This window comes from Myripristis murdjan, chromosome 7 (genome assembly GCF_902150065.1).
Source record: "Myripristis murdjan chromosome 7, fMyrMur1.1, whole genome shotgun sequence".
NCBI lineage: Eukaryota > Metazoa > Chordata > Actinopteri > Holocentriformes > Holocentridae > Myripristis > Myripristis murdjan.
The window spans coordinates 32,188,304-32,259,796 of NC_043986.1; the positions used below are offsets into that span (position 1 = coordinate 32,188,304).

Here is a 71,493-nt window from a genome sequence, read left to right on the forward strand (position 1 = left end):
AATCCACTAAAATTGTTCAATAAACAAAGTTTGAGGTTTTTGATGATGAAAAGAAATAATGGCAAAGTGAAGAAATCTACTGTTGTCTCTGTGGTGGCTACTGTTCCTCTGGGGCGGAGTGATACAGGAAGTGCAGAAGTTACCGGATCTTTCTTGATGTTGATAAAAGAAGACATACTTTTAAATTGTAATTTAAGCAAAACAATCATGTGTTAAGGCGGTTATTTTTCAGAATGTTAGCTGGGGGGAAGTCCAGCTCAATGGCAGGAGGCTAACAGTTAGCATTTGGAGCATCCAGCCAGTATCCAGCACTCAGTAACAATGAGAGGAAGAGAGCACCACTACTGTCCTACAGAACAGCTGGGGAGGAGGTGAAATAATAATACATTTTTCAAAATAGGGGAACTGTCCCTTTAAACACAAGCTTGCACATGTACACCTTTACACACATGCACATTTCTAGCAAATGTCTTTGCATGGAGTGTGCATATGTTAAGGTGCACACAGTCACGCATTATCTAACATACATTTTATCCATGTCTTAACACTCCTCCCCAAACCCGCCTGTCCATTTAACAAAGCATCTGTGCTGTCACACAAGATTCACACACACATACTTACTCACACACACACATATTTACTCATACACACATATTTACTCATACACACTCCCCAAAAGAAGCAGCATTTTTCCTCCCAAGGAGACGTCTAGCTGCTCCCCTCCTCTCTCTTTTTCTGTCTCTAAGCAGGTGCTGAAATGAGACACTAAATAACTATTAGAGTTAGAGGAAGGGCGAGAGAGGGGGAGGAGAATGAGAGAAAACGAGCGAGCACTTCCCCGACAGTAGCAGGGAGAGGGGAGAGGGAGGGAAAAGGAGAGAGAGAGAGGGAAGGGAGAGCAGAGAGGAGCTTAGAGAAGGGATCTGCATTGTAAGTAGCTCAGGGGACAGCAAGTGCTGGGTGTTTTTCAACCTGTTTGCTTTGTCTTTTTTTGTTGTTTTTTTTTTTTTGCAACGAGGTAAAAAAAGACAGGAGGAACTTGGCGGAGGAGTCGAAGAGACAGATTAATCCAGTTTTAAAAGTCTGCAAAGGAGCTGAAGAAGCGGCGGTTGCAAAAGGGAGGAGAGAAGCCGGGAGGAACACAAGGCAGCAATGGATAGCACAGTGGCTCAGCCTGACCCCGGGATGGCCTGGATTCACACACTGCTGCTGGCCGGCCTCCAGCACACAGCATACTAACACCCATGAGGTACTGCGAAATATCAATAATATAACACCTCTGTCCATAGTTGCTCTTTTTATACATGTCAAACAATCCAAACCTGTTGCCAGAGACGATCCCTCCTGTAAATCGGAGCGCTTTTGCCGTTGGGAGTGAAAGTTGAGCTGTGTTGTTTGTCTGGGAGTCTGAGCACTGCCTGCTTTGTGTGGTGGTGGTGGTGTGCACAGCGGGGGGAAAAAAGATACTAGTAATGCTTTGCTGCTTGTCAGGTGCATTGCATTTCTCTGACAGTGTGCATGCTCCCTGAAAACAAAGGTCGCCCTGTGGAGGCTGGATATACTGCTTCCATATAGGATCCAGAAAATCAACACAACATTTATTTTCTAACTATTGTCAAAAGAGGCTTTGGAGGTTGGCGTTTGCTTGTCGGTATTAAAAAAATAATGACCACTGGGTTTTTTTTAGCAGATCACTGCAGCGTCTTCATGGTGTTACACCCCACAAGTCGATGCTATAAATCTGGCCTCTCTTCTATTCATGTTTTTTTCTGTTGGAAGAGCTGCATCAATAACTTTTCAAGATCCTTAGGCGGTGTGGAGGAAGGTGAGGCTGCTGGAGCCACTGGCTTTGAATGTGATGGTTACAGTGGAGCAATGAGTTGTTGCAGGGCAGGGCAGGTAAGTGCATGTCTGGAGTTATGTTGGATGAGGGGTTGTTAAAAAACTGTACATGGCTGAGAAGTTGGCGCCGCACTACACACTCTCTGTTCCCCGTGCGGGACACGTTAGGAGGAGAAACAGCACACACCTTCTCTGCCTGTGGCTTCAGGCGAAGAGAAGCCCTCAGGTTGTAAACGGGGAGAGTCTGTGTGCGTGTGTGTGTGTGTTTGTGTGTGTGTGTGTGTGTGTTCGCACCGCTCACATGCACATGGGACCTTAAGCGTGTGAATGCAGGTATTAGCTTCTGCATGCATGCGCACAGCCTCTCTGGCAGTGACTTCAGATGTGATTTTTGTGACAAGTGATTTTTGTCTCTTGTCTCCAAGTTCTTCTGTGCGTCTTCTGAGTTTTATTTTGCTTTGGACATTTAGATTTTCTAAAACTGGCCAAACAGAGGTGACAAAAGACGAGCAGTGACAGCTAGGGATGGAAAGTGGCAGGGACTCTGTCGTACGATACGATTCACAATTCTTGGATGCCGATTCGATACATAACGTGATTATGCATCGCAAGTATCGCAATTAGACATTCAATATTATGTGTTTTTGGACAAAGGTAATTGTAACTAATATGTAACGTTGAGAGAGCAAACTTTAAAATTAAAAAATAATACAAAAAATAAAACAATAATAAAGATGTCACATGCTATGTGAATTTTCTGTTAGATTTTCAGTGTTATGCAATTTTGGAGAAAGAGGTGGGCTCTTTAATTTTACAATTATTCTAACTAATATTGACACATTTTTTAAAAATTTTAAAGAACTAAATCAAAGAAGTAAAGTTAAAATAAAATTTTAAAAGATCATAAAATTAAAACAATAATGAAGATGCCACATACTGTATGAATTTTCTGTGTATTTTGCATGCAACTTATTTAATTTAATTGTAATATAAATTTTGGACAAAAAATATTGATTCAGGGTCAGCATGGAGAAAAAAAAATGCAATATGTAAGTGAATCAGTTTTTCCCCAGCCCTAAAAAGGCCAGCAGCAGAGAGAAAGGGAAGGAAAATCACAATGTCTCTGTCAGCTGCAAACCTCCTCGTCTCACTTTCCACCTCCTCCCGCCATCAAAAGGCTTTTCCCCTCATGCCAGACCGCCATTGTAAATAATAATTTCCTCTTAATTGACTTTTCCCGGTTACAGAAAACAAACATGTGTGTGTGTGTGTGTGTGTGTGAGTGAATGGGAACGCTTCAAAGGCGACACACACAGTGGCTTGGGATTTCCTTTCCTTTCACACACTGCATGTTTTCCACTGAGCCAAGTCTGCGTCCAGGCCACTACTTGACACTGCTTCGGTCCAACAGTGATGGCATCCTAGCTCACTCACGTTACCGCTTCATCCTTGAGAAGTGGCTCCCTCCTCTTCAGTGCTGCGTTCAAGCCCCCCTGCCCCTCCAGAGACTGATGATGCCTCTGATCATCTTTAAAACTCCATCTAGAGTTCAACACTTTGAGCTGATGGCTGCTGCTCTGTCTGCTGTCCTGATGACTAAGTGTATTGTCATTTGACTGCTGGTCTTTGTGTGTGTGTGTGTGTGTGTGTGTGTGCCCGTATGCCTGTCTGTGTGCTGAGTACATGTCTGGAAGTACATATTTTGGCTGAAACACAAATGGATAGCTGTGGGTGTTGTCTGGATTATCTGATTTACTACGGTATGTCTGTCTGCAATGCACCACCTGCACTTGGGCAGACACATGCCGGTACAAAGCACAAATCAGGGACAGCTGAACTGTTTGACACGGTGGAGATCCCCGGTGAGATGGCACACCTCCATTTTAATGTTGATTTTTTTTTTTTTTTTTTTTTTCACTGTTTATCCCCAGATTGAAATAAATTCGCAGCACTGCTAAACAGTCCTGAAACCATGTCTGCTAATGAGCCATGACTCAGCTTGCGGGCCACAGGCTGTATTTTCTCTCATTTATCTCATAGTTTTGTTTTTGTTTCCGCATATCAGCTAGAGCTTGGGTGATTTTTTTTCTTCCTCTGTGTGCAGGCTGTCCTGGCCGCATGGATTTTACAAGCTGAAATGGCCTGGGACGAGGGTTTTCAAAGTGGGGTCTGAGTACCCCCAAGGGTCCTTGAGAGGAAGCCACTCAAGAAATCTTACAGTGATTATATTATTTAATCATGAAAAGTATAGTTTTCTTGGGTTAGGGTCCCCTAATTTTCTAGCATTTTTTTTTTTTTTTTTGCTAATTTTCCAGGCATTTTCTTGTAATTTTCCGTGATTTATTTTTCTGTTCTGTATCATTTATTTTTATTTATCTTATTTTATTTGTATTTGTATTTTTGTATTTTATTTATTCATTTGCTAATTGCCTTTTTTCTCCCATGTTTTTGAAATCAAGTGAGCAGAACAATTGTTTCCATATCAGGGTTCCTAAGACAAAGTCACATGATACGGGGGTCTGTGGCTTAATGAAAGTCAACACGGGGGTCCAGAATATGAAAAAGTTTAAAAAGTCCCTGCAGTGTGCTTATGTGCAAACATGTCTGTTCTTACACATAGTGTGTGTGTGTGTGTGTGTGTGTGTGTGTGTGTGTGTGTGTGTGTGTGTGTGTGTGTGTTATTCATTTGTTTGTGTGTGTTTATGTGTGCTGTGAATGTGAATATGCATGTACAAGTGCTGGTTCAGTTATATTTATTGTATACTATGATTCCACTACAACTTTCTCTGTTTTGGGTCTTTTCTGCACCTATTCAGTGCTAGTGTTTAAATCCATGAATACAAAATGCAGTTGCGCATCTATTTACACATTCAGCTGTTATCACTCGTTCCTGGAAGTGAATTCCCCAGTGTTTGGCCTCGGTTTGATTTCACTCTGCGTGCCTGTTCATATCGCACACAGATTTATCACTCAATTTACCGCAGAGCACCTCCCTCTGCCCACTTCCTCCCTCTGGATGTCTGGAGAACACCTGCCCCATCACCTGCCATTCAGACGCTGTCTGTCTCTCAGTGTGTGTGTGTGTGTGTGTGTGTGTGTGCCATGGGGAAGCGATACAGGATGCCACACTCCGCCCTTCTCCCTCCCCCAGCTGCCCTGCATGCAAATGCTACCTGCACGCTCAGGGAGGATCTTGAAGCGCACGTGCCCACGAGCGGTCAGCTGAACGTGACTGTCTGCTCCGCTCGATGTTTTTTGCACTGACCTGGTTTCCAAAACCAGAGTAATGTCACTTGTTGACCTCCACTTAAAAACAGCCCGCCTATTAGAGGGAGTGACACTGATATTTTGAGGAGGCTCGGACACTTTCCTACCTTTGCAGCTCGTGGCCTAAATAGCAGCGGCCTTAATTGTCCATAATAACAGTCTTGGCTTTTGCACGTGTAGCGTTGACTTTCTTTGTTTGTCTCCTGTCTCAGCGTCGTGGGCAATTTCAGAGGAATGAGCAGGCCGAGTCATCCAGGGAATGTTGAAAAGACCGTGCGTGTGTGTGTGTGTGTGTGTGTGTGTGTGTGTGTGTCACAGAGTCTCGTCTGGGGGTTGGGCGCTTCTTAAGTTGGACATGAACTTCCCTCTATTTTTATAAAGAGGACCACCAACTTTGAATGCAAATTCATCTTTAAAGGACCATTCCAGTAATTTTGCGTGTTCTGTTTAATATTTACACACCTCACGATTCTGCTAATCTTTTCACAAAACATGAGACAAGTTGTAATTTAGAAATCCGATATAATTTTTCCTACTTTTTGTTCAGCCACTGGTTTCCGTTCATTCCACTGTGATATGAAAATGAACTTTCAGAGACTTCAGACTTTTGGTCAGTACAGTTGTCCCTCGCTATAACGCGGTTCACCTTTTGCAGCCTCGCAGTTTTGCGGATTTTTTTAGTGCAATTTTGCATACTTTTTTTTTTTACTGGACTTATTTTTCTACGAAGGTTTGAACTTTGAGTGTTTAAACAAGAGAGAAAAGTGAGAAAATGTTAATGCCTGTCTGAGAAAAGTGTATAAAGTGTGTAGTGAGGGGTTTTACAGCCTTAAAACATCTAGAATAATTGTAAAAAATAAAGCTGACTACTTCGCGGATTTCGCCTATTGCGGGTTATTTTTAGAACGTAACTCCTGCGATTAATGAGGGACCACTGTATTTCATCACTGTAATAAAGTCATCCACATTAGTTTTCCTTAAAAAAATGAATATGGAGGGATTTTGATCATGTGTTGCATGATTTGCACAATGGTCTGTTGCAGTGTAAAACATGGCTAAATTGTAGTCAGCAGGTCAAACATTCAAAATCAGTGGGATGCTCCTTTAATGCTGTGTTTGCCATTCTTGCTAAGTGGGACAACCTGTGTTGATTTTCCCAAACGGAACTGAATAAGTGGAGGTCTTCACCTTTTGACAGTACAAATCACTCTTTTTTTTTCTTTTTTTTTTTAAATTTTATGTATTTATTTATTTATTTAGGTCCTTTTGGTATTTCTTTGGGAATCTTTGCAATACAGACGGCAATGCATGAATACCATCTTTTATTGCTTAACCTACATGTGAGAGAATATTTGGCCCATATGGGAACGTTAAAACAGACGTGAAAAACGTGTGCCTGGAGGCAACGTGTGAAAAGCACTTCCCCAGTTGTGTTGGTGCACACCTGTCTAGGACTGTAGCCCTCAGGTTATTTCACATTGTGACTTGGCCAGTATGATGTGGTGTGTGTTTCACACATGCACTCATGCAAGATAATACGTTTCTGACTTGGGAGGCTTCGCTTCTTCAGTGAAATGATCAGTTTTTTATGCTTCTCTGCTCTGTTGAAAGTGCGGGGCTTTTTGAAAACAGACCGCTGCTCTCGGGTAGAGCAGCGATAACCTACACCGCAATTTGAGAAAAGAAAGAACTCCTTTTTTTTGTGTGTGCGTGTCTTTTCAAACATTCAAATGTTGGCATTTAGCCCTCATCTAATTCAGCACCTTAATCCCCGTGACGCTGTGCGGTATTCATGGTTTTGTTTTTAATAGTTTATAGCTTCACCTGCAGGCACAAGCGAAATAGTTTCTGGAGACCTGCTCCATGGTCAGCTTGTGAGGCGTGTTCCACTTTTACCTGATCACATTTCAAAACAACAAGCAACCCTTTGGATGACTTGTCCATACCTGTCCAGATAATAAAAGAGAGATGGTTTGGGGGGGGTGGAGTTGGGAGGGTTGACAGGAAAATGCTGGTGCTCAGTTGGGAAAACTGGAGCAGAGCAGGAGAAAACAGCAAGGAAAGGGAGTGCAAGTGAACACTGAACCAGGTGAATGCAAGAGATGCATCAGCAGTTTGTTGTTAAGTAGGTCAGCCTCGTGAGAGCCTGGTGGCAGGGGATCAGATTGGAATCAAAGCGCTCTGATTGACAGTTTAAGTGCAGCGAACACTAGCCGCCTCTCTCTCAATGAATTTACACCAGGAAAAATAAAGGGATCACAATGGCAGATTCATGAATGGCAGGCTGTATTTTCATTCAGCTCCCCCCGGCTAACACTCTTCAAAATAACTGTTTTAATCCACTCGAAGAAAAAGAAAAGGTCAATAGTTTTGGCATTTCACACTGTAAAAAGTCTGCTACAAATCATAAAATCCAAACTTTGTTTATTTAACAATTTGAAAGGCAGTTATTTTTCAGACAAATAATAATATCACATTTTTCAGAATGGATGAACTACCCTGTTAAGGTTGCAGAATCCCAGATTTATAATTAGTTTTATCATCTCATTCCCAGTGTTGGGACCAATTACTCACAAAACTAATAAGTCACAATTACTAATTACTTCTGTAAAAAAGTAATTTTGATTACGACTCAATTACTGCTGCAGAAGAGTAATTCAATTACTGAGGAAAGTCATTTTTATGATTACTTTTTTTCTTTTCTTAAATCCTCTTATTAATGCACATATTTTTGCGTTGCTGTTGCAGTGTGGACATTGCTGTCAAATTTCATCTATCACTGTCAGTGTTGGGGACGTTACTTTGAAAAAGTAATTCATTATAGTTTAAGGTAGTGATGACAGCTTGTCCAGGTGGGGAATTGAACCCCCGGTCTTCTGTACGACAGGCGGAGATACTATCTGCTCTGCCGTCGGAGAACACGACGCTTTTTGTAATTTGTGCTCAATCGTTCTTCATGCATGTTGATAAGTTATGAAAAACTGCAAAGTCTGACCGGTTTGAAAATTGATACACCGCTTTTTCTCCACAAGACGCACATTTTTCGAATAGGATAATAAAATAATAATAAGTATTAGTAGTAAGTAACGGCAAGTAACGGCGCATTTTATTGTCAGTAACGGTAACGGCGTTACAACGGGGGAAACAGTAATTTCTTTGATTACTCGTTACTGATAAAAGTAATGCTGTTAGTAACACCGTTACTTTGTAACGCCGTTACTCCCATCACTGCTCATTCCAAAAGAGATATCCACCACTGGAGAAAATGTGATACTATTCTTGTCAACTGTTTATTAAATTAGCACCCAGAATTAATTGCATTTGAAGTTAGGAGCTAACCTTATTGCCAGTGTTGCTGATGATTTAATCGTTTGTGTTTTTGAGAACAATGAACACTGAACCTTAGCTAACCATGTTTTTTTTCTTTTCCAAAATGAATGTTGTGTTTAGGATTAAACCTCTCATGCGCTCATGTGACCTTAGCAAACATCCTAAGTCAGCCCTCCTTTTCTTAGAAGCTAGTTGCATATGGATAACCATCATCTGCCAGAAGGTACTGATTATGAGCTTCCCTGGATTTACTCGGTGTTGGATCCTTGGCCCTCCATCAAATGCCGGCTTTTATGACTTATGGCAGAGCACCATAATTAGATCAGATAATTTCCGTAAGATTGTCAATAGCCCCTTTGTGTCTCTGTTTGTCCTCTGTTTGTCTCTTGTTGTCTCTGAGCTCCCTATCTGACTGCAGTTGTTATTGTGGAAGAGTCGAGAGTGCGGGGGTGGAGGGGTGGGGGGGTCGGTGGAGTGAAAACCTCCAAAAGTCTTGGCGTTTACACGTGAGATGGTCGCCATTTTTTCAGGCTTTTAAATGAGATATTGCTGTTTGCGCTGTCTGTTTCTGTTAGCCGGGCAAGTCAGGCTTTGACAAGGTCAGAGGACGCCCTTCTTACGTCTTGTCGCTTTCAATCAAAGGCACATAGTGTCTCACACACACACAAACACATATTCAGGTGTGTGTCCACCAAGGGCCTAGTATGTGTCATTGCTTTGTATGATGCTAAGCCAGGTTGTCAGTATTGGTCTTTCTAGTGTTGTGGTAGGACACAGGTAGTTGCCTGGGGCTGTAGAGGAGGATTAGGGGGACCCACACCATGTGTAAACATTTGGGTAAACCCCCCCTCAGCCACCCACCCACCTCCTCCTCCATAGCCTCTGGGAAGCTCACCTGTCTGCACAGAGGAAGGCTGGAAGACGAGCGTACACCAAGAAACCCTTTGACCCGAATTCGCTCAGCCGTGCTCGCGCTATCTCAGCGTCTGATCTCACGAAACGCCGTTCTGACCGTCTCTTTGTGTCTTTTCAAGGATTCCAACTTCAGTGTGTGGAGAAGGAGGTTTTCAGTATGAAACTCATCACAAAGACCAACAAGAAACTTGGGCATATTTAAAGCAAACTTGCCATCAGTTTGGCTTGAAGAGTATTTCAAAAACGGATCAGCACTGGTCCAGTTCTAATCGTTCTTTAATTCAAAAAACAGAGAAAAGTGCTTTGTAATGATTCAAATGTACCAACTAATGGCCGCCCCGTGCACAGAAGTTACAGGACAGTTTATATTTCAAAGCTGTTCTAGCACCAAAACATCCACAGCAGTGAGAGACATGCACATTCCCAGAGTGCAGTGTTTTCCTCACCACAGCTGTAAAACCTGTTCCACCATTCAAAGTACAAAAGTGAAAAAGACGACAACAACACCGCAATCTTAAGAAGGATCTGTCATTATCAGCATATGAGTGGTTAATTTGCGTTACCCCTCAAAACAACATATTACAACAGTTCTGCTTATATACGGTTCTAATGCTATAATGTTATAATCCTATGGAAAGTAAGGTCTCAGGCCCGTCACAGCACTGATAGACAATATTAAAAGATGTTTCCTCAAAACATGCAGAGCCGGGAAGAGAGTTTTTCCCAGAAGTGACGCTGAGTGATGTCATGTCTTGTCTCGGCAGACAATGCTGGTTTCTTCAGTCTACTGCTTGGCAATTAGTGGTCTGATGTGACTGAGTTAAACTGCGATCTCACACTCACACACCAGCTGGTCACACCACACTGTTAGGACACTCCGGCCTGTCTGACCAAACACACTCCACTTACAGGCATGGAAAGAAGCTGGCGGGTGAAGGGCCTGCCACCACAGTTTTCCATAGGAAATTTGTTTTTTGTAATGGATCCAACAAAGAGTGATCACGATTACGGCTTCAGCATGTATCGCTAAGTGGGTTGAATATTCCCATTTATCACTAATTCTTTAATATCTTCATTATACAGCTTGTAACATTACTAACTAGAGTTGATTTTCACAGCCAGTTTTAATTTAGTTGTGGTCTTTGTCTTTTGACTGAAATCCATTTTAGTTTTAGTCAATTGAATTTTGTTTGGATCCCTTCCAAACTGAGGTTAGGAATTGTGTTCTCTTTCGTCTGTTTCTGGCATTTTTTTCCCTCATTTTTATTTGTTCATGAAAATGTATCCATATTTTATCTGAGTTGTTATAAAAGGTCCCAGTTTCATCATGGAAAAGGTGTTGATAATTGTTTTCATCATTTACTTAGACAGCAAAATTAACATTTTGGCTTACAACTGAAAAGTGTGTTGATAAAAGGCGATTAAGTAAGCCATGACTTTTTGTGGAGTCTCTCTATGACCAGTGGGAATAGCAGTAACACTGACTACATATACATGCACAAAATATCCCATTTTTGTTCCCTTATTCCAAAAAAGACAATATTCCTACTACATTGTTTACATGGCTAATGAAAACGAATATTCTGCTAATATTCCTGTTTACATGTAGTCGTGCATACTCCAACTTGTTCAATCCTGTGAAGACAGCCTCCCTCTTTCATTTGTACAGCCACCTTTTTGAAAAGGTCGCTGTTGTGATATTTGTGCATATCCAAAAACCAGCTGATGCCCAAGTCTTTCATGAAGTTCAAAAGCAGGTGTGTTTCTCCTTCTGACCAGTAATGTGGGCTTTTATTTTGTGAATGCATCTTTAAGCCGACCGTGCAGCTGTTGGTAGTTGGTTTGTTTACAACACACAGCTGACCGTCACCAGGCAAGAGGCCGTGTGTCATAAACTGCAATAGAAAACCCCAATTGAGACACATAGTCTGAATGCGCTGTCCACATGCCCCCAAAACCCAAATGATATTGGGATATCCCAGTAGAATGTGGATACCCAACCCAAACCCATTGGAACCCAACAGGACGTGACAGGTTTGGACAAAAATGTTTGGGTTTGGGTCAGGGTTGGTCATGTCAGTGTTACTTTAGTGGAAAATGATGGACTTACTGTCTGTTCTGGGCAACTTCCTGTATAGTGCTGGAGTTTACGTGACAACACTGAAGGCAACATGTAGGCTGTTTCAGGTGGTAAATGTATCCTAGCGATGGAGGATAAGCAAAATCTCAGGCCGGGGTTACGTTCAGACACTCAGGTTTGGTTCAGGCTCAGTTACTATGCTCCCGTCTCAGGTCGGCTTCAGACAAAAATATGCAGCCTGATCGGTGCTCTACATTCCACATGTTTTAATCAGAGTATGCTACTTTTGGGATGAGGCCAAATTCAGCACATCCAAATAGAACATGCTGTTTACATGACCCATATCAACTTCGGAATATTGTCATCTTTGGCATAATAGTGGAAAATTAGTGTGCTTTTAAAGGCAATGATTGACGGGTCTCTGGCACAGCTTATGGTGGCCTGTAATGGACAAACATAACATAATCACATTTCCACAGTATGGAGAAGTAGGTTAGCTAATTAGAGCAGAGATCCAACAGAAACATCTGGTGAGGACGTAATGCATCACCATGCAAAATACTGGAATAATGACACAACTTTGGCATTTTGACCCTTTTTGCTGGAGAACAGGGCTTTTTAGCCTTCATAGCTGAAATGAATTGGAATGCCAGTCACTTGCAGTTGAGAAATTGAAAATGCCAGTGGGTGAGGGGGACTGGGAGGGTCATGAACCCCCTGTGGCTGAGGAGTTTTTGTTCCAAAACAGAGTGGGAGCCAGAAAAGTTTGCAAAAACATCAAGGGACAGGTGTTTTGGACTGAGATGCATTGTATATTTGATTGGAAGAATTCTTGGGCAATAAAAAAGAGCCTGAAAGTGGGTTTTAAAAGCCAGAACATACCCAAATTTTCAATATAATCAATAAACAAGTCATTTGCATTGATCAACAACATTGTGCAGAAATATTGAGGTCATTTTGCCGCTTTGGAACAATAAAAACTTGACTTATTGCCCCTTTGAAGCAAATGTTACCCTTACACAGCAGACATTAGAAAGGTAATGGTGCAGTAATGCTATCTTCACTTCCATAAACCACAAACAGTTCCAACAGTGAACACATTTGTCATAACACTCGCGTTCAACCTCAGCAAACATCAAACAAACTTTAATTATGCGATTACACAACATTTGGGTCTTTCACAAAGCTGAATCAGCAGTGGATTTATGCTCACAGTTATGTGCTACAGTCCATTAAAGGATCATTCCAAACCTTCAGGATGAAAAATTTTACATGAAAAAAAAAAAAAAATGCTGCTTTTATCACTGCTGCCATAAAAGAGATGCCAGCGCGCTATTCATTAACTGCTGCATGCAGACACGCCGTCTTAGAGCAGCCTGGAGAAATTACAGGGGGAGGATAATACACTGGCAGCAAAGTCCATAACGCTCACAAATAACACCCTGCTATGACAAGGAAAATTATAAGTCTTTGGAATTGAAATTTCAATGGCGCGATATAATTGTATCGACGTGAGGAATGCACAATCCATGTAATCGGATGCTTTTATGGTTTGATAAATGTGGTGAGGGCTATTATCGCATTTTTGGTATATTTGAGGTTTCTTGGTCAAATGCACAAGGTAACAAATTTTCCACAAAGAATCTGTTAATGTGTGACTAATTTGGCTGTCAGTGGTGATTTATGGCAGTAACTGGTTGTCTAGGTGATTATCAAGAGATCTAATGGCCGTGGGTTTTTCCAGACGGCACACTCTAAACCAGGAAATAATCCACATGTAGGCCGCTGTGAAAGGCCCGTGCATGAAAAGTGAATGAAGTTTTAGTAATGCTGTACATCTACAACAGGATTATAATCGGCAAGTAATCACATCCAGACTCCGGTAACCTTGTGTGGCTATGCAGCAGTGGTGTAGATGTGTTTATATGGCTGAGTGGCTGCACTATATGAGCGGATCAGTTTGGTGTGTATAGCAGTATAAGCAGTTCCCACACCCTCTCAGGTGTCCTGTGCTCAGGGCAGCTTGGCCCAGTCACACAGATAAAGGCTGCCTTTGTCTGCGACGGGGAACAGGTAACCATCTGTGCCTGCACTTGCGTGTGTGTGTGTGTGTTTGTGTGTGTGAGAGAGAGAGAGAGAGACAGAAAAAGAGATAGAATTGACCAGGTTGCCTGCCTTTGCAGTAAGACTAGGCGTGGCTGTAATAGCCACATATTGACGCTGTATATACATGTGCACTTACATTGAAGGTGGTAAATTAATAGGGTTAGGGTTAGGGTTAGGGTAAACCATAACCTCCAGTCTGTGATCCAGTCTGTGGCTTAAGCCAAACAAACACTGATATGTATTAAAAAGCTTAGACAGTCATTAATTTATGCTTTTTTTTCCCTCCTCCAGGACCCTCCCTAGCCTCATGTAAATCGCATCAGTTTGATTCTGCTCTTTGTAATGCTACATTACAAAGGAGTGAATTGGAAAAGGAGGTTTATTAAAGTGATCTGATGTCTGAGGTTTAACACGTGGGAGAACTGGAGGAACACAATCAGAATGTACAGTCCATCGTCTGGACAAGCTGCTGTGTGTGTGTGTGTGACTGTGAGCCTGTATGTATTTTTGGCTGGACCGCAGCAGCCAGGACAGTCCTACAAACGCAAATGTCTGCAGTGACTCACTGACTCACTGAGTGATGAGGTTAGTCAGCTGACTGCTGGACTTTCCCCACTGGCCTTTGCTCTTGTGTCAGCAAATACATCATCAATATAAGCCTTGATAGGCGCTTCAAAAAATATTTCCTGGATTGTTCAGCCATATATTAGGTTTTGACCTGGTCTTGTTAAACAAGGAAGTAGAAGCAAAAGACAGTAAAAACTCAAAGGTCAGTTCTGCACAGTCACCTAAACGATAGAGTTAACAGTCATTTAGGGTCAGTGGTGGAAATTAAGGACTTTGGCCTCTGACTCACCAGAATTTGAGGCTAGTGCCCAAATTATTCATTTAAAATGATTTGGTTTCTCAGTAAAAAAAAAAAAAAAAAAAAAAGGTCCAGCAGCAGTGTCTACTGAGGTGTTTCTTAATTCTGGTCCCAAGAAACCATAGGCCGGCTGCTTTTTACTCTACCTGGTGGTTATTCTCATTCACCTGGTGTAATCGGACTGAATGGCACCTGAAACAGCAGGAGAATATTATTATTATTATTATTATTATTGTTAGTTTATTTGTCAGGGACAATGCAAAAAAAAACAAAAAAACAACAACATTGTAACAGGTTAAAACAACATGACACAGATGCATTGCATATAGGATTTCTAGCCAAGGCTTATCAGAGACCAAGAGAGAGAAGCAGCAGGGCTCTGGGCTGCTGAGCACCACACAGTCTGCAGTAACCAAGGGGGAATGTGATTTTTGTTGCTAGTTAATTTAATTACAGATCAACAAAACAGACCAAGCTTGACCAAGATGTTAACAGAAGCTATTTAAAGTCACATAGGATGATCCAGCAGCAAATGACAGGGGGGTTATTTAATGTAATGTGATCAAATTTTCTGGCTCTGGTTCATGTTCTGGCAGCAGTGTGTTGTTTGGGTTGAAGTTTGTTAATATTTAATTTGATAGGCGAGAAAACAGGATGTTATGGTGATAAGGCCGTGATGAAACAAAAGGGATTCAGTGTTGCGAAGGTGAAAAATACTACCTTTGTGGAAATCTACACCATGGGAGTCAAATGAAAGACAAAGGCCAAATGTAACATCTGTGTTTCTTATCTGGAAGTTACATGACATCCACTTTTTGAGAATAGATACGTTTAGTAATTTTGTACATTTTGAGCAGTGTTTAGGCTTAATGTGTATGTTGATTTGAGTACTATCAGCAGAAAAAAAAGGAAGAGGCCAAGCAGTGAGTGTTGTAGTCAGCTTTGGAGCATTGAGATGCTGATGTTCTGTGAAACATGATGCATTCTGTCAGACAGATAAGACTTGAACCCTGAAAGCATGGGGCCAAGGTAATTCACAAGGCAACTCAGAAATATATTGTGATCACTGTATCCCACTCAAACAAGTAGTTTAGTTTAGGTTTTTTGTTGTTGTTGTTGTTGTTTTGTTAGTTTAGTTCGACAGCCATTTAAGAAAGTGAAATTGCACTAGAGGAGTTGTCAAGGATATAACACAATAAAGTTAAAAACTTATTTCCATTGTGGTCCTTGATGTTAAAAGTCCAGCAGTAGCAAGATGATGGCAGCATGCAACGCATAGTGTAAGACATAAATATTCCTTCAAATCAATACGAATCACTTTGGTCATCAACGGTGCAATATTCACCTTAATATACAAACAAATATTTATATAGCACCTGTTCCACAACACAGCAGTGCTAGAGCACAGGAGAATATTACAGTGTGCGCAAAAATTAAACAACTAAAATACTTCCTGCTAAACCAGTTTCCACTCCAGTAGTGTCAGAAGAAGGATTAAGAATGAGAAAGAGTGCAAATCCAAAGCAAACAGCAGGCGATATGCAACCTTTTCAAGTGCAGCCTCAGTGCTGTGGAAAGAACTGGAGCTAAATTGAAACGATTCAAAAAGTTCCTCGCTGCAGAGATAATCAGTTAATTGGGTCACTAAGACATTCATTTCTCAGCCGCTCAGATTTTGTTAGTGAGATAAAAACAGAGTTTAGCCGGGTTTACATTCCCGTCTTGTGTGTGCATGTATGTTTATGTGCACACGTGCCTGTGGTCGTCTATATTGTGCGTGCATGTTTGTGTCTGTGCCATTCCATTCACCTGGTGTTTAAGTCAAAAGTTGAGGATTACCTGTTCAGGAAGCACGTGGGAAGGAATCAGAGACAGAGCCTCACTGCTCTGTGTTTAAACAGCCTGTCAGAGGAGTTAACTTTATAACCCGCTGGTAGGTTTTAACAGACTCACACTGTAAATATTCAATCAGAAAAGGTGCCAGCTGGCTAACGTGGCCTGACAGGAAAGTAGGCAAACAACTCGCTGTGATAGATGAGTATAGATCTCAGGTGGAAGGGCTAAGTGATGAAGTTCTTCCTCTGCCTGTCTATCTGTTGTGGTGTTCTGTCTGGGGCCTGTGTGTGTGTGTGTGTGTGTGTGTGTGTGTGTGTGTGTGTGTGTGTGTGTGCGCTCTCGTGCTGGTCTGTGTGTGCGTCTGGAGATGATAAGTACAGGGGTGTGTGTGCAGCAGTCTTTAATTAAAGCAGGAAGACACAGCTCAGGAGACACACTACACTGTACCAGAGCTGTGAGAGTGTGTGTGTGTGTGTGTGTGTGTGTGTGTGTGTGTGTGTGTGTGTGTGTGGAGGATGGGTTTGTGGTACGAACAGGGAAACATCCTGCACGTGTCAATAGTTTTGGCGTCCATCTTGCTAATGTCAGTGGTGAGTGTCTGTGTGTGCATGTGCCTGTTAAATGGAGGCTGGATCAATCCCAAAAATGTACAGTAGGCATGTTGGGATTCATTCCACTCCCAGCATCTACAGACGGCCTGGATAGTTCATGAAGTTTATGTAATGACGCATTCACTGTTCATTATAACTGACTCCACTGTGTAACACTTGATCAAGCCCGTGGAATCCTCTGGCAACAGTAAAGCCAAATTGTTAACAGTGAGTCGTGTCCAGTCAGCCATATTTAATTGCTAGATAAGTGGTTTGTTGCTGTATTGGTTTAGAAGACTGGAGCACCAGCAATGTTTTGCTGTGTTTTTTTTTTTTTTTTTTTTAATGAGCCATCGTAGCTTTTTTTTTTTTTTTTTTTCCTTTTCTTTTCTATTATCTTGAAATATTGGAGCAAAAATCTGGCCAAAACACAATTCACATGCATCATTCTGATGATCTTGGGAAATATTTAATAGGCATGAACTGTCTCACAAAGTTTAAAAAACAGAATTAAGACTCTAATGTGAGCACATCAAGCAGCACTTCCTGCTAATCACCCCAAAACTAACAAAAAATGCTCAATTGGTTACCCCAAAGTTCCTAAAAATGCTGTACTTACTGGTAACTGAGCACTTTGGTGCACTTTGGGTAACTGTTTGAGCACTTTGGGGTACTTTTGAATACTTTGGGGTAATTTTGGGTGACCAGTAGCTCCCTTTCCCAAAGCTATACCACTGACAATGATTTTGGGTTTGGCTTTGTGACTTTGAGATTTTACATCCAAATAATCATTACTGTGTTTCCTTATTGTGTAGACAGTCACAAACCAGAAAATGCACCCATATTCCAATGAAGTTACCTTCATATTTAGTTTTCCATCACCATCAGTGGAGCCAGAGGTTAAGTTAAATCAAATTGAATGGAAGTCCTATTAATTTAAATGGCCTCTTTCTAATAACAAACACCTTGTATTGGTGCTATGTTTAGATTTAGCGTAGTCTTACAATTAAAAGATGAACCAATGTGTCTCTGATGACCTCCACAAGGGGACTGGGTGATCATATCCTCAGTGCTTGTTAGGTTTGTTAGGTTTGGCAATTGTAATCCCATCAACCAGGGGCCAGGAAACATGTTACTGTGGTGTAAAAAAGTTACTGCAATGGACAACAGGGGAAAGCTCAAACCATGTAGGTGTGTCCTACATGGTTTGAAAATAAGGTGCACTGATTAAAAGGTTATAAATGTGTGTGTTTGTGTCTGTTTTGTCTCTGTGCCTCTGTAGCTCCCATGCGTTCAGCCATGCTCCCTGGGTATGGATTCTCACCTCTCCCTGATTTCCAACCCCATCTTCACGCTTTTCGCTGTAAAGGAGAGAGCCCCAGCATGTGGATCCCTGGCTCAGGAGAGTCCCAGGCTCTGAATGAGGCCCGTGACGACAGGCCTCTCCTGCGCCCATGCCACCACAAGCATGTCGCTGTGTGCCAGCAGGAAACATTAGCTTTTATTGAGCTAAAACCTCCAGTGACTCCAAAACTCAATGGTTTTGGCGCTCCTCCGCCAACTGTTTCTCCAGACACACATTCCCTGGCTCTGAATGGTTTCAAACACACACTAAATGAACTGAATGAATTTCAGAATGGCTGTCACAGGAGTGACACGGACAACGGCCATGAAACAAACTTGAATTTGGACACCCGTATGCTTCTAAGTGAAAATGAACTTAAATGCCAGAATGGCATTGACAGTGATACTTCTTTGCAGGACAAACCACGTGCCGTCACGACATTATGTCGTCCTCTCCATGCCGCCCTTAGTCTCCCCCTATCGTTCCCCCTGTCCTCTCTCTATACAGACAGGGACTCCTGGGATTCTCAGCCACCTTGTTCCCCATCCTCCCCTGAGGGTCCAGGTTTTCAGAGTCCCGACCCCTGCCAACCACAGAGGAGAACATCACAGGGTTCACTGAAGGAGAAGTCAATCCGTGAGTACAATGCCCTTTTGGTGTTAGAAACTGACAAAGCTTAAGTAATGAGGTTTTATAAAAACTTCTGTTGCACTACTGAAGTTCTTTTCTTTTTTTTTTTTAGGTCGAAAGATGCGAGTTTATTCTCCAGATAGCACAAGTGATGAATCTCTCAGTAGTCCAATTCTGGATGGAGACTACATCTTCCCAGGACCCTTTGCATCCTTCCTGGAGGAGGACCTAGGATTATCTTCCCTTGACGCAGTCACAAATCCTTCATCTGTTGAGGGTGCTACAGATCTTGCAAACCTCAACCACCTTGAGACTTTACAACTGCCTGCAGAACCGCTGCAGATAATAGAAGACTCAATAGCAGGGCTCGGAGACGACCCTGGGACTTTAGAGACTTCAAGTGCCACAGGAGGGGGAAGCTCTGTCTCACGCTGTCGTCAAGGGGACAATGAACGACGGCGATTCTCTGCTTCAGAACTGATATCAAGACTGCAGCTGTCCCAAAGAAAGAACTCCTTCACCCTGAAGCTGGGGAAATCCCTGTCTGCTCGGGTTGCCACCAGGGATAGACAGAGTTCCAGTAGCCTCAGCCCTAACCCTGACCGTGAGTAGCTGCAAACAACAGAATCCAAAGAAACTACATGTCATTGGAACAAAGTCAAAAAAGATCATTGTATGCTAACAGGTTGGCAAAAGAAATCTAAAAAACCACTTCAGGCTGAATGTCCTTGTTCAGTTGCATCTTGGGACCAATGCGCACATACCGTGCAGCAAAAGCATTGTATTCCATTAGGAGTAAAATTGACTTTTTCTTGATTTCATTGTTAAATCAACCTAGTGTGTCTCAGAAATTGGCCCCTTCATTTCAAACTTTCCCTACTAAACAAGTGACACTATCCATGGCCTTAAGGCAGCCAGCACTGCCTCCAGATGACAAATACCAAATTTTAAAACAAGAGGGATACCTGGATACCACTCCCAAACCCTAATAAGTGATAATGTTCTGCTAAAAAAAAAAAAAAAAAAAAAAATGCAACTAGTGTAAGAAATCCCAAACAGTTCAGAAGCTCATGATGCTACCCCAAAGCATCCAAATAATAATGGAAGTAATTACCATTAATTTAAACCAATGTTTTGGCCAAAAATTAGAATTTGAACATTATCTGCTTAACCTGATGTCAGTTGAAAGGCCGATGTGGTTTGTGAATCCACATACAGTGACATATAGCAATTTGTTCTTTTTGAGAAGACTGATTGTTCATAGGAAATCAGTCACTACAAAGTGGTTCTTTACAGTTCCACAAGGAGCAAAAAATACTATGAAATGACTCCAAATAGCATAATCCAAGTGTCCTCAAACCAAGCAATTACACTACAGGTGCAAACGTCCAATACTTAGCTCATTATTGTGTAGATTACAGCCTCACAGAGGTGTGGTCACCCTGCAGAGATCTGGTGGAGTCTTGCTACCTTTAAAGGCTCCTCATAAGCTTGTACTTTCAGGTTTTTCAGTCACAAATACAACTTAAGTATTCATGTACTTTTTAGTCAAAAATAACAAAATGCACCTGGAAACATAAGTAGCTTTAGATCATTTATTTAGTTGCATCACTTTTGCAATTGCTATTTTAGAATTATAAGATGTAAATTGTATACACATGACACCTAAAAGTTACAAAAATTGAGAATGTCACATCTTGGCATCTTGGGTAAAATTTGACAGTTAAGTGCACGCTAGCTGTATAACTACAGCATTTCCAGCAGCATTTGAAGGCATCATCTGCTTGCTGCTGTTGCAGTTGTTGGCATGATGCAGAACACAGAAGTATAAGTTGACTTCATAGATAATTTCATTGTCAGTTTTTACTCTTGTTGGAACCCAAAAGAGTCAGTTTTTGGTAACTCTAGTCCCTTGAATGTATCACTGTTTCTGAGCTGTTGTCCTTGTGTTAGGGCATAGTAAATCCTAAACCTGAACTTTATCAATGTCCATGATCTTTATGATGAAATACATCCATCCTAGTTATATGAGACATCACATAATACTGCTTTCATTTTCAAAAATCATGCCATAGACAGACCAACATACCATTGAAAGACTCAAACATAGGGTGTCGAGACACTTCAGTATATGATTTCTCTGGCTCTCCCACCAGATAAGTCCAACTCTAAGCACCGCAGCTCAGGGGGCTCTAGTGATAGCGCCCCCCAAAGTCCTGTTGGCCCTCCACCTCCACTGCCAGCCAATGACAATGGAATGCAATTGCATCGTTGGAGCACAAAACTTGGGTATGCAGCAAAAAAAGATGTTTTAACACTCCATTATGAGGAGGAAATCTTTATTAAAACTATCTTTATTAAAACTTTTTTTTATGGCAGCACACCTCTTCCCAACAGAATGCGAAAGAAATCCATAGAGGAAGACTGGGGCACACCTCCCACTGTCACCAGCTCAAATCGCCTATCACGCTTTTTGCCTAGTTGTAAGTTAACCTTGCATTTTTTTATTCTGTAAATGTCTGCCTATTGTTATATCCTCAATTTAACCCAATATTTTTCCACTCTTGATGGTTCTTTCACTTGTTGCTTCATCCTCCAGCAATTCTGTACCAGGAATATAGTGATGTTGCCATCAACAGAGAGATCCAGAGACAGCAAGGGAAGGAGCCGGGTACAGAGGAGGAGGGGCTCAGGGACGAGGGGTCCGACGGTACCCCATCTCCGTCCAATCTGTCTCCTTCCAGCTCCTTTCGTTCATCACGAGGCTCAGCTTTTGCCCTGTGGCAGGACATTCCTGACGTTCGAAGCAGCGGTCAGCTTGACAACTTCAGCAATGAGGAGAGGAAATTACAGGAGGTGAGCATGGCAAACATCTTTAGTTGATCCCTCACTGTTCCCGAGCCCACACACTGTAGCTGACATTCTGTTTCACCTTCAACTCAGGCAAAGTTTGAGCTGGTGACATCGGAGGCGTCATACATTCGCAGCTTAACCATCGCGGTGGACCACTTCATGTTGTCCCAGGAGCTCGGGGAGTGTCTGGGAGCCCAGGATAAGCAATGGCTCTTCTCCAAGCTGCCTGAAGTGAAGGATGTCAGCGAAAGGTGAAAGAATATGCGCCAATGTGCTTCTTTTTCCCCTCTAAACCTGTGCTATTTCTGTATTCCTTTGCCCAGAGATTTTCAAACTTTTCCCCCATCTGAAATGATGTAGCCTCAGGGACGCTGATAAGAAAAGATATTTTTGTTTATGTTAAATATTAAATTGTTTAGTTACTAATCTTGAGCACTGACAAGGATTCAAAGAGGTGAGATTGTAACATTATGTCAAAATAATCACTTGTACTTGTTTTTACTGTGACAATTTCTAGTGACTTAATAAAATAAAAAAAAAAAAAAGTAGTAAAGTTAATCCTTTGAAACCTCAGCAAAGACTGGGGGAAAGGGCGATTAATTTAAATTATTGGACCATTAGTAAAAAAAAAAAAAAAAAAAATCTAGAGAACAAGAAATTAGTCAGAAAATAGCAAAAAAAATCAGATTTCTTGTTTTTATATGTGTAAGTGAAATAATTTTTTTTCCATTTTGGCTTGGAAGACTGTCAAGGACTCCAAGGGGTTCCCAGACCCCACTTTGAAAACCACCGCCATGGTCATTTTGTCTCCTGCTTACATTTTCTTGCTCACATATTGCCTCCAGATTTCTTCAGGACCTGGAGCACCGGCTGGAGGAGGACATTCTGCGTTTTGATGTGTGTGACATCGTCCTGGATCACTGCCCAGCCCTGCGTAGGGTTTATTTACCCTACGTAACCAACCAGGCCTACCAGGAGCAAACCTACCAGCGTTTGCTGTGAGTTCTTCCTTTACATTGTATGTTGAATATCAACATTGATGGATATCTGCAATTATATGCAAGGACCAGTAATTTCGTTGGATCACTGGCATAGCTGTAATACCACATGGGTTTTTGTGCTGGATGTCTACAACTTTCTGTAAGGCTGCTCTAGTTTTCTTTTACATCTGCATGAGCTAACTTGCAGATTGTTCACCTAATTAGAATACCCCGAGGAAGCTCAACAATTTTGTTCAAATTTCACTGGCAAAAAGTACAGCCAGCTGGTACCCAAGTACTCTAAAACTTGGGCTTTCTGTGAGATATCTGTCAGTTTCCATTAGTGCCCTGTCCATCTAAAAGCCTAGCTGTATGTGTCTTGCTCTAAATCTGTCTCTGTGCCCTCAGGCATGAGAATGCTCGTTTCCCCAGTATCCTGGCTCGTTTGGAGGAGGATCCCATCTGCCAAAGACTTCCTCTCACCTCCTTCCTGATCCTCCCGTTCCAGCGGATCACACGGCTCAAAATGCTGGTGGAGGTACACAGTTAAACTTTCACCACTGAATTCGTGTCAGTACTTGAATCCAATCATCTGGCACTGTAATGGGATAATATTTGTGCTGGCCAAGCAATTTGCCGCAGCAGGTTTTGGCCAGACGCTACGAGAAGCAAGAAGAGGCAGTAATGTTTGCGATACAGCATGTCCTCACAGAGTGTCTTTCCTTTTCAGAATATCTTAAAGAGGACAACGCCAGGCTCACGAGATGAGGACACTGCAACTAAAGCTTTCAATGAGCTTAAAAAGGTAATGGTGATTAACACGCACCATTATTATCACTGGTGTGACACAAATGGAATAACTAAGTTCTTTTATATCCTCCTAGATCATCAAAGAATGTAATTCCAGTGTGCAGTCAATGAAAAGGATGGAGGAGCTTATTCACCTCAATAAGAAAATTCATTTTGAGGGCAAGGTAACTTACTGCCTCTTTATGTCTTTGTGAAGTATTTATTCTCTTTAGCCTTGTTTGCACAGAGCTGACTTGGGGATATCGCATGATTTGCAACAACTGGAGTTTATTGGTGATTTTAATCCTGTGTGAATCTGTCTGATTCATAAAGTTACAAATTCTAGTGCAAAGTTAGTTTTTTGTTTACAATTTATTTTTCCTCTTCCCTGAGATGAGCAATTTCTCTTCCTTGTGTCACAAATTATGAGGGCACTAATGGATTTTATGGAGGACGTTTTGGGTGTGAACTTAAAGGGACATAAAACCAGTCAAAAACAGGGATTATTGTGTTAGTCTTGAGTGCTGTCTTCACCATCCATGAAGGTTTGGGAGTTCCTACAAACCAATGAATGCATTTTAGGAGCCGCATTTTCCATAGTGATCCACTCCAGCAGGGCTAAGTGGGCCTTATCTTAACATGTAGGGTAACAGTATTGTTGCATCTGATCTTTCCATCACTTTGTGAGCCCTTGCCTCCTTTGAAATAATGTGAGATTGGTCCAAAAGCCCTCTGTAAAATGATGGATTTAAATCCACCAACAGCACAAAATGAGCGTGTCATGCTAACATGCTAACAGTAAGGTTTGCTGCGCCTTGTGGAAAAAGTTTACCATTTCTTTAAAGTTTTGCTTGGTTAAATCAGGGACTAACAAATTAGAAAATGTTGACCTTATAATCTTGTATCCAGGCCACAAGTGGTTTCAGTGATTCCATTGCCCTGTGCAGATGTGTTTTGCGAAACACAGTATTTGGATCATTTGGGATCCCTCCTAATGTTAGGCCTGTGTGCATAGGGCTTATTACTTACATTCACCACCATCACTGCCTGCATGCACAGTATATCTTACATAGCTAACCATTTCCTTGCCTTCTAGATATTTCCTCTGATCTCTCAGTCTCGCTGGCTGGTGAAGCATGGTGAACTACTGGAGGTGGACACTCAGACTATGAGCATTTCTGGGTCAAAGCTCAAGTTACCCACCAAGCCTGTTTACCTTCACCTGTTCAACGACTGCCTTCTGCTGTCCAGGAGGAAGGAGTGAGTGATTTGTGCAATGAGAAAAAACACTGCATTGACAAGTTACACCATGCAACTACCTCTGAAAACATAGAAATGTCTACCCCTAAGCCTGCAATTTCTCAGCTGGTTGTTTGAACTATTTTAACAAAATGAGCTGTCAGCTGATCATTTAGGTTCTGAAATGACATTTCCCATTTTTTTTTTTTTGCAGCACATGGAAGTTCATGGTGTTTGTACATGCCAAGATAGGAGAGCTGAAAGTGAAGGACCTCAGTCAGAAGTTGCAGGGCATCTCGGGCTTCATCTTCCACCTGCAGCTGTGTGAAGGCCAGCAGCTTAAACATCAGATCCTGCTCAAAGCCCACACAGAGTGAGGAGCAGCTTTACAGCATTCTCAGGCTTTAACACCCCATCAGAAATAATTCAGAAAACTTTCCTGAGACCAAAAAGTTGTAAATCTTTGCCCAAATGTTCTGACTGGACATTTGAGTCTGTTTCAGTCCTCTCTGCGGCTAAGATGTACGCTTGTCTGTTTTGTGTCTACAAAGGAGCGGGAAGCAGAGATGGATTACAGCCATGTTTCCGTCTGATCCGCTGGAAGACATTGAGCAGGCCACTGAGAATGATGGTCAGTACAGAGCTGAAGTTTCAGTAGTAATCAGCCATAATCCCTTTTAATCCTCTCATTCATCTCTGATTTTTTTTTCTTCTTTTCTTAGATGTGTCCCAGGTTCAGTGTATCAAAAGCTATCAGGCTCAAGAACATGATGAGTTAACACTGGAAAAGGCTGACATTCTTCAAGCCAAGACCATCACAAGTGACGGTGAGAGTCTGACCCAAATTCCCCTGCTACATGAACTACATTCCAACTTCAGTCTGCATCTCAAATCTGATGCTGCACTCTAAGCAACCAAGAGACTTGTTGAATGGTACAGTACCTTTTTCTCAGCCGCCATTTTGACATCAAATAGCAGGGTAAACAGGTGTAATGACATTAATTAAGATTCTGTTTCATTTCAGTGAACCGGAGTTTTCCGGTGAGCCAGCATGAACAGTAGCATTACCCTGGCTCTGTCAGGCCTACACGGAAACCTTAATTACTGTTATTAATAACTCCTGTGTTTACCCTGCAGTCAAAAAGCTGCTGTGAAAAAGGTCTCTTCTGAAGAATGACTGACCTTATTCTCTTGGCGGCCACTTTGAAAAATCAGCGACGGGAAACTGTACCTGAAGAGCTAACCAGCCAGTTCTGTGCATCATACAAACATTTTTCATTTCACAGATTCATTCTGCAAAACTAATGGATCTTAAGAATCTAGAGCATTATCAAATTCTAGGCACGTTAGCTAGCTAAGAGTTTACTTTCCATTTGGCTAGCTAGCTAACTTTCCTGCTTAATTCGGTGTATCGTTGCAGTTTTTGTTCCTGACTGTAAATTAACTTTATGACATAAAATTATGTCAACTGTCAGATGTATGTACTTTTTCAGTTAATGTGTTGAAGAAATTTTAGTTTTGTATGCTTTATATGTCAGTCTTCCAGAGCAAGTTTCCCACCTCGAGCGTCCAAAATAGTGGAATAAGGTCAATTGGCCATAAAAAGATAGGCATTTGTATGTAACCAGAGGCGGTTTGAGCTATTCACAAGCACTTGATCATAAACCTTGGTGGTCTTTTTGATTTTCTAATGGTTGTTATGTGTTGCCAGGCTGGGTGGAAGGCATCCGACTGTCTGACGGGGAACGGGGCTGGTTCCCCAAAACCTACGTGGAGGAAATCACAAGTCGCAGTGCGCGCCTCCGCAACCTCCGAGAAAATATCCGCATCAAGTGCGTCACACAGAAACTTGAGGGGGAGCACTAAACCTTTTTACTGCAATCATGTGTATGTGCGTATGATGCCAAGTGTGCATTTCAGTCGCTGAGGCTTAGTATTTGAAGCGTCGGGATCTTTGTTTTAATGTTAGATGGATGTGGGACCTTGATATAGTATGCAGGTGCTAAAACACGCCACCCTTTTTGACCTTTCTTATAATTATGGTCACCAAACTGTATATCAACATCTTCCTTTCACATGCCAGCAGCAAATGCATTCAGTGCTTTTTTGAAATTAGAGAGTAAAGCTTTTGCTCTGTACTCATTTTATACCTTTTCCCCCCACTGTTTGCCAAATGTTGCAGTTTCTTTATGCATGCTGCCTGTGAATGCAATCTATATTTTGCTTTCTATACTTTAGAAAGCAAATTTTTGTGTGCACCTGTATGTTAAGATAAATATGGTCAAATATTAAATGTATACATGTACAGGTGAATACAGTATGCAAATTTATCAGTGGTATCAGAGGTAAATGGAAACATTTCCCTAGGTAAATCTGCCAAATTAGTATATTTCATCCTGTTTTAGTGTCTGGGCAGTTTTCATGTATTGCTATCCCAGATGAGTATCAAGAACATCTGAAGCCGATTTTGTTTTTGTCCACATTGAGTTAGTAAGTTAGTAATCTGTTAAAGCAAAACATTATGGCTGAGTGTTGGCTTGCATAGTTACCTACCCAAAAATTAACACAAATAAAGCAGATTATGCTGATACAAAGAGCTCACTCTCACTCACATCGACTAGGAAATGTACAGCACACCCTTCGTCAGATTTACCTTGGGAAATGTTAACATGTAGCTCTGTGGTAAACATGCAGCTTTACCAGTGAAGGTATGCATTTCCCATTTCCTTCCACTTAGCCACATACATAAGAGACTTTGGTCAGAACTGAAAAAGGTGACGGTTCCCTTTGGTAACATTTAGGACAATGCCTAGTCACACTAATTGGGCAGCAGGGTGGTGTAAAGAGGAAAGATAAAAGCACAACATAAGTCCATTTGCCCACAGGGAGCAATAAAGAATAACATTACTGTAATACCCCAAGCACTGAATTACATTTAGGCCTACGTCTGTCCCATCTATAACGGTAAAATCAGTGTAAGAGAGCTGCTCTGCTGACTCTCCACATTGTTGACCAACCACTGTTATTGACATTCAATTGTAAAATATTCAATGGCACATGAAATGTTCTACTTTTGCTACATCTACATTTTTAGTTCTAATTTAAATGATTGCTGTTGCAGCATGTGTATTTATACTCCTATAGCTGGTTATTCTCTATGGAGATACGTATGTAAATTTACATTACTGTAGACGTACTTTGCTACATGTATAAAGAGTAGATTATGGTTCAGTTACTTTTATTACAGTAATTTATGTGACACAAAAATATGGCATTTCATAACAATCAACTTTGCAGTTGGATATTAATATCAAAAACTACAATAAACATAAATTCTTTAATACACTGGATGTCTTCTGGATTTCACCACATCACTGTAAGTGTTTAACATTCAAATAAATGCAAATACTTACACTATATTGTTGTTGAATGAGTGATTGTGGAATTCTTCACATCAGACGCAAATCATTTTTTAAAAACTTGTTTCAGACTGTTTTATTGTTTGTTTAAAAAGTAGAGCATTATTTCCTTTAAGAAAAAGAGATCCAAGCAAAATGTACAATTGCTAGTGTTCTAACAGCTCTACAGACGCTACGGCCAACATTTCTGTAACAATGGTCGGGTCTCTAAGTGGGTCATGGCCTGGTTTCTGTTGTTCATCACATGAACAGGAAAGCAAGACCACATCATTTCATATGCCTGAGACCTTTGCTGAGATGAAATTGCCTAAATTGGGTCTGAAAAGGTTTTGGTTACTACTGTCAAAGCCGTAGATCTCACAACAGTATCACCTTTTTGTGGTACAAGTAGAAATAAATGCACTATGTACATGTTATTTACAGGTTTTTTTGTTTTTTTTTTAGATAATTACAATTCATTTCCAAGCCTTTGTGCAGCCTGCTTATGAGTTATCTCCATCCGTTGCTGTGGCATTGGTCGGCTGTTATCATTGGCTCCTCCGACTCCTTCCTACTCCTTTGGAGCTTTGGCATGAGTGGTGGGGCGGCGTGACTCGTAGTAATGTAGCTGTTTTTTTCTGGCTGTAGATCCACAACAAAGTCACATTTACACACTTGTTTTGCATCTGAGGTGTGAAACAACATTATACAAATTATATTGCTTGCAAATAAAAACTTCATCTATAAAAAGTCGGTTTTTCATGAATCAAGAAACTGCCTTATTTTAAAGGGGCAATAAGGACGACTTCTCCGGCCTCGTCAAATGACCATTTATCTGAATAAAACCATACTAAACCAAAAATCCAGTGACAAATCGGTTTTTATTATTCCAGTATTTTTTACTTTTTTGTTTATTTACAAACATTTTTTGAGGAGAACATTTTGAGGTCAGCATGTACATCAAGCTTCCTGTTTTGAGAAAGCAATGTCATCTTGGTTTTTCATAGCCATTTACAGTTGCCCTATTGATCGTTGGTGTAGCCGAGTTGGAACCTGCAGCACATCAGTATCAGGATCAGTGCTGAAGGGGCTGATGAAATGATGCCACACCATCTGTAAATAAGGCCTAGGTTCCAAAATAGCTAACTTGTCCTTAAGCTAGTTTACGTCTCTCTTTATTTAGAAAATATGAATTTATTGTTTGTGCCAATTACAGACCACCCAAGAGGGCTCTATGTATTGTTGTTGTGGTTCCTATTGTTTGCCAATAGAGGGCAATGAAAGATCACAAATTACTTAATGCCCCTTTAAGACTGACAATCATTATAGTGCAGTTTGGATAGATGCCATGGCCGCTGAAATTATGAAGCCTACTCAATAAACAACACAAAATCACTCAAATTCAACATTCCTCCATTCAGTCTAAAGATGAATCAGTCTACCTGTTGTAACTGGAAGATCCAGTTCTGGTAATCCTCCAAATGGGTACAGGAAACCTGCAGCGGCTCCACCAGCTCACCTGAAGCACAGCAATGATCAAAATTAAATGAATATATGCTTCGCTGCTGCTCATTTTACTCCACAGTTACACTTCAGCTGATTCTGCATGACTGTTTGTTACCTGTGAGCTCAAACTCCAGTCGTCCAGGCGAGGCTGACCTCTCCACTGCCTTGATGCTTTGTCTAGGCAGCCTACCCTATCATGTGTGAAAAGAAGGAGGAAGAAGAAAGCTGTGCTGTGGGTTGAAGCAGGTGCAGGACGTCTCACTTCCACATAATCGTACTCAAATGAACACGAGGATCCTCGTTTTAGCTGCTGATTGACGTGTTCTGTTTAACAATACCCAAATGAGATTCCATTTCCATCCGTTCCAATTTTAATTCAGATACTGCAGGTGCTGTTGTAGATGACAGGTTTGAGTTACAGAATGTGCACCTGTGCCATATGTCATACGTCAAAAGAACAAGCGCTGTGTAATGATAACAGGGAAGCGCAGTTATGTCACTCTGTTCAAAGAGGTATTATTAAGGAATTTTCCCATAGTGTCATTTTACACTACCTCATATCTTATATTCAGCCGTTTGTTGTCCACGGACAGCAGCAGGACATCATGAGGGAAGAGAACCATGAGTCTTTCTTGAAGGCCCTGCAAAACAAAGGCAGCAACGTCACTTGTTTTTCAACACTGGTTTTACAAAGGTGTAAAGCAGAAGAAGATGGTGCCCGACCATGACCATCAGCAATGATGTTTGACTGCTGAAAGTGATTTTTTTTTTATTATTCTTTTTTTGTCCTTGTTTGTGAATAATCAAATTCATTCAAATATATAAAATTGAGAAAAGTCAACGTGACCTCTCTGGGTGATAATTACAAATAGCACCCATACAGTCTTTGGCAGCCTCTAATGTTGGAATGTATCAATAACGTCCCATGCTGTCCTGGCCTGCCTGTATATACACACACTTGTGCCCAAAAATATATGCTTACTATCATCTAAAAATAGCTAACTGACCATGCCGATGGGAGGTACTGTCTGAGGGGTGACGCTAAATTTGTATTGGAATACTGTTACACTGTCTGGTCCCTGGATCACTTAAGGCTCATTTACACTGAATGTTAAATAAGGACACAGATACAGAGCCACCTGTCCGTACTCTGCATTCATTTCATCCGTTTTTGTGCATGTTTTCAGAATGCTTATGGATACGGACAAAACGGCGCAGCACCACCAGGAATAGTGAGAGTTGTGTGCAACCAATAGTTCAAGAGAGACTGGTCTGTGAGCGAGACGTGAAGAAGAAATTTAAAGACTTGATGATATTAGAGAAAAGAATAGTCCATCATGACCTCAAAGGCCACCACTGTCTTCAACGCCGCCTCTGCTTCTGCCTCTTTGTAGCAGCTCCATTGTTACGACCTCCTCCACCATCACCATTTGAAACTTCAGACTCTGAGCTGCCCTCTAGTGGATTTACTGCTTAACATCCTTGACAACGTAAAGGATGCATGAAGGTGTGTGGGCAGTGACGGTTACATGGTTTGAAATGGACGTATTTATTTTCATATGTCAAGGGAGCAAAAGTGAGCCTTTAGTCAGGGCGATGATCCCTGGATCACAATCAGTTGAAACCCCTGGTGTGAAAAATGAGACCATGCTGAGAAGACTGGCAGCCTGGCCTCTACGTATCATTTTACACGGGGAATTATCAGGAAATGTGCAGGAAAATTGCTGTACCGCACAAAACAGGAAGACAGCGATGTTCCTCCACAGCAAACAGAGCTAAAGCTTTCACAGTTACAGACGATGGAAGGAGTGAATAGCCAATGGAAAAATCACCTCAACCACTTATGTAGTGTAGTGTACACACAGATATACAGATACCCACCTCTTTTTCTCTTTAGGATATACCTACACATATGCTTAATGGTCAGTTAGGAGTATACCTACCACATCACCACTACAGTCCTGCCTACAGCATGATAATCTACTTGAGAAGCTTTAGCTCTAATTGTGCCACTGGTTTGAGATAGAGGCTGTTAAGGTCTCACTTTAATTACACCTAGGCATCTCAGTTACTTTCACAATGATGCAAATGTTTAAAACTGTCACAAGTAGCATTTTTAACCAAAATGCAGTGTGTTCGCATTGTTATCATTCCTTGTTCACTATTTTAAAGACTAAGTCAACCCCAAACCCAAACCCAGGTGATGTCATCACCCATAGAGAACAACAAGTTGTCATCAAAGACCAGGCACCTACTTTTCACACTGTTTTCAATCAGTGCCACTAACCTGTGCCAGATAGCAGAAGGACAAAACTGAGAGGCTTTTAGCATACTATATATGCTATATTTTATAGTATATTTTAGAGCAGACAGAACTCTGGAAATAGACTGTCAGAGAGTCTCACCTGTCTTTGTGTGTTAATGATATGGACGATGGACAAGTATCCTATTTTTCCCATGTGTTGTATGGGGGAGCCCTCCCACTGCCATATTGGAGCTTGTAGTAAGTAGGTTTTCAGTTCCTCTCTTTTCCAGTGCTCATCGCAGGGTATCTAGGGTAAAATAAATTTAAAAAAAAAAAATGCATACTTTAAATTAAAGGAATAGTACACCCCAACATGTCCAGGACCACCAATCCATGCCGTCTCCCAAACTGCTGAAGTCAACACAACCATCCTTTCATAAGCATAACCCACTCTGTTTGGTGGTACTCCCAACTTAAATGGAGTCTTAAATGGGGATGATTCATTTTAGCATAACTGTCTTAGAATAGCTTTGTCATGGGCAAACAACTGTCCTCCACTTCATTCACAGTGGAAATCTGATCTTGTCAATTTGCTACAAGGAACTGTCCTTACTAGATAGGAGAGAGCACAGTGGGAAGGACTGATGGGTTGTGCCATTGACTTGTATCTCCTCTCTTCTAGGTGCTCCATCCATTTCCTTGACTCTGCAGCACTGGAACATATGAAGACCCTGGAGTCCATCATTGGACCTGGGTGGTTGAAGAAGAAGATGGAAACTGTACTGTATAGGACTGAACAATTAATCGAAATATTATTGAAATCGCAATAAGTGCAATTTCCAAATCACAGGAGCTGCAACTTGTGACATAACATTGTGGTAAATAAGGTTTTGTGGTGCTACAGAGATTCCATTGTGTACAAATTGTACTTTCCAGAAGAAAGAAAACATCTTTGTTTGACACAGACCCCAACAAAAATCACGCCATCATCTGTAAAATTAATCTCAACATGATATTTTTACAACAATGTTCATCCCTAAGTTTTACAAGGCCTTGATCCCACGCTTTGTTACCATATATTAGCTGACTCAGGTTATTTCCAGTGACTCACCACAGATCTCAAACATATTTGATGAATGTGATGTGTCAGAATCCAGTGAGATGGCTTTGAAGGAAAGTCCAGATAGGGGAAGTATGCCCTGAGAGATAAAAGAAACCAAATGTTGAGAAATAATGAGCATCATTGTATTTATTTTCTAGGAATTTCCCAACAAACCAATGCCAACATTGGCAGCCTTTGTCAGACTAGTTCCTATTAGATCACATGTTTATGTGTCCTGTAATTTGGTTTAACAGATCACTGATGACTCAGCAGCTGTTTCTGAGCTGCAGTAAATGTTTGTCAAAGGTTCTGCATAGACCTGCTACATGTTACACCTATTCTTGCATGCATCTATGTTAGCCATATTGATTGGGGCTAAATTGGGGCTACAGGCAATCTTCAGTATTTTTTTAAGTACTGTCCATTTGAAGTTCTTTCCTGACAGATTAATACTGTATGTTTTTAATGATTATCCAATCAACCAATCAATCGGTCAATCAACCAATCAATCAGTTAATCAATAAACCAGTCAGTCTGTCAATCTGTAATTAAGTCAGTAATTGTGGAAAATTCCTCTATAATAATTCTTTGTAATGTAGTTTTAACATACAATTGCAAAATGCTTGTTATAGCTTAAAGATATTTATGTCTTCATATTGTTTTCACTTTCTAGCACACTCATAAATAAGAAAAGACTGACTACAAATACATGAGCCTAACTGGAGGATAACTGAGGGTCTCTGTAAAGTAAATGGCAAACAGCACACACCTCGTAGATGAAGTCGTGGCGGGAGTGGTCCAGGGCCAGGATCAGCAGATGGAATGAGAACAGCACCAGAAAATGTTCACTGGTTTCCTGTGGGATCAATGAAGACAGTTAAGATGAGTTCAGTCCAAAACAAGCACAAGAACCTGGACAGAACCACAGAACTCAGTTCTTTCTGATGCATCTGTACATGATCCATAGCAACATGTGCTCATACAGCAAGTTATTCCCAAACAACTGGACCAGAGACAGGCACCTACAGTGTGTTGCCATGGTGGGGTTTGAACATTGGAAGCCTCATGCCAAACTGCCAGGAAAACATCTCTTATTCACCACAGTCATGGCTGCAGAGGGCAGCTACATTTTTTTTTTTTTTTTTTAAACTGTATGAACTTTGTTTACTATGCTCATTAACTCCAAACAAAGATTATAGTGCTTGGAAGTTTTATGAAAACTGTCACAGATATACTTTTTGCACTTTTGTTAAAGTGCTGTTTTCACAGCTATCAGTAACCAGAAAAAAATCTGCTGCACATTATCAAACCAGACTTTTTGGAAAAATTTGCGTGGATTAAGGCAGCTGTTCTTAAGACTGTTAGCTGGGGGGAAGTCCACCTCAATGGCAGGAGGCTAACAGTTATGCCCCTTTTCCACTAGTACCTACTCAGCTCGACTCGGCTCGACTCTACTCGGTTTAAGAGCTTTTCCATTAGGTGGTAGTACCTGCTAGCAGGTCCCATTTTGGGACCTACTCAGCCGGGGTTCCAAGCGAGCTGAGTCGAGTTGAAAATGTGACGTAAACGTCGTGCAGGCAACTGATTGGACAGGGAGTGACGAGAGTGACTCCTGCACGAAAACAAAACCCGACATTTAAAAAAAAAAAAAAAAACGGCAACAGCGGCCGTGCGCATTGATCATCACTGAAGTTGTCAAAGTCGGAAAATGGCAAGCAAACCGGTACCGCGGTCAAATAAAGACGTGGAGACTTTTTCTGAGCTTGGTGGCGGCCCAAAGAATCCAGAGGGAGCTGGACGGTGTGCCGCCTTGCTTATGACGACTCCACCCACGGCGAGGTGCTACTCAATTGTAATGGAAAACCACCTAAACCGTGTCGAGGCGAGTAGAGTCGAGCCGAGTAGATACTAATGGAAAAGGGGCATTAGCATTTGGAGCATCCAGCCAGTATCCAGCACTCAGTAACAATGAGAGGAAGATAGCACCACTACTGTCCTACAGAACAGCTGGGGGGGAAGAGAAATAATATAACATTTTTTCAAATGGGTGAACTATCTCTTTAAGTTTTCAATTGTAAATCACAACCTGATTTCAGCACCTGCAGCAAAATTACCTGTCTATTTTTTTACTTGATTGTTTACTAAACTTTAAACTACATATTGCAAAAAAAATATCTTATTATTCTCAGGGAGTTGGTGAATATTTTACCTGACTCATAGGCACAGCCAAAACTGAAAAAGCATAAGAAAAATAAGTTCACGGTGACAAATGATTACTGTAGATCACTAAACCATCAGCTTAGAAGAAACCACAGTCTTGAACGCTTCACTAATGTGGCTTCCAAATATATATTTCCTCTCTTCTACTGACACTGGATCCAGTGTGAGTGCCGGCCCCGCCCTGGCTCACCCCGCTGACTGCCAGCTTACCTGTGTGTAGCTGTTATACACAGACACCAGGGAGGAGTGGACGATCTCTCCGTACATGTGAGCAGGTTGGCCCTCCCAGTCCACGATTGGCTGCTGCGAGTAAATCCTGTGGTGGAGCTCATCCCTGCTCCTGCCCCACAGCACCACCTAGAGGCACAAAACAGCACAGGTGAGTCTAATGTCGGCCTAAACCAGAGATTAGCTCAGCTTTTCAGAACAAAACCAAATGAAGTAGAGCACATAGGATGATCTGCTGTTCCAGGGGTGATACAGCAGCACTGACCTGACCTTGAAATACATCACTTTAATAAATAAAAATAAAATAAATGAATAAATAAATAAATAAAAATTTTTGGTAAGTTTTTTTTTTTTTTTTTTTTTTTTTTTCTGGCATCTGTTTTGCTATTTTCTAGTAATTTTCTTGTAAATTTTTTTATTATTTGTTAATCATTTTCTAACATTTTGGCTTATTTTTATTTTTTATTTTATTCATTATTTGTTTTATTAACATTTTTTCTCAAATGTTCCAATAATTTTTTTGCTGCAATAATTTGCTAATTGCCTATTTTCCTGTGTTTTTCAAAGAATTCAAATGAATTTGGTTTCCAAGGGTTAATTCATTAGACGTTGCTACGGCACACAAAAATATGTACAAGTGATTATTTTAACATTATATTTTACTCCCACCATTATGAATTTATTTGAGTAGTATGACACCTAGACAATTCCATAATCAACACAAAGCAAAATGTCTCTTTATATCAGGCCAAATCACTTCAAGCAGGGGTCCAAAACATGAACAAGTTTGAAAACCCCTGTACTGTTTAGCATGTGACACTGCTTCCAATGTGATACAAGTGCTTTCTGGATTTCCATTCATTCCCAAATATGATTCACTTCAGAAAACAACTGTTTTCACAATTCACTGTACTGAGAGGTGCTTTAACTCTCTTTCCACCAAATGACTCATGCTTTCAAAAACAGACAGACAGACTTCACAGACACTTACTCGCTGGGACTTTTTGGAAGTATCTTTGATGGGATTGGTGTGTGTGTGTCAGTCACCCACCCAATTTTATGTCCTATAAAATTAGAACCATACTAAACAGGGACTGCAACATCTCTCTCCTTTGTCATGGAAATTCTTGTAGTGTGTACACAGAGCATGACTCGCCTCAACACAAATAACAGGTCAAAGTGGAAACTGTTGATACTCATGTCTGCTGGTGCCTTGATACACTCTGTTTTCACACGTGTTCACAAGTGTGAATGTATTTGCAAACTGATCAACTGCTGCTCTGAAAGCTGAATACTGCACCTCTTGTTCAAGATGTCGTACTGAAGGGTAGCGAGGTGGCGGCTCATCTTTCCCATTCTTCACTGACAGCTGAAGTCTGGTTTCTCCCACATTCCACAGGCTGGGAAAAAACATGTGTTGCATTAGCAGATTTCACCAGATCACATCATTATCATGCAGCAACAGAAGGGTGGCACAGTGGCTCAGTGGTTAGCAACGTGGCCTTGACAGGAAAGTCACAAGTTAGGTTCGCGGTGCTTTTTTTGTGTGTGGAGTTTCCTCCCACACACCAAAAACACAGAAACCAGCTGGAATCAAAAGTAGATATGAATTTAAGTGTCTGTGTTTCTTCTCAGTGCATGCTGGGATAGGTTCCAGCCCAAGTACCCCCCACACAGAAACCAGCAGGTAGACAAGACAACATGAATGAAAAGACCATTTTGTCATTCTTTTCTCTGGGTTTGATTTTGACAATTCATAATAGACCTTCTTCAGAGCAGCCATTTTCACATAAAATAGATTCAAGATTCAAGATTCAAGATTTATTCGTCACATGCATGAATGTACAGGTACAGCAGCAGTAAAATGTAATTGCAACAACTCCAGCACTGTGCAAGTAAAAAATAAAAATAAAAATAATAATAATAATAACGATAATAATAATAAAAAATAATAAAATAAAATAAAATAAAATAAAAATAAAGATAAAATAGAAAGAATATATGACATTCCTATATACAATGAACAACCTGTATACAATATACAACAATATACAAAAAGTACAAATAAGTAGGTGGTTAGTACAAATGAGTAGAAGAACTGAGTTGCAAAACCCTGAAGAACAACACGCTCCGGAGGTTCAGAGTTAGTGTGAAACCGTGAGACCAAGTGACAGAACCTGACGCCCGGTACTGGGATTCAGGAGCTGTCAACAGCAGACAACAGGGGACAACTAATAGGGTCAACTAATAACATTAAGTATGATTCTGTTCGATTAATGTCTAACAGAGCCAGGGTCCTGCTATTGTTCATGCTGGCTCATTGTAAAGACTCTGCTACACTGAAACAGAATACAACTTTTGTTAATGTCATTAGCAATACCTGGGTTTACCCTGCTATTTCATATCAAAATGGCTGCATGACCAAGTAATGCTGCATGCGTCCATGTCTTCATCTGATTCATGGGATGATTTGGAAGCCTCCTGGTTTGTGAAAAAATGGAATTGCATTCATGTGCTTTGTAACTCAGAGGGGTTGTTGTCACTGCCTGAATGAGTTAATTAGCTTAATTAGCTGGTGGCAAGAAGGTTAGCTTTCACCAACAAGGTTCACTTTAGCCAACGAGCTTAGGTCTTTTTATTAAAACAACCTTAGCGGAAAAAAGCAGTGGGGGACTAAATGCATTAAACATGACTTTGGTTTTTGAATTTTTTTAGCTGTGGCTCACTGAGGTATTATCAGATCAAATTTCTTGCCATTTGCAGACAGCTCTGTACAGTGAGCTGACATTGAAACCTCACAACTCTGACTTGATTGTGTAACTTGCTTGAAAACTGGAATATACAATAAACGCGACACCACAAGGACAGGGCATAACACCTGTGTTTACCCTGCTATTCTATGCCAAAATGGCTGCTGCGAAAAAGGTCTGTTTGGATGCTTTTAGCTCAAAAACAGTGACTCAAAAACTTCGGCAAATAAAGTCTTATTTGCTGAAGTATCAGAGCCTCTCCTGAGCCCCCCTAGAGCCTACAAATGATCAGACATAATCAGATTATTATAACCAGAGCATAAAAGACAGACCCACCATCTGACCCTTCACACACACACACACACACACACACACACACACACACACACACGCACACACACAATGATCTGCAGCTATCATCAAATTTGGCTCCCATACTTGAAACCTCGCCCATCTCAGAGGAGGCAGCCAGTGCGTTTGCCAGTACTTTGACCTCCTGTATAATCATCAGAAGGCAAACAACGTCCAGTCCGGACAAAAGGCTGTAATAGCTCCCTGCTCATTTGTGTATGTGAAAGGCCACTGTGCTTCTGTGCACAGCAGCTGACTCTTCGCCCTGTTGTAGTGTAGACACATAAGGACTGGTAACTACTGTTGCGATTAGCCTCTGCTAATCCCGTGTCTTAGAATGAGTGGGGATTTGTCCCGCCCCCTTTTCTGAATTAAACCTCTCAATGCGTCGGCCACTGTCTTAAAGTAATCTCCTAATCACATCATTGCAGCATCAGTGAGTTCCTAAGTTCATGTTGAGTAAATAGGAGCCAGTTAGTTTTGCCGCCTTATTGCTGCTGGGTGTTGATGGCTTGCAAGCACATGGACTCTGGGTGTTGTGCTGAGTGGGGTTTCATCCTTAGAGGATTTCTCTTTGAGAGCATATCGACTCCAAACTCATAGATTCTGATGAAAACAAACAGAAGTTTACCCTGGAAAATGGCACAATTCAACAGTGTGTAGATGTGGGGGTTTTTCTTCTTCTTTTTTTTAAGTGCTGGAGGCTATCCGCTTGTTATTTAGAGCTGAAATGTCAAACCAAACCAGAGAACCTCACTGTAACAGAGAGGTGCTGTTTTCACTTCACAGGCTGTTACTGCTTCCTCTTTCGGGACGCACCGACAACAAAACCAAACCGCGTGTTTTATCATGCTCACCAGCATAACATCTCAGCGAGTATACAGATTTAAATTCATGTTTTGGGTCAGTTTCTCCCATGTCAGTCATTGAAGGTGACTGACACAGAAGATTCCCTGGTGTTTGACTTTATGGAACTCTAGGCTGCTAGTGTAAATTATGAAGTTATTTTCCTCTTACCCTAAATTGTCCCCAGAAAGTTCCAGGAGCTCGATCTCATCGGGGCCCACTTCGTCTATCCCAGTGTGCCTCTGGGTCACACTGCAGCATCCCATGACTGAAGAGTCCGCTCCTTAGTGCCTCGCTGTCAGCAGCCCTCTAGTCCACAAACTGAGCACCATCTGCCCGGGCAATCATCCCCGCTGCTTCTGTGCCACACTTAAACCAAAGAGATAAAATATAGAGAGAAGGGGGGTGGGCCTGGAATAGACCAAAAGAGGATATTGAGTACTGGTGAAGGGGGCTTGCTGCTAATCTCTAGTTCCCCCTTTTTACCAGTGAGCGCCGCTCCACAGAGCCCCCAGAAAGAAAGGAGTCAAAACTGCTGAAGAGGAAGATGGTAGTGGCAAGAAGCATTTGCCGAGTCACAGCGCTCTTGTTCCTTCCTTCCTGTCAGTTGGCTGTCCGCAGAGCACTGTGCAGCTTCCTCAGTTGTTTTTTTTTTTTTTTTTTTTCAGACCTGTTAACCTGCTAACGTCTGTATGAGAAATAAAAATTGTCCCTATTGCCATGTAGGGACAGGTGTTCAGCCACACTGGCAGCGGTAGGCAGAAAAATGCAGCTCTTAAGGGCAGCAACCCTCTTTATGTTGTTGAGTAAAGCCTGAGTATGTCAGATGCTTTTCAGCCTCCTTTTGGAGAAGCAAGCAGATGAGGCAACTGACTTGGGAAAGATCAGACCATACGGGCGAGCTGTGTTTACATGCATGGAGCTACGACATCAGCAGGCATGCAAGATAATTATAAGTTATGAAACCGAGAGGTAACGAGTTGCAGTCATAACAATAAGCCAAAAGAAATGTCCTCTGTCTTGATCTTGCTGGTTAGAATTAGAGCAACATGTTCACGGGACTACATGTTTGGATGAGCATATTCTTGTGTATTTAGGATTTTTGTGATGTGAAATGTAATTTATAATTTGCGTAGTTCTGTAATGTGAGGCGGCTTTATGTACAAGTGCAATATCTATACAGGATGTTAGTCTGTCACGGAGAATAAGTCTCATCTAACTCAACGGATGTACTTTCCACTTGGTATCTGCCACTGCTGTTGATTTTAGGATGAGGGTTATGAAAATACTTGGTGACTGAGGTTGAATCCATGTTTCACAACAGTATGACTAAACTGAGTCATATATTGATGATCATGAGTCAGATATGTTCATATGACACACTCGACTGATTAGGAATCACAGCAATAAATGGCAGTATAAGCATTTATCTTTATTCAAGTGATGAACAGATTCTTTACTATCACATTGGGGAGCAGAGTTCAAACCACTCCCTGATATTTGTCCAGTGGAAAAAAACAAACAAAAAAAAAACAGCACCACCTGACCATTGCATAGGTCTCTTCTGGATATGGCTTTGTAAATCATATCTATTTGCATGTAATACATTACAGTTCCTCTTTCTTGTCAAAGGCTAAACCGTTTGTGTCCTCTGTCAGCTCCTCTTCCCCAGGTCGATTTCCTTTGTCATGTGTGTCCACCCACACAGGGCGTCCCACATGAGGTGGGCTGAGAGGAACCTGTTTGGGCTGCAGGGAGGTGCGTGAGGACTGAGTTGCATCAGGCTTCAGGCGACCGGACTTAGTCGATATTGAGTGGGAGATGGAGCTCTGCGTCCTCCCGCTCAGTGCTGCTGTTGATTTTGACTTGATGCTCCTCTTCTTCTGCTGTCCCTCGGGGTGCCTGAGCTGGTCCACGTTCTTCCGCTGGCGATCCAGTGCACATTTGCTTGTCTTGTGTTCTGTCCGAGCCCGGGTGGGTTCGGGCAGACTGAGGCTGTTCCCGAGAGCCTCTGTCATTTCACAAGTGACGGCATTCAAAGGCACCTGCACTGATGGCTCTTCATATTCTGTGGCAGTTTCTAAGACGTCCACAGATGTGTCCGAGGATGACACGGACGCAAGTTTGCCCGCATTCCCCGACTTACAAATTGTACCTTCAGTCTTTGGGTTCTTTTTGGTACTTTTTTGGTGGCATGTACTCTTCAGTGTGCTTCCACCTAATGTGTTCTTGCCACCTGGCAGGACAGAAGCAGGAGGGAATGCACCACTATGCAACAGCAGAAACTCCCTCTGAGTGGCCAGGGGAAGGATCTGCTGTCGGCAGCGACACTTGTTGAAGATCTCCAGAGTTATATCTATAAAGGAAGAATGACGAATAAGAAAACTTGCTGGATGGTGTCACACATCAGTCTGTCTTTAACCAAACATAATGTGGTGGCAAATAAATGAGCACGCTAACACATTCAATAACAAGAAGTGTGACTGAACCAAGCGAATAGCCTCCTGCCATTGAGTACAGTTTTGTTTGGCACAACATTAAAGCCCCTCAAATCGACTGTATTACTCAAGATTGTAAAAACCTATTGCACCGCAGTTATTTGTCATTACATGATTTTCATCCAATCCAATCCAATCCACTTTATTTATATAGCACAATTTAACAAACACAAGGTTTTCCAAAGTGCTGCACAGAAAGATAAAACACCACAAAATAACACAACAAAGGCAGAATAAAAAGGTAAAAAACACAGTAGGATAACACGATAAAATAAGATAAGATCAATTAAAATAAAATCAGATAAAGTAAAATAATAATAGTAACGATAATAATAATAATAATAATAATAATAATAATAAAATAATAAAACAAAATAGGATAGAATAAATAAAATATATTAAAATATTAAAATAAAATAATAAAATAAAATAAAATAAAATAATAATACAATTGTATTGAATTGAATTGAATAAAATAATGTAAAATGCACTGCTCGCACAGCATAAAAGAAAAAAACATGCACACATAAAATCCTAAATCATAAAATCATAAATCCTACATGGTATCAAAAGCTAAAGAAAAGAAGTTCATGTGGAGTGTAAATAAGTTATGTGTTATATAAGTTATGTTATGTGCTCACCCAGTGTCTCCTTAACAGTCCTAGGGATCACCTCCTTCAGCACCTCACAGTTGGTATGGAGAGCCGGATTACAGTTCATCTCCAACAGCCACACCTATTAAGGTAAGAGGGGATCAGTCCCACAGGCAGACTGACACACAGACACACAGGTTACAACCTAAACAGGCAAAAAAAAAAAAAACACCTTCCCACTTACATTGAATTCATCGTCAATCATGAAATCACAGCCAATCAGGTCAAAGAAACCCAGTCTTCGGTCCAACTTGGATTTGACAGCAAAAAAACACTGGGTCATGATCTGCTGCATGCGCTTCTGATGCATGGAAGGGGACAGGACAGACAGACAGTCAATCAGTCAGTCAATCAGTCAAACCATGGGCTTTCTGGTAAAATACAATAACTCACTCTCTGTCAGCCATATTAAAGGTCTATGTTTGTGGGTGAAGTATGGGAACAGCTGATTTTATGTCTGAACCAAACAACTCGCCCATCTCAATGTTTGATGACAGACATGTCAATATCTGTGTTGTTGTACATTTGATTACTGATAAATTTGATGGATTTTGTGTTTAGATAATGTTGTTGTTGTTAATCATAGTATCAGCTAGCCATCCCAGTCTTAAAGGACCATTCCATTTATTTTGAATGTTTGGCCCATTTACTTTTGACCCACAGTTTATAGTGTAGCAAACCATTTTGCAAATCTTGCTGAAGTACTAAAGATGTCACAACATATAATCAAAATCCCTCCATTTTCAAATATGAAATTGAAACAGCCACCTTATAATGTTCTGCTTCTGCAGCTAACAAAGTTGTCAGCATTCATAAACCACAGAACTGAGAAATGGCCGTGCAAAGCAAATGTTTCCGGTGGAGAGACAGTTTCACTCCATCCAATTTCAAGTCATCAACACAGCAGTGCTGCTGCTTTGAGGAGAGCACAACATGCCTGAAAGTTTCAACCCACAGAGAGCGGTGCAGCCGAAATTTTCTGCTTTATATGATTCAGTGTTGAGTTACTCTTAAACATAAGCATTTGTTTTGTTGGTATATTAGCTTACTGGCTAATTAGTTCACCTTACATCACTTTGCCTATAGGTTAAGTGAGCTGACTGAGTGAGATCATTCAAAGCGTCCTCTGATCTCAGTTAACTCCATGTGCCAACAATCATTATAATCCTAATTGGTCCCAGAGGGGTTAACTACAACACACAGCAGCACTCACTGCAAAGGCCCCCTTCACCCAGTCCCTGGGCAGGCCTTTGGCAACCCTATACTTGTCGTTGACGTAGGCGTTGAAGCTCTCTATGGACCAAACAGTGTCCTCCTTAAGCAGGCTGTACAGGGGGTTCTTCTTCTGCATGTACTAGAGGTGACCAGCAGGGGGACCAGGAGACACATGAGCAAGTGAAGGGAGGGAGAGGTTTGATTAGACAGGAGCTGAAATGCCATACATACAAAGCTTGGCCATAAATGCACATTTTATAGTCTCATGAAAACACTGAAACCTTTTGACTTCTTGTTGAAGTTTCTGACGAAGGAGGGAAAACTGTCATCTTAATGAATTCTTAGGAGTTTACTTGAATGGTAGAAAACAAGACAACTCAACTCAAGACAAATAAAAGTGAAATATTCCCTGCTTTCATACCAATGTACTAAACAGAGTTGTCTAATCATCCAGGGTGCTGTTTTAAATAATTGTTGTCCATGTACCCATTTCATTAGAGGTCTAAGTGATGAAGTAATTAATTAGAGTAATTAGAGGTCTAAGTGATGAAGTAATTCTAAGTGAAGTAATTCATTTCCCATGGACTTAAAGACATGTGGTGGTATCTCCAGTTAAAGTACTGCACATTAACAATCTGTACAATTACCCTAGCCCTTTCACGCATAGCGGTCACTACAGTGGACAGCTAAAAAGACAGTTTAAAAGTCATTTTCTCCTAAATGCAATGGTTTCTATGGTGGAATTGCATATCAGCTGTTAGAGTGCTCTCTGCTGCTCCCCCCCATTGAGGTTTATGCAGAGACTGTCAGTTGTTGTTGCTGATAATATATTAATACTAGTAGAATGACATGGTAATACCAATCCTGCATCCTGAAAGAAGTATGGAGACTCACAGAAATTTTCATGCCCTAAGAAGAGTAAAAACACATAAGAAAAAAATCTGGACTCAGGCTTTCATAGTTCATGCATGAAAGGGCTAGTATAGATACATCTGTCAAGGCTTGGACATCAAGGCCAGGCTGTTTATCCTGGCAGCATTCCCTTGACCTCTTTTCTGTGTTATAAGTGCACCTGATTGGTCAGGTGGGCAGAGAGGCTGCTGGAGCTGGGGTCATAGAGGTCGCAGGTTAATCGCACATAGCCATGGCGGAAGAAGACCATGTAAGGAGCCGTGCAGGCGATGAGGAGGTAGGAGCGCACGTCAAACTTTCTCCCCTTCAGGAGCAGCGGCTTCTGGATGTACCTGAGGGGAGGAGGGAGAATTTCTGTTTACCATCAACGCAGCTGTTTCATATTTACCATGGAAAACACATTCATTTGCACAAACAAGCACTAATGGACCAGTGGTTTTCAAAGTGAGGTTTGGGGCCCCTGGCAGATCCTTGAGGGTCTTCCACGGTGGTCCTCAGCAAAACAAGGACTAGTTTAATCTCACTTTCACTGAAATGCTTGTGAGAGGCGACTGAACGGCTACGTTAAGACGCACAAGAAACCTGACACTGATCCTCCATCACTGACCTGACCTTTAAATATATCATTTTGTAATTAGAATTTAGAATAAATATGTTTTTGTTGTATTTTTTGTGCTTATTTTCTGGTATATATTTTGCCAATTTTCCTGTAATTTTCTTGTCTTGTCTTTCTAATTTTTTGCTTATTTTCCAGTAATTTTTTTTGCTGTAATCATGCTTTTCCAAGTTTCCAAGAAATCAGGTGAGTGTGCTGAGGTTTCAATTGGTTCATTCACCCGACATTGCTATGACACAAAAATATATATCTATGTAAATGTAAATGTAATTATGTGCGTCCATGTAACTCGGATATCCACAAAAATGATAAACTTTTAGTATCTTATAATGCCGTTTGACTTATGACCACTTAATGCAATCACATCTCAATTAAGTTGCTCCTATCATTCACTGTTATGAAAATAAATACATGTCAAATGCAAATGTCAAAATTAATTTTGATGGCTTTCATGTTTTAACTCCAAGAGAGTATTTGATTAAAACTCAAATGCATGGTCATCAAGCTTGTACAGTACAATGTGTTTTTTAAGTTCCCAGGAAGTTGACATTTTGGAGGTAGAAAATGCAATATGATTTAAATTTTATGAGCAAATACATGCTGAATAGCCTGTTCCACCCACCGCTGGACAATGCGAGCCTGAGGCGGCTGGAAGCAGCCCCTCCTGTTGGCCCGGCTGTCCTGCAGCTCCTGCAGCTTCAGTCTGAGGGCGGCCACGTCCTCCTGGCTCTTGAGCAGAAAGATCCCTTTGCCCTGGTTCAGACCTGTGGGCTTGCAGATCCACATCTGGCTCTCCTTGTTGCTCACATCTGGCAGCAGAGGGAGGGGTACATGGCACAGTGAAATAAACTACTTTATTTATGTAATTTATTTATGTAAAGCTGGTGTGACCTTACATACAGTATGAAGTTCTGTAATGTTACTGCTGATGTGAGTGAGACGCTGCTGGTCTGCTCTGATCTGCTCCATTTAACTTCTGCTCTGTTCAGTGTTCTGCATGTGTGTTCTGTGTTATTTTATCATGTTCTGTTCTGCTCCCATCAAGGTTATTATAGTTTGACATTTTTCATTGTTTTTATTTTTATTTAGTTTGGACTTTTTGTTTTCATTTTCAGTATAATTTGAATTTTTGAAGCTAGTTTGCTCGTTCAGTTCAGTTTTTATTTTTTGAGAATGTGTAGTCTTTGTTTCGTTTTTATTAGTTTCTGTGTTAGTTTTCGTCTTTCTCCTGACTTTCTAGGCCATGATGCTGCAGGCGTGGATGGCTTGGCAACATGGATGCATGAGGTGCTGGCTCGCACAACTGTGCCGACAGAGAGATATTATCCATCTGCTGTGTAGAACTGGCACAGCTTAATAAATGGAAGATAAGATGTCATACCCACCCAAATTACTAAACTTACATATGAAATAAATTGACAAACGAAAACTAAAGAGATTTTTTTCATAATTTTAGTTCATTTTTGTTCACTTTGTAAGCACACAAGACAGCTTCAGTTAGTTATCATTTTTTGTAACGATAATGTAATGAAAATGTTTTTCACACCTAGTTTTTGTTATTTTGTCAGTCTTCATTAATGATAATAACCTTGGTTCTCATGTGTTCACTTCTATTGTGTTCTGTTTTATGTTGCTCTGTTCTCTATAAGAATCTCTATTATAAATTGCACTGCTCTGTTCTATGTTGTTCTATTCTGTTCTCTTCCATTGTACACAATGCTGCTCTATTCCTTTTTATTCATATTTCATTCACCACCAAGAGATCTAGAACAGCTGTCTGTGACTTTTTCCTGTTTACTTTTTGATAACCATATGTTTGTCATAACCTGGTCACCATGCTGTATGTGGAGGGTTTTACTGTCAGCTGACAGGGGACAATCAAGAAAAAAAACGATGTATCCCCTCAGGATGCAGAGGGTTACAGGAAAAGGCCTAGCCTCTTTGCTTCTTTGTGCTTTGACATTAAATAGATTTTGTTTGCTGGGTGTGAGAGTGGTGAAGCGTCGCTGCTGCTGTCCAGTGCTGCAGCAGTGCATCTAGATCCTGTGCAACGTTTCCCTTTGTGTTTGTGTCTCAGCCCTGCCCTCTGCTGACTCGTCTCCATGGCAACAGCATGTTCCCCTGGTGATTTTATCAGGGCCTTATGGGAGGTGAAGTACATTACTTTCCAATGTCCACAGCCTCTTGATTAAACAATTGCCAGGGCAGTTATTGCCTTAACACCACCAACCACAAACGAATCATTTTCTTTTCATTGTCAGATCCGTGACAGAACAAGTTCTACAATCTTTTTTTCCCCACAATGCTCCCCCCCCACCCCAAACAAAACCAAAAATCTAGTTTGACCAGTGTTGTACTTGTGACACCATGAGCATACCATTGTGTTAGAGGTTAAATTAGGTGTGTGATGTGTGGGCATTTTCACCTTCCTGCTGAGCAAAAAAGGCCTCTCTCTCCTCCCTCATATCCATGCGGAAGGTCGCAGGAATAAACTCCTCCATTTTCAGCCTCCTGTGAAGCACAATGGGACGACGTCTGTGTGAATAAGTGTGGAACCTGGATCTGGTTTGGTTGACACTGTGGCTATTTTTTTTTTTTGAATAGGAATGGAATACAGAAAAACACTTCATATACTCAGTGTTTCAGAGTGCTGGTACTGTGAGGAAGCAAGGCAGGGTTTTGACTCACCAGTTGAGTGGAAAAAAAAATATTGCATACATGATACCAAAGTGATAATTGAAAAAATGCATTTTACTGGCTCTAATTCATGCTTAATGTCAGAGGTAATGTCTCGACTGAGGTCTGGAATTAGTACAAATTAATAACATCAAAAAGTCAGTAAATATTCATGTCAATAAACATGTCTGCTACACATGACAGGCTTGTGCCTACCCAGCAAAGACTTTGAATAGCTTGCTGTGAGCACAATTAAAGTGTTGGGTTTGTTAAGTTGCCTTGGAGTCCACATGGTGGCAAGATATCCTTATTATTTTCTCCCTGGGCACCAAAACTGCTCCCAAAATAACATTTTTATGCATGAACAAACACCAACAAAGTGGACTGCAATATGCCGATATAAAAAGCAACAAGTCCCGGTTGGTGTAATTACAGTCATCTGTGAAAGTGCTATCAGGTTGCTCCCTCCTGGCACAAGGTTAATGTATGAAAGTTTCATGCAGGCACTACGCGCCAGATCTACTTTCCAATTCAAATAGGAAAATAACAAGAAAAGAGATGTTTGATTTCCTCAAAAAATGGGTACCAGGGCTTTTTTTTTTTTATTTTATTTTTTTTTAATCTTTTCTTATTTATTTAATTTGTAATCTGTGGATACTGCTGAAAAACTGCGAATTTCCTGCGGGATGAATAAAGTATCTATCTATCTATCTTGTTGTTTTTTATATTGGCATAACCATTTATGCTGTTTGTGTTTGTTTGTGTGCTGAAAGAGTTCTTTTTGGAGCCGTTTTGCCGCTGTGTGAATGTGAATGGCGTCAGAGCCGGCAGAAGGTGGCTGTCCACATTCCAAGTCAGCAGCACCTCACCTCAGGCGTCCATGGTTCACTTTACTGCTGACTCGCTCGAATTCTCGGAGACTGCTGAGGAGCCCGATCTTGGTGGTGAGCACCTTGTTGTTGGGAATCTGGTACACCAACTGTTCACCTGGACACAGCCAGATCACAACAAAGTCCTCATGCCATGGATGACGGTGGCAGAGCTGGTCGTTTTTAATGTGCAGTGCAGGAAATCAAATTGTCAGAATAATGTAAAATTATCAATGTAATGTGCAGAAGCCCCACAAAGTCACTGGCTACCTGCTCTGAAGTTGTAGTAGTTGGCTGGCGACTTGGTCTCACACCACTTGAGCCTGAAGTCCTCCCTGTGCTTGTTGTAAATCCTCCTCCACCCCCTGCTCTCACAGTAAGTGCACACTCTGCAGGACAGGGAAACGTCCATCACACCTCAGCGATCCACAGGACGCCACAACATGAGGGACTGGGCTTTGACCACTACGAGTTTCTGAAGCCTGAGGCCACTGCTCAGATTTTTGCATGTGGATGTCGCAAATGCAATATCTTACACTGGTACCACTTTACAACACAACCACCATTACAGAAGGTTTATGAATGGTTTATCATTAGTTTTTCAATAAGGTTATGAACACTATCAATCATAGGCTATAGGTTACAGGTGATGACACATTAGATCCAGTGACCTGTTGCTTGCCAAATAGTGAGCCCACATTCATCTGTACATAAATCTGTACAGACGAATGAATGATTGAATGAATGAACTTTATTTACACGGCACCTTTTTCATGCACACAATGCAGCTCAAAGTGCTTAACAATTCAATAAAAACATAATTTAAAAATGTACACAAGAACACACAAAAACTTAACACTAATTATTATTATTTTGTGTTCTCCATCAATTATCATCCGATATTTGCAAGCTAATGCAGCAGTAAGTTGATCTTGCTTAATAGTGAGCCTGCAGCCATGTATGAAAACTGTGTTAGAATGGTTTAGAACAGCTTATTAATGATTTATATAGTGTTTACTAATTAAAAACCTCATCACACATCATTCATAAACCCATTACAGGGGAGATCTTATTGTAAATTATATCTTATATCTTGTATATCTTGTATGTACGTATGTATTTATTTATTTTCCCTGCTAAAAAATAATTGCCCTGTACATCCCCTGAGAATTTTGTTCTTGGTAGAGTGGAAATGTCTCAGCACTTCAATCATAAGATACCACGATGAAATTTTTATAGTGTTAACAGCTCTTTAAAGTAATAATCCACAACTTTCATAAATAACCCACATCTTTTATATTAGTTCCTATGTATAAATGCATGTTTTGCTACTCTCTTACACTGATCGATATCACATAGAAGTGATTCAACCCACCACCTGTTCATGACAGCTGGCTGCTGGTATGAAGGTAAAACTTTTTCTGGAAGTTATTAGCTATCTGAAGACTTTCACTTGCACAATACGACAAGCTTTGAGGGTGCAGTTGTGTTTTTGAAAAACCTTGTGCCACTCTAATAACAGCCCTAATATCTTTTATTTGACTTGTCTACTCACAATGCAGCCCCGTTAGCTCCTCCAAAGAAATAGAAGGGCCCGGGGCCCCGCGGCTCCTCTGCCTGGTGGTCCGTGTCCCTGTCTGGGTAGGACAAACATATGTAATCAAACGAGCTCACAGACACATACTGTATACCATGCATATGTCGTGAGATGGACTTGATGCACATGATAGAGCCATGATGACATGATGACACAGGCATAAGATACAGACAGGCTCAACATCATTCAAAAATTCAGAAACAAATGCTTTCTAAATGAATTCTCATTAGCATGTGATTCCACATTTCCCTTTTGTCTTCAATTACTAAAATGAACAGCATTTTAAAAACATATTTTTAATGAAACATATTTTATTCCAGTATTGGAATAAAATATGTTTCATCCCATTTGATTTTCAAAATCACAGTAGTGGTCATTTGAAATGAACAGAGCCACAACAGAAGTCCCTCCCCCCTCTCCCCACACTCACCTGGCCCTCCATCTTGGCTCTCCCCCTTCTGGGAAAATCCCCTCCTCTCTCCCTGTGCACTCCTCTGCACCTCCTCCTCCTTCTCCCTCTGGACCTGCTCCATCCCTCCTCCTGATATCACTTCCTGGGTGCCACAGTGGTCTCCTCCTCCTGACTCACCCTGCCTCAGCCTCCCTCTGGGCGGGCTGTCCCCACAGGGAAGCTCTGCCTCTTCCTCCTCCACTCCTTCCTCGTCCCTTCGGCCCTCATGGCATCGCTCAACCAAATCCTCAGATGACATGACCTAGGGCTTGGCCCGGATTGTGGCGGCAGGAGAGAAATTTTACAACAGCGCCCATCAGCGGGCAGAGAGGCGGGCCTCCTTTGTTGTCCAGTGACCCTGCAGTCTGGAGTGGAGACAAGGATTTCTATCTTCTCACTGCGAGTCGGGGTACTCTTGAGATTCACTGGAGTGTGAAAGGGAGAAAAAAACACAGCTGAGCCTTGGTCTGCTGGTTTTAGATGAGCTCAGATTTCTTATTCCAGCTGGATTTGAGCCTCCAGTTGCATACTGACACTTTTTGACTCATGATGGCAAATAGCAGTGTTATGGATCACTGATCACTGTGACTTCTAAGCAGTTGTTAACAAATCAAAGCTTTTCTTTTTTCTGTTCAGTTTTACTATCCTAGGGATTATTCGTGTCCTGGACCCCAAAGTTGACTATCATTCCATCTGAAGTGATTTTGGCCTTCAGGATCCCTTGTGTTGAGAGATATTTAGGTCTGTATTTTCAGCAGCATGTAAACACAAGAATGATCCAGCATCACTGATCTGATGTTTAAATATATAATGTATCTGTTCTTGTTCTTATTTATTTATTTATTAGGTGATAGTTTTACAAGTGATTTTCTTGCTAATCCTCTGACAGTTTTCTTGTAATATATATATTCTTTGGGCCCTTGTTTGTTTTGTTTTGTTTTTGCTAATTTTTCACTCATGAACTGACTTTTTTTTTTTTTTTTTTTTTTTTTTTTTTTGCTAATGTGTTAAATACTTTTTCCCCATGTTTTTTTTTAAAGACATCAAGTGAATTTGCTCAGCCTTAAAATGGTTGAAATTGTTTTGATGTCACACACTGACAAAATCAAGGTGAGATTAAACCAGAAAGAAGAAAGTGTTAAAATGACCCCTCAAGGACCCCTGGGGGTTCCTGGATCCCACTTTGAAAACCACTGGACTATCTGATTATATTCATCAAGGCAGAAAAAAAATTGAAAAATACCCACTGGAACACAAAATCAATTGAAACGCTTCATGCCATAAATCAAAATGAGTCTGGTGCTTTACATGCACAGGCAAGAGGTAAACTCTGACCTTATTAGTAGCCGCCTTCATGACCAAAGAGGTTTACCTTCAACTGCAGCGACGCTCACACATGGAAGAACATGAGAAACTAGTGTGCCTGCTCCTCTTCCACTATGTATGTTCAACCTTGTAGTCCAACTGGAGGACCCAGATAAACAAACAGACCCCCAGACTGAGGGGAAGAAGAATTTACAGAGGTGGAGTCAAACAGTCTGCACGCAGTGTGGCCCATATAGCTGCAGTCACTGGTAGTCTACCACATTGCAAGTAAGCTGCAAGCAAACCACTAGATCAGTGTAAACAATTACTGGTTGCTCGGGTGATGGGCTCCTTAGCAACAGTTGCCACTTCTAGATTGAATCTTGCAACAACAGCAGCACAAGGCAAACTACTCCAGGATATGTATCCCACATCCACACCACCTCTAAGTTTAAGCGTCATTCAATATTAATTGCCCGTAAGCCTGTGGTGTGTGAACCATACAGTAACATGAGAACAGAGTGTCACTCAGAATGGATTTGCCAGTTTTCCAGGGTATTATGTCAAGACAAAAAGAGTAAAACAATATTTTCGGCAGGGTAGGTGACATGCTTTTGCAAAGTGTCATCATAATAAAAGTGAAGAATCTGTCCAGGGGGCATGTTGTTGTTCATTGTTGCAGTGATAGTAATCTAGACAACTACAGAGCCACTGGTGTCCACCTTACACTTCATATTAGTTCACTGCTTATTATGCTGGCCCATAGCGTTAGCCCAGTAAACAGCCAAATGTGAATGGCTGGTTATTGTTACAAGTCAGAACACCAGCATGCCATGATTTACTGTTGTGACGACTGCAATAAAACTGCACTAACTGATGCAATAGCTAATATTAGTGTAAATATGTAGCATCCAAAACTGAATGAAATGTGCCTGCTGAAGGTTTGGTTACAGTGTTCACTGAGCTTTGGAGTAGAAGGCTATTGGTTTACATTACCAGACTGGCCAGTTTTAAAATATCTTTTTTAGATATTTTAGAAATGTTAGGCCTCGTGGGGTCCTCATTTCAACAAACATTTTATCTAATTTCATTCATTCATGTATTGATTTTTTTACTTACTTATTTGGAAAAGAGGCAAATTCTGCATCAGCGTCAACATTTCTGATGTTAGCAAACTCCTGAAAAGCCTGTGGTACCTGAACTCAACTCACTTTATACTTACTTGTTATACTTACTGCAAATAGAAATACTGCATCAGAAAGTCCTTACCTTCCCTAAGTTCTGTGGGGGAAAAGGCGTGTTTAGATTTAAAATAGAAGCCCCTTTCTAAAGGAAACTCTTACAATAGCAGCTCATAGAACCTTGTAGGTAAGAACCGACCATATTTGGACGGCTCCTACAAATGACCTCTGCTCTAGACCAAGAATGTGGTGCTTACCTTCATACTCAAACTAAAAAGACGATTTCTTTAAGTATCAGACGCAAATGTCATTCAAATTTTACTCAAAAAAACTTTAAGCTTTAAATTTAACTCTTTGAGACCTGTAGGGCGCCTGTGGCCAGGATAATCTAAACCCTGAAAGTGAATGAGTAATGCTTTCCCCTTCCCTCAACAGGTACAAGGTGCCCTTGAGCAAAGTAATTAATCCCCAGCGGAGCTAATCAGTGGCCTGAAGACTGGTGGTACCTGAAAGCTTCTATCTGAGTGAGCGACTGAAAAACAGATTCAAATGAGCATTAGGTGAGGAGCAGCCAACACAAGCTGTTTTATGGCTGCAATTCATTTCTTCTCCAACACACAGTGAAGTTCTTGTGAATCTTTTTTTTTTTTTTTTTATGGTGGAGATTATCATTAGTTATATCATGGAAAGTATGCAATTGAGCAACGTAGCATTTGTCTGCGCACACAGCAAATCCACTAATCACTCCCCATCTCGGTCATTTAGCGAGTGAGGAGCCACCCAGCCACAGTTGGCAATTACCCGTAATCTCTCCTCTTCCTCCCAGCAGCCAGACAATTTACAGGGATGGGTGCCTTTTAGACCAAGCATCCATGCAACCATATAATTACATATGCTCCAACAATGAGGAATGCACGCACGCAACCCATTGTAGTTTAGGGATGCGTTCAAGCCGAGCATGTTCGGAGTGGTTCCGTCAAACTCTGAGGCACCTATGGAGCTCAACTTCAATCTAGCGTTCTCTGTGGTCTTTATTTGGCAATGGTATAGATTTGTTGCAATGCATTCTTTTAATTTCATGAATGGACCTACTATAGTACGACTGCTGACGGTAACTAGCTGTAGCCAGACTTGCTAGTGTTGGCTGCCAAAATCGCCAGTTAAAGTCCATTTCTCCTTGAGTTTGGTTAGTTTGGCTATGAATGAGAATGCAATCCAAACCAACCACAGGAAACATGTAAGGAAAGCATAAGGAAACATATATTCTACAACCATAACAAAATGAAAAGAGGAAGTCTGGACTTGTATGCAGCTAGTTCTTCATATTCTCCTTTAGTGGCATGAACACCAGAGAGGTCTCCTTAGAAATGACAGGAACTGGAATCAGATTGGTTTTAGTGGCTCTGATTCATTTGTAACTGGGGAGTGCCAGTTTAAACAACCCATTAACCATAAACTCCCCACATTTTACATGTCAACAGACCACTTAAACACCCAACTTGTAATGTTCTGCTTCTGCTGCTAACAAAGTCTTTGACGTTCACAAACTGCACAACTGATAATTGGCTGTGTGAAGCAAAAATATTTCCTCAGGGACTATTTTACCCAATTTCATGTCATCAAAACACAACAACAGTGCTGCTTCATTTAGGAAAACCAATGTAGATGACTTTATTGTGGACAGATGAGGCTGCAGCAGCTCTACAGGACTGTTTGGAATGCACAGAGTGGCAGATGTTCAAAGATGCTGCGACCCAGGAGAACCACATCGACCTTGTAGAATACACAAATGTGCTGATGATGTGAGAAATGCCATGTTTGATGAATCAATCAAGAGGGAACCACATTTTAATTTTTTAAATTTGAATATACAACCTGTTGTATAATGACGAATAAATTTCCTTTTTTGTTTTTTTGCACATTGTTTTTTGCACATTGGGTACTTAGATCTTTAGATCTCAAGTGTCATCTTTTATTCTTTATTTTTTATATTCTTTATTTTTTATTATTCTTTTTTTTATTTACTTAATCTTGTACTCTGTGGATACTGCTGAAAACTGTGAATTTCCTTCGGGATGAATAAAGTATCTATCTATCTATCTATCTATCTATCTTGTATCCTTATTACAGTGATGGAATACTGGTGTGAAGAAAGATTGAAGTCTCTGAAAGTTCATTTTCATATCAGAGTGGAATGAATGGAAAGCAATGGCTGGATAGAGGGTTGAGCAAACGATATTGCAGTTCTAAAATACAACTGCTTGCTTTGGGAAAAGGTTAGCAGAGACATTATGTATTCATTTTGTAGATATCACACTATGCATTCAGAATCACCGATGTGATCCTTTAACCCTATAAAGCCTGAACTATGAAAGAATTGGCAGAAAATTCCAACTTTTTGAAAGTGAACCCTTTATTTAGTCCTATAACAAAATATATAAAAAAAATAAAAAAATTAAAAAAATATGTTATTACACGACCTTTCTGGTGTATGATATATGATATGTACTTGAAGTGCCAATGGTATGGTCCAGGGTGAACAGGGGAAGTGTTCAAAGGTATACAACAGTATTTTGGTCAAGTATTGATTAAACTGAAAAATGAAAAACGGAATTGAAAATGTGTATTATATATGATATAAATGGCTTTATAGGGTTAATACATAATTCCAGTGCAACTATATTTACAAGGAGGAAAATGTCCTTGGTCAGTTTGGTTGCTAGTACCTGAAGGTAAACATCACATTTAGGCCTCTCAGTGTAACACTGCAGCAACACCAGGCCTCGTTGGCAGGGCGTCCAGCCAAGGCACCCCAGTTATTAGAGACGAGTCTCTTGTGTTCATGTGTTAAAAGTGCTTTGTGTTTTGCTGGTGTGCCGCCAGTGTCAGCCACACCTTGATAAAGAGCCGCCATCTGATAGACACACTGTGCAAAGTGCTGCGTAGGTGGACAAAGAGAACAGGTTTGTTTTACAACCCTGCCGATCTCCTGCTTCCACATCTGCCACGAGTGTGTGAGCCTTTATGGATTCCTTGCTGTGTGCACGCTTATCTCTCCGTGTGGCTGTCCATGTGCGCCCCAGTTTTATATTTGTAGTAGATATTGTACGATTCAAGTGGTATTATGCAAGATTCTTTTTATCTGTATTCGACTCCATCTGCTTCACGGAGATCACCTGACAATCAAACAGCGTGGGCGAGACTGGAACGTCTGTCTCCGTGGATTTTCTGCTGATGAAATCTGAGTTTCTGTAGGTGGCGCTCTTTCCTTTACCTGTTCAGCAACAGTTGCTGTCACTGCTCATGCTAAACTACCCTTTTCCTTTTCTGTTTTATTCAAACAAACTGGAGATGTAAAACACCACCTCCTCTGTGTCTGAGGATTTTTATCACGATAAAGCTGTAATACCAGACATCAATTGTTTGGAACCGTAAATGTACTATTGTGTCATACCAGTCAGTGACACAAAGTGGGCTTATTACTTTCAGTGTGTCAAAGTGTGTGTGTGTCAGGGCGGAGACACGGTGAGGTGTGTGTCCTTGGAGACTTGCCCGTTCCCATGACATCCCAACTGCCTCTTGCACCAGGATGTCCTCAGCGATTGTCGGGGTGCAGCCTCCAGCAATGGTGTCCCTGCACAACCCATTATTTGGAGGGATTCTCCTTGTCAGGGTGTTGTTGTGGGAGGAAGGGAGTTAAGTTACGATGTGAAGAAAGGCCCGTTTCAGTGGGGTCTCTCTCTCTCTCCCACCATTCATGATTACAGAATTACAGAAATGGGTGGAGGGAGGCGAAAGTGTGTTCCCGTCCAGTCAGTCACACAGGTGACACATGCAAGACCCAGGCAAAATGATCTCAGATTTCACAAAAAAGCAAGTGTCATTAACTCTCTCGTCTCTTGTTGGTTTCGCTTTCTGGGAATCTCCTTGTTTTTGTTCCATTTCCTTGTAACTTTAGGGGTGTGTGGTTTAAAACTACTTGGAAAAGTTTCATAGCAGGGTGGTACTACTATTTTTGCTACTCCTACTCCTGTGTCGTGAGTAAACTCCTCGTGTATGAAAAGATTCATGTGCTTCACTCTGTTATCCCACCTTTAAAGTATCAGGGTGATGTCACTGATGCATAAGGGTTTATCATAAACCAGAACAATATGTAAGATCACAAAAATTCTGCCTTCCACATGCAGAGACACACTCGAGTTTGTTTTCTGGACCTGATTTGTAAAGACGGCAGCCTCCTGGAGTAATGTCACCAGCCCCGCTGTAATGTAAAACTGATCACTTTAACAAACTTTGACTCCCGCTCTTGCCTGGCTATCAACATTAAACACATACTGCAGCATCCCAAAGGGCTCAAGCCCTGTTTACACAAGCAAGAGCCTTTATGTGTGGTATCCCCAGGTGACCTTCAAGGCCTGGACATCCCAAACAAACCCACCTTGTAGCATCCAGTCAGGTTGCCACACTAAGTGCTAGCTGAACAGTTACATAATGACAAGCACGCCAACTTACTCAGAGAAAACTGCCATCACACTGCAAAAAGTCAAAGTCTTACCAAGATTATTTGTCTTATTTCAAGTAAAAATGTCTTATTTCTAGTCAAAATATCTCATTACACTTAAAATAAGACATGATCACCTCAGAAGTAACTTTTTCACTTGTTTCAAGTGAAAATGTACTTGAAACAAGTGAAAATGAGCTTGAAACAAGAAACAAATTCTGCCAATGGAACAAGCAAATTTTTACTTGTGACACAAGAGAACAAGTAAAAATTTGCACTTGAATGAGATATTTTGACTAGACATTTTTGCTTGAAATAAGACAAATAATCTTGGTAAGATTTTGACTTTTTGCAGTGCACCTCTGATAGATGTGTCATAACGTTTAATAAGTGTTTAAGTCCTAGTTCATGCTATGGACGCATCTCAGGAAAGCCACTTTGTTCATGCTGAGTCACTCTCATGACTCTTACAGGTGCCCTATCATAATAGCACAATGAGTGTCTACACCAGCTCCTGTGAATTGATCAAACAAGATTAAACAGGTTACTGATAAATGTAGTTACTCAATAGAGCAGCTAACCATGTGGCAGCCGGGAAAGACAGCTGATGGGAAGGAATGGCCGCTGTCAGGAAGCTGTATGCTGGTTAAACCCACAGAAACTAGGAAGAGATACAGAGGAAAAATACACCATTTTCATGGGTACGAGCTGAATAACAGGCAGATAACGCAGCAGACAGCAAGGTGCTCTACTCATGGTGACGTCCAGGACTATCAGGGCGTAGTCCTGGGCACAGAATTAGCAGATGAAAAGAGGCCCCACCAAAAAGAGGTGCTTGGCGTAGGGCAGGGCCAGGCAACCATGTACCATGGAGAGCTGGGAGGCTGCAGGTTTTCACTCCAACCAAAACCTCCACCAGGTGATTTCACTGATCAGCCCCTCCTCTCTGCTTCAAAGTGAGGTAATCAGAGAAATCACCTAGTGGAGGTTGTGGTTGGAATGAAAACCTGCAGAATCACTATGGCCTAGCCTTGGCATAGGGAGTGCCGTAAGCCTTCAGTGATCAGTACTTCTTGAGGAGTCAGTTAAGCAACAGCCTAAAAAAAAAAATGTCATCCTCCCAGCAAGCAGGACCCGTAAATTCAAGCAGAAAGAGACCCAACCCAACACAAGCAGCACTATAAAAATGAGCAAATGAAGTGCTGATGATTTATTCCCCATCTCTGTCTCCCAAAACACACCAATGAGCCAAGGGGCATGCACATACTGTCATATAAAAGTTGAGATTTTATAGGAACCTTGGATTAAATATATTTGCCGGGTTCACCAGAGCACCGCACCAGTCACGAAAGTCTCAAGTTTTATTTTTCAGATAGGCCTCTGCTTTTTCCCAGCCATGTTTCTGAACAGTCCTTGGGCTGATATTTCCTGCACTGCCACACCAAGGTGTTTGCTAAAAAGCACAATCACAAAACAATAAATTAGAAAACCTTTAGGGATGTCTCAGTAATGGCATATTTGGGAGTGTACCAGTGCTCCCTCAGCTCATTTTAAATGGTCTAAAAACTCTTAACCAAAACGTTGTATGTCAGCTGCCAATCAGTTACCTACAATGAGAGATAGAATTAGATTAAAATGTTTTCTGGACAATAAAAAGTCTATATTTTTATGATCTTGTTTACATAAGTGAGTGTAATTACACTAAACCCTAACCCTGGGTGAACATAAAGCTGAGGGAACATGGGGTCATGGGAATATAAGGCTGACCTCGTATATTTCCAAGTCACTTGTTACTGCTTACTATGTCGTACAGGATGAAGAATAATAAAATGAAATCTTTTGGGGGTGCAGGCATCATGGGCGTGAGAAAGTACCATGCTTGAGGTCCGATTTTTGTCTAGGTACAGCTTTAAAATATACTGCAAACCACTTCCATCCTTAAAAACTATAATTCTGGAGATGTAATCTCCCGTGCCTCACGTGAGAATTGATTTTCTGAAGTTGGAAGTGATATGTTGCCGCACTATTTTTTAAATGGAAACATGCCCAAAATGACAAGCCACACTAAACTGATGCAACCTAAAAAGCAAATGTATTTAAAGTCCTTGGAGTGTATAGATTCAGTGTGTCGTGTGCTCACTCGGGTAAAACAACTGCATTTGCAGGCGAGAGCTCGACTCTCTCTCAGGAACAGTCGTACTCCTTGCTGACTGTCAAGTGCCACTCTGAGGCAGGAGAGTCCTTGTCGTGCAGCTCCTCAGCGTAAATCTGAGGCGCTTCATGTCTGCAGGCCCTGACCCGATCTAAACCCCACACCTCTGTGACTCAGTGCTAAAAGGAGCTCCCTGCTGTAGTGAGCGCGTAACAGCTCCTCGGGCTAAATCAAGCCTCCTGCAGGTATGTCGGAGTTCTTTCGTTTCTGTCGTGCTGCTGTTACACCCGAGTGGCAAACCCAGGGAGGTGAACCTTAGCCTCCCTCCTCCTCCTCTGCAGCCGGCAGTGGGATAGGAATCTGGTCCAACTGCACCGAGCATGCACAGACCAGTGCAGGAATCCTTTACCGGCTCTCTGCTGGTCAGGAATGTGCCTCAGCGCTCTGACATCACCAGAGGAGGAAGTTAAAAATTACATGTACTCTCCTTATTGTGACTGATTTGCTTTTTTAAGGGCTGATACTTTTGGAGTAGTTTTTGAACTGTAATATTTCACATGAGTGTGACTGAGGCATGATTCACTGCTGCCACGTAAATTACATTCATTACACAGTGCAAATTTAGTTGGCTGAGTGTCAGGAACCACTAGGGGGACAAGAGATGAGACAGATCTGGAAGAAAAAAAAATATTAAGAGACCATGCCCTATTTTTTGATATCCATGTTTTTCTAGTGGACCTGCCGCACACGATAGGGGGAGATGTCAGCTAGAGGGAGTGTGAGGCACTGATGGAGAGCCAGGATGTATCAAAGCTTCTTTTTAAAATTATTTATCGTATTTTCAACTACTTTTATTTAGCTTTTCAATGTCACTTCTTCACACATTGCACTATTTAAGTACTTGCAAAATAATAATTTGATGAAAACTGCCTCATTTCATTTTGCACCATGCAATGACAGTGAAGTTGACTGTGTAATGAGATTTTGTCATTATTAATTTATTAAATTATTTCCAGTTTTCTCAAATTAGGTTCTGAATGAACGTTTTTTTTTTTTTTTTTTTTTTTTTAATTACAATAACGGTTCATCAATGAACAAATTGAAAAAGATGAAACGTTAGATTTTAGACACATAGGTGTACCTATATGTGGTCTCTTAATTATTCTGAAAGTCATACCCCAAAAATCTGAAAATAGAAAATCAAATCATAATTTTGATGTCAAGAGTCATCATTTTGTGTGTTCAAGTCCAGCAGCAGAATTAGATTTTGCTGGTTAGTAATTTTCGGGAGTGAGCAGCTGAAAAGCCTGAGCCCGGCCTCAGAGACGGGTCAGCTGTATGAAACATCTGTCTGAACAGCTGCTCAAGGAAAGATAACAAACTCAAATGCAACAATCAAATGTATCTATGACAACAGTTCAATATTAGTTGATATTAGTCATCCAGACACAGACCTGCTGGTGTGCTGGCACTGCTAGGTAGCAGCTGATAGCAGCACTGAGCAAAGACATGAATCCTTATATATCCTCCTTTATGTTTATACTTTTACTTTTTACCATTTTTACCTGAGTCATTACACACAATTACACCAGTGAGTTGTATGTCAGTACAGGCATGTCTGCTTCAACAGGACATTTCTAAAAAGCTGATAAGTTAGAGAAAGGCCCACTCACACAATGACAAAGCAAACACGTCTGTTGCATACTTCTTACATAATTTAATGGGTGTCATTCCTTGCCTTTTGATCACAGTCCTGTGAACGTTGACATTCATGAATGGCAGACAGAGTTTAATGATTAAGTTTTTCATTTCCTTCCCCCGGGGCTTTTTGTGTGGAGTCTTGTGTGGGAGCATTTGCATCATTAAACCGATGATAATTCAGCAGGAAATATTTTGAACTATAGACTACGGACACGGATGTTTAACTTGACCCTTAAAGGGCTAACTTGACATTTTTGAATCGTGGTTACTTTCCCCAAAAAGGTATCTCTTACAGTGTGAGAAAGTTCTGCTTTTTGCTGCTCGGGCTGCTGAAGTGGCTTGTTAGCATTGTTAGCATTCCCGTCTACAGTAGCTTGCACAAAAGCAGTAATCACTGCTTTTAAAGATGATTGCTAACAATGCTAATACGCCCATTTTAGGGGAGCTGGAGGGCAAATCACTGAAACTGACATATTCCTGGTTATGTGTCTGTCAAAGCAAAGCAGTAAAGTCAAATGCAGCATGCTGGTGGTAATGCTGCACTGCAAAAAGTCAAAATCTTACCAAGATTATTTGTCTTATTTCAAGTAAAAATGTCTTATTTCTAGTCAAAATATCTCATTACACTTAAAATAAGACATGATCACCTCAGAAATAGCTTGTTTTTAGACAATTTTCACTTGTTTCAAGTGAAAATTTACTTGAAACAAGTTAAAATTTGCTTGAAACAAGAAACAAATTCTGCCAATGGAACAAGCAAATTTTTACTTGTTCACTTGTGTCACTAGTAAAAATTTGCTTGTTCCATTGGCAGAATTTGTTTCTTGTTTCAAGTAAATTTTCACTTGAAACAAGTGAAAATTGTCTAAAGACAAGTTATTTCTGAGCTGATCATGTCTTATTTTAAGTGTAATGAGATATTTTGACTAGAAATAAGACATTTTTACTTGAAATAAGACAAATAATCTTGGTAAGATTTTGACTTTTTGCAGTGTGGCCATGCTGCTGGGACTGACGACCTCCTTCTCCATGTTAGTGTCCCTGCAGCTGGAAGTGAGTTTGAAAGCAGGCGGCCTCCTGTGTGGGAGATCAGTGAGGCCTGGGGCCGGGTATGGTAAGTGGCCAAATGGTTTCTGTGTTTGTGTTCCTCCTGATAAAATCAGAGCTGCGTTTAACCAGTCAACTGAAGCCCCGAGCTAACAGTCATAATTAAACACCGATAGGCCCTCTATTGGCTGTGTCTGTGCACGCCTGGGAGAGACACGGAGAGCTGATCATTTTAATAACTGCTCGCGTAGCTCCTCATATATGTGGAAATGAAACCAGTGTCTGAGTGTATGGATTTCTACTGTACAGTACAGTGTAACAGCCTGGCTCCTGGCAGTGAAAACAGGCCTTGTGCTTCTGGGCTTATCGAGCTAACCTACTCTGAGCCGCTATAGAGTGGGACACAATGAGGGCTTAGCTGATGGGGGGACCTCATGGGTAAACTGAGGCATTTAAAAAGGAGCTCTGTTCAACGGTAACCTGATCCACACCTGACTGGGGCTTGGCATTCCGGTCTGGCTGCGGGAAGAGTTCACAATGACCAGAGAAACCGCTACGGAAGGCACAAAAGACCATGCAGGATAAATGGTTAAAAAATAAAAGCGGGGGAACAATAAATAAAAACTCATACTGAAAGATTTAAAAAAAAAAAAGGGAAGAGACATTTTCATTTGGTTTTCATCCCGTTTTATTTGCTCTTGTTATTCACATTGCATAACATCATATTACAGTTCACATTGTGTACAGTTTGAGTCATTGTAGATGAAATTGTACAATAAGAGATGTTATTCTGCAATACCTGGAGAAAAGCCAAGTTCCTATCAGTCATCAGTTCTTTCAAAAGATAAAAGTTGTTGTTTTTTTTTTTTTCTACATGGCATTCACATTGACATCCCTTTGGGAAAACTAATTGCACAGCATTCATCAGGAAATGATTACGACGTTTGTCAAGCGTTATCCTGGACAGCTGCTCGGCGGAGAAACTCTGACACAAGTCACATGGAAGACACCTCAAGAAGTCTACCCATCTTCCAGTGCAAGGATCATAGTTCCGTTACAGACATTACGTTTGGCCCCATCTGTCACTACGATAAATATGACGGTGCAGTTTGTTGGACCACGCTTTTGTCCATGCACTACAAGCCAGATGCAGACGGTACTGTGCAGGAAAGCGAGAGACGGAAAACAAGAGAGAGCAGAAGGTAATGCCATTCAATGGACGGCATTACCAGACAGTATTAGACACAGATAAAAACATCTAACCATGTCTGGTAAGACGCCTATCAACGACCTCTGAACGGTCCCCCGCACACACAGGAGGAAGAGGGCTGGAGGAAACAGGATGCAAGCAGAAACAGGTTGAAATAAGCAGTTTCCATGAAATCCATAATTGTACATTCGACACATATCCATTTGCCATGCATACAGAGAGAGAATAAACCCAGAGGGAAAACAAAGTAAGCCTGGTCATTTTTCTTCCTGTCCCAGTCTTTCTACATCATTACACTGACAGAAATATATGGCACCCAAGACAAAGCAAAGCACCAACTTAAATAAAAAAAAAACAAAAAAAAAAAACAGCTATTTCATGTTTCTGTGGCTTAGGTAATGGAGCTGGGTGGGCAAATAAAGGCGCGGCTCAATATTTGCGGGGTAATTCTCCCTCCTTAAACAAACAGTAGGCGAGCTCTGTGTTTATTATTTGCCTTTGTCTGTCTGCAGGTTTTACCTCGAGAACTGTGCGTTTGAAGGTTTGGTAAATTCATTTGTCTCCGGATGGGATGAGAAAAATCAAGCCTACAACTTTGAGAGACTACCTCAGTATAATTTCATTTTTTCATTTCAGTGCAGTGACGCAAAAAAAAAAAAAAGTACTGTGGACTTTACATTCTAGCCTATCTTGGGCCTTAAATGTCTGTCTTTTTCTTTTTCTTATTTTGGCAGTATGAAGCTTTCATTTTAAATAAGCTTGCAACTCGAATTGTACAAAGCTGGGATGGAATAGGCTCTTATTACCAGAAAAAAAAAAGCAGGCAGGAGGAGGTGGCCACAGCCTCGGTAGGTCTATTTTTATCGTTACAGTGCTCAGGTGAGCTTGTGTCAGTTTCAGGATGTGCCACGCAGGTAAGGCCAGTTGGACCAATCACTGCCACACAACACAAAGACCAGCTCTGTGCAAGGGGAGGGGGGGGGGGAGGGAGGGAACAAGGAAATGAGGCCCTGCAGGACCGGTGGAACCATCAACCGACTGATATTCTTTAACTTGGGCGGGGTGAGGTTGCCATAAAAAGTTAACACACAAAAAAAAAAAAAAAAAAAAAAAAAAAGAACAAGGACAGGGAAGTAAGTAAACGAGTAGAGGACACAATAGCAGGGCTTTAGGGCTCCAAAATGTCTAGTCTTTCTTATTCAGCACAGGAAAAGCCATCCATCCACACGAGGCAAATTCATCTCAGACTCATATTAATGCACACACCGATGCCTCACCTGTTCCTCTGTCTCTATCCTTTCATCATTTCTATTGTTTCCCTTCATTTTTGACTAATTGAGCTGCAATCCACCCGAGGCATTTGTAAAAGTCTTTCAAGACAGGCATAGCGTAACAGGCACAGATTAATACCCACAGAATTAACTTCATAAGCAGCAATGAGTCACCGAGCAAATATTTTCCACTTGTGCGCTACCTCTGACTCTTGCTGCTTCGGTGTGTCTATCAGCAAAAAGGAGCCTTGCAGATATCAAACGTCATTAAAATGCCTGGATGCAAATGGGAAAGCGGGTGGCGCAGCTCTCCCGGGGGCAACAACAACAAAAACAAGGCATCGCCGTGCTTTGGATTAACCTGTAAGAGATGAAAGAAGGGACGCTGTGGGGGAGCATGGGTCACCCAGAAAACATCGTTACCAGACAGTGTTAGAACAACAGTCGTACAATCCAGCACTGTCAGGTAAGATGGATCCTGAGAGCCATTTCTGTGTTTTTTTTTTTTTTTTTTTACCCATTTGAGGAAATCCACAGCCAAGGAACTCTGCTAACATTGCTAAAGTGGCTCGCAGTCAGCGGACGGCTATCATCATCATTACCAGGCAGTATTAGAGAAAGTGATGATATCCAATGCTGCCTCGTAAGATGGAGATAACCATCCAAGCATCCAAAGGCACCCACCTGTCCTGAAAGTGAACGTTTCTTGTTGATGTATGAATGAGATGTCATTTCTTTTACTTCACGTGGCAGTGAAGTATGCAGCAATACTGTCTCCAGTTAAAAGCTCATCTTGTTAGGATGTGTCTGCTTACTGGTGTAAGATGCAACCACAGGAAATGCAGAGTGAGGAAGCAGCATGAAAACAGTTCAAAATGAGCATTCTGCATAGGAGTCCATATGAGGAGCCCACCTCTCCATAGTATTCTCGCTGAGCCTTTGTTCTGGTTGGGGTTTCCAGCTTAAACTCACTGTCACACAAGACTGGGCCACAGTAGTTGTTAATGATTGCCCAAACCTGTTCTGACTGGTCTGAATCTATGGCACGGCAAGGCAGGGAGGGCTGATTTTCACACAATACACGGCAGTTACTCATTTCAAACGCCGGTTTTCGCTCGGTAACAGCTCGAAAAAAGCAAGCCGGCCTCCGAGTGCTTTCTAATCCACGTCATGACCCCGCAGATGGGAATTACGTGTGTGTGTGTGTGTGTGTGTGTTTTCTTATGTTGCAACACACCGCCCCGGCTCTAATAAAGCCGGCGTTGTCAAATCCGTTTCAACAAGATGTTTTATGAAACGCTGAAAAGCATAAGGCAATTTTTCTTTTCCGCTGGAGGACCTCTCAGTCCGCCGTCTTTGTGTTTGCCGTGTGATGAAAGGCTGAAGGAATGCTGCGCCGGCTGACCTGTGCCTACACAGTGTGTGTGGAGAAGGTCACAAACACAGCCCTCGTTTACTGAATAACGCGGGGCCATTCACAGGTACACCGCGTGAAAACATCACACCCAGGACTGGCATTTCAAGTTTCAGAATGCCACTTTACTCCTACACTGCAAAAAGTCAAAATCTTACCAAGAGTATTTGTCTTATTTCAAGTAAAAATGTCTTATTTCTAGTCAAAATATCTCATTACACTTAAAATAAGACATGATCAGCTCAGAAATAACTTGTCTTTAGACAATTTTCACTTGTTTCAAGTGAAAATTTACTTGAAACAAGTGAAAATTAGCTAGAAACAAGAAACATATTCTGCCAATGGAACAAGCAAATTTTTACTTGTTCACTTGTGTCACAAGTAAAAATTTGCTTGTTCCATTGGCAGAATATGTTTCTTGTTTCTAGCAAATTTTAGATTTGACTTTTTGCAGTGTAACTCCCTGCCTGGCAAAAGAAAACGGCGTTATTGCATGAACAGACGACAGATTTCTATTATAATCTACAAACATTAGAGGTGCAGTAAATATTAGCAAATGATATGCCAATGACTTGCGGGTTAACAATGGCAAGTTCCCCTTTCCTTTCAACAAACATTCAAATTGTGCATTCAGGCGAGCTTTTAGTTCTTGTCCTGATATTAAAATAAATGACACTAACACTAAGCCTGGTCTTGCTGATATATTTCACAAAGCAGCTATGCTCCTCTCAGGACGTGAAGCCAAATTAAAGGGAGAGATGTTCTTATGCTCGTGAAGAAAGAACAGGTTTCCAGTCATCCTGCAAGCAAGGAGAAATAAGATCACAAGGGAGAGAGAGAGGGGGAGGGAGAGAGAGACGAGAGCATAAGGGAGGGAAAAGTTCAGGGAAAGAAGGTGGAGAACGAAAATGGAGAATGCACCTGTAACCTTACCGTCATGAAAAGTACCCCCAAGGAAAGAATGTAACAAAACCAAAGTAAGTATGGAGGGAGGGGGGCTTAAGAAGAAAGAGAAAAAAGGTCTTGAATTTCCAGCCCGTTTGCCTGAGAGCGCTCCGTCTTCCTCCCGGTCAGTCAGGCCCCATGAAATGAGAAAGCCAAGCAGACCTGCTCTCCCAGACTCTATTTAGTTAATCATCAGCATTATAAACCAGTGCTGCAGGCCCTCTGAGGAAGAAAAGAGGCAGAGAGAGAGAGAAAAAGAAAGAGAGGAAGAAAAAAAAAAAAAAAAAGATTAGCCCAGAAAATTTGAGCCGGCCGAAAAGAAGAAGCTGTGACCAAGAAAACGGCTCGTCAAAGTGGAGCGCGTCCGGAGTCAATATCTGTCAGACGCCCTTACCTCCAACAAACTTCCTCTTTATTTGTCCTTTTTTTTTCTACTCCAAATAGGCCACGTCCTTGTGATGGTGTGGCGTTAATTCCACTGTTGTAGGTGGCGATCTTTTTTCGGTGGGAGACTAACCGCTTACGGCTGCCCACGCTATAGCCTGATGGAAGTGAGGCGTGATCAGGTAACCCTGCCCTCTGTGCTGGAATGTGACTCCGCTGTGAAATGAACAACCTGATAGGTAAACCGGCCTGGCCCTTAATCAATAGTCGCTGCCTTTGTGAGAAAACAATGGCAGGGAAACCCAAAACCTTATTTAACTCCGGACCTTATCTCGACGTCACCCGACTGGGCCCTCAGACTGCTGGGAACTCGCCTGGCAGCCATGATGTTTAGGCCATGATAGTGTTTATCGTCACTAAAGGACAGCTGATATTATATTTGCATGTATTATCTCTGAGCTGGGCTGCTCCTCCCACCTCACCGAGCTTTCTTTCACCTTTCAGTTTTGAATATTGCAAGTGAAAGAGAACAATCTTCAACAAATTTGATAATGAAAGGGATTTTTTGCTTTTCCTTTACCAGACAGCTTACTGTACATATAGTTGATTGTATAACTTTTGTCTAGATTTAGATATTTCATTGTAGAACTATGTACCCCCCTCCCCTTTCTGACAGTTTCCATTTGCATATATTGTATTTATATGGGTAAAACTGAGTTATTTGTACTCTTCCTTTCTTAAAGCCTATAAGATCATGACATTAAATGTTACAGTTACTGAAACTGAGTTAATATTTCTAATGCCAAGAAGATGCTTCTCTTTTTCATATAACAGAGAAAATATTATAAAACAGACAGCATGTTTTTCAGATGGATGTCCAAGAGCTAACAGGTAAAAAAAAAAAATTATAATATTATAAAGAGAAAAGAGAAAATATTTCAAAATAAACCCCCCAATCACAATGGCTCATGAGTATGAAAAAAGCACAGCATATTTCAAACATTAGCATAGCATTTCCTTTTAAATTGGCCCCAGCTTACAATGCAATGTCACTGACCCAGTGCACTCAATCAAACAGCTTTAACTTGACCTCTCACCCCATGCAGCGATAAGAGCCACAGTTCCCGTTCATTACAAGCCAGTCACTCCAATATCTGAGAAAACATTAAAAAAAAAAAAAAAAAAAAGCAGCTATTCAAAAGCCGGTCCACCATTTTGTGCGGCGACCCGGCCGTCAAATCTCATTTTCTGTTGAAATCCTACTCTGCACTTCCCGTCCTGTTGCCGCACACTGGTGTGGCGACTGGCGCTCATGTGACTTGCAGCTATTCAGGTGTATGAAAGAAATGAACAAATGTGTCTCTTTCCACCAATCACAACCTTCCACCTCGCTCTGCATTCACCGAGGTACAGTATGCGGTCGACATTTTCCCTCCATTTTCCCTCCACCTTTCCCGGCTTCCACGGCACTCGGCTGCGGACAAACAGCCTCGGAGCGGCCGAGAACGCTTCAAAACGTTTGTCCTCTAAAAAGAAATTCTCTGAAAAGCCCAATTCTGCCGCCCGTCTCAACCTGAGGCCAAAAACCTCGGAGGCAAGTCAAAACGGATGTGCAGACATTTTACGTTCGACACATCCACACTGCAACAGCCTTCCTTTTTTTTTTTTTTTTTTTTTTTTTTTTCTCATTTCAAAAGCTCATAAAACACGTCAAATCTCTATTTAAACAAGAACAAGCCAAAAGAGCAAAGGCCACCCAGCTTACCCTTGGCGTTTTACCCCGAAGACAATATCTGAACAAAGGCTCCGACATGCAACAGGTTGTGGCGTAAAGTCGTCAAAGGCATTCTGCACTCGCACGAAGGTTACAAAAATAACCTGAAACTAAGCAAGCACTGCTGTCCTGTAAGAAAAGGAAACCGCTAAAAAACACATACTGCTTCAGCTATTGCTTTCTGTTGGACAAGTTGTAAAAACATACCGTAATCGCTTGGATGTCCTCTTATAAGGAACATTTTTGCCATTCTAACAGAAGGAATCAGCCGCTGTCTTCATATCCTTTGACAAGTCTGGCAGTTTGCCTTTACCTGCCCCAACTGGTCTATCCAGTTTAGGAATGAGTGTTGGCTTCTATTGTTTCCTGTCCTTTCTCCCCATTTAAATAGAGCTGGAATTCGATACACATTATGCTCGCTTCCCATCGAAACTAACTAGACCCTCCTATATCGGCGCACAATCACCGAGGGCTACATGCGATGACCTAATTTGTTTGCCGCACATTTCCTGATGAGCGCACGTACTGTAAATCGGCGAGCAAACGTCCCCAAGTTCTAGCTATGCCGCCTGTGAACAACAGGTTGAGGCGAAAACTCGTATCTTTAAGGGTGGAAAAAGAAGACAAAGAAGGGATCACGTTTGTGAGTTTACCCCGGTCCTTCCCAGGTGTGGTCATCGAGCCAGAAACCCAAGACAAGAGGCATCATTGTATGAGGGCTCTGACGCCTCGCTGGCTGGTCTTCCTCTTTCCTCCTCCTGCTGAAGGACGCTCGACCTCTGTAGTGTCGCTTAGGGGGAAAAAAAAAACCTGTCCTTTTCAGGTGGAAGCAGCCGTAGATTCAACAGGACGGAGACAGGAACAGCCAAACCCCAGAACCAAACCAACCGGTTGGAAGCCGCGTCAGCTCTCCGGCGCCTGACTAAAAGCTGTTGTGTTTTCTTCCTGGGAGCTCTTGTCGACGATGTTAGGCGGTTAAGCTCCTCAAGAAGAGAGAGACAGAATTTGTAAAGGGCTTGGTTTACATGTAGCCTGACCCCCACCCCTCCCGACTTCCCCCACAGGTGTAATTTTCAGGTCGCAGCCAATCTCCTTAGCCTCTGGCACTCGCAGGTGTGTCCCCACCGCTGCCTCTAGCCAATGGCGCTCGAGACGAAAACTTCCCCCGCTCTCCCCCGCTCTCCGACTCCCACCTCACCGGTTCTTCGCTTTGCCCCCGCCCTTCCCCTCCTCCCAACAGGCCCAGGTACCTTGTTGTGTGTTTTTTTATGATGTCAGCTCAGGCTTCTGTGGGAACAGCCTCCTCTGTTCCTATCACAACAGCAGCTACCACCATCATCCTCAACTGCTGTCCACACCCATCCCTGCTAAAGCCAAGGCACAGAGGAATAAACCACGATGAGCTATGTATTAGAAAAGCAAACTTTTGTGAGATTTTTATCACACGCACAACCCTTGGCCTACTTTTCAGTTCCATGAGGTAGTCATAACCTGAAATACCTGCCCTTTGCCCTCTTACCCACTCCCACTCTTTGTGTTCACACACCCATTTTAGGCTAACAATAACCCTGTTGGTTTACAGGTGAACAAAGTGCAGGTGAGTAAAACTTGAGAAAGACACACCGGCGGTTTGAGGCCAGCTAGCCGGGCAGGGGAGGGAGGGAGCAGTGGGGGCTGGTGGGGACTGAGGCTCCCTCCCAGAGGCAATAGGGCCTAATCCAAAGCTTGGCCGGGGCTCGGTTAGCTGCTGGGCAAGGCAGCCACTTTCGGTCTCAAGGTGTAATTGTCTGGATTAGTCTCTCAACAAT

At 41.5% G+C, this 71,493-nt stretch overlaps 3 protein-coding genes across 4 annotated transcripts; 1 reads left to right on the plus strand and 2 right to left on the minus strand.

Annotated features, from left to right (window-relative positions):
• Positions 1-661: 661 nt before the first annotated feature.
• On the plus strand, positions 662-28,084 carry arhgef19 (Rho guanine nucleotide exchange factor (GEF) 19). 2 transcript variants are annotated; one of them, XM_030055068.1, is made up of 16 exons: positions 662-1,249; positions 18,114-18,812; positions 18,919-19,410; positions 20,963-21,095; positions 21,204-21,289; positions 21,406-21,662; positions 21,750-21,910; positions 22,505-22,657; positions 23,048-23,177; positions 23,370-23,444; positions 23,524-23,613; positions 24,525-24,688; positions 24,882-25,040; positions 25,219-25,298; positions 25,390-25,494; positions 26,379-28,084. In XM_030055068.1, the coding sequence occupies exons 2-16, from the start codon at positions 18,119-18,121 to the stop codon at positions 26,531-26,533; spliced, it is 2,934 nt and encodes a 977-aa protein (XP_029910928.1). In that variant the 5' UTR covers positions 662-1,249; positions 18,114-18,118; the 3' UTR covers positions 26,534-28,084. The 2 variants fall into 2 exon arrangements, with proteins under 2 accessions (XP_029910928.1, XP_029910926.1); XM_030055066.1 differs by having other exon boundaries at positions 663-1,249; positions 21,186-21,289.
• Positions 28,085-28,236: 152 nt separating this feature from the next.
• On the minus strand, positions 28,237-39,843 carry LOC115361597 (pleckstrin homology domain-containing family N member 1). The gene is made up of 11 exons (XM_030055069.1): positions 39,485-39,843; positions 36,667-36,766; positions 35,349-35,495; positions 33,688-33,774; positions 32,928-33,015; positions 32,430-32,566; positions 31,977-32,123; positions 30,126-30,212; positions 29,687-29,762; positions 29,508-29,584; positions 28,237-28,707 (listed from the first exon to the last, which is right to left on the minus strand). Exons 1-11 carry the CDS (start codon positions 39,577-39,579, stop codon positions 28,576-28,578), a joined length of 1,173 nt encoding a protein of 390 aa, XP_029910929.1. The 5' UTR covers positions 39,580-39,843; the 3' UTR covers positions 28,237-28,575.
• Positions 39,844-40,724: 881 nt separating this feature from the next.
• Positions 40,725-50,791, minus strand: ttll10 (tubulin tyrosine ligase-like family, member 10). The gene is made up of 11 exons (XM_030054839.1): positions 50,780-50,791; positions 50,308-50,435; positions 49,023-49,141; positions 48,753-48,870; positions 47,633-47,718; positions 45,830-46,016; positions 44,752-44,923; positions 43,678-43,818; positions 42,649-42,765; positions 42,453-42,546; positions 40,725-41,669 (listed from the first exon to the last, which is right to left on the minus strand). Exons 1-11 carry the CDS (start codon positions 50,789-50,791, stop codon positions 40,921-40,923), a joined length of 1,923 nt encoding a protein of 640 aa, XP_029910699.1. The 3' UTR covers positions 40,725-40,920.
• Positions 50,792-71,493: the final 20,702 nt, after the last annotated feature.

Bases quoted from the DNA above. Each gene is read 5' to 3' on its own strand.
- ttll10 (XM_030054839.1), bottom strand. The intron at 49,142-50,307 runs GTGAGTAGACAA...CCTGTCCTGCAG, and splicing joins GGAGCTAACGGGGCTGCATT to AGTGTGCACTTACTGTGAGA. The intron at 42,766-43,677 runs GTGAGTGCTGCT...TCCATGCATCAG, and splicing joins GGGTGAAGGGGGCCTTTGCA to AAGCGCATGCAGCAGATCAT.
- arhgef19 (XM_030055066.1), top strand. From the start codon at position 18,119: ATGCGTTCAGCCATGCTCCCTGGGTATGGATTCTCACCTCTCCCTGAT. The intron at 24,689-24,881 runs GTGAGTGATTTG...TTTTTTTTGCAG, and splicing joins CTGCTGTCCAGGAGGAAGGA to CACATGGAAGTTCATGGTGT. The intron at 25,041-25,218 runs GTGAGGAGCAGC...GTGTCTACAAAG, and splicing joins CTGCTCAAAGCCCACACAGA to GAGCGGGAAGCAGAGATGGA.
- LOC115361597 (XM_030055069.1), bottom strand. From the start codon at position 39,579: ATGGGATGCTGCAGTGTGACCCAGAGGCACACTGGGATAGACGAAGTG. The intron at 33,016-33,687 runs GTGTGTGCTGTT...TTTATCTCTCAG, and splicing joins GCCACGACTTCATCTACGAG to GGCATACTTCCCCTATCTGG. The intron at 32,567-32,927 runs GTGAGTCACTGG...TCAACCACCCAG, and splicing joins AAATATGTTTGAGATCTGTG to GTCCAATGATGGACTCCAGG.